The sequence below is a fragment of the Chamaea fasciata genome, unplaced genomic scaffold (genome assembly GCF_029207755.1).
Source record: "Chamaea fasciata isolate MVZ Bird 193981 ecotype frontalis unplaced genomic scaffold, bChaFas1.0.hap1 SCAF_5, whole genome shotgun sequence".
NCBI lineage: Eukaryota > Metazoa > Chordata > Aves > Passeriformes > Sylviidae > Chamaea > Chamaea fasciata.
In genome coordinates, this window is record NW_027094090.1 from 10,788,339 (window position 1) to 10,860,427 (window position 72,089).

The following is a 72,089-nucleotide window of genomic DNA, read 5'->3' on the forward strand; positions in this document are numbered from 1 at the left end:
ACCACAGAAGGAAAAAGACCTATAAATTAGACCCATTAAATATTGAAACCCATAGCAAGAAAGTGAGAAACCTTACTATAGTTATTTGAGGCATTCTCCATATACTGCATAAGATTGTAGCTCCAGACGAGAGATAGTGATGAGGGAAAATTTTCCAACAAAGACAGTATGAAATTTTCTTAAAGCATTACAAACTACCAGGGCCACAAAACTACCTACCTGCCTCTTGAGCTGAAGAGCCTCCAGGGAGCAGGAGGCAGCTCAGATCTAAAGCAAAGTCCCATTGAACAAAGCTATTCAAGTATCCCACAGAACTATTGAGTTGTCACTCAGCTCTAGCTCCTCCATTATCTACAGTCTTTGGCCTCAGAAGCAAACTCATCCTTGTGACAAAACACATTCTGATGATGCTGTTTCATGAATATTATTCTCTGCAGCATGACCTCCAGGTTGCTTGACAGCAATAAAAAACTAAATCAGGTATTAAAGATTAATCAGTATAGGAGGATAAATTATTGTACCTCCTCACTATACTTCTCATGGCATTTCTCTTTCAAAGAATTCAGCATCACTGGGCATCTAACAAAGAACACAAGTGAAGAGGTGTGCTGATACAATGGCTAACAAAGTACTTTATTTTGGTATAATGAAACGCTATAAACATCACTCTGCTGTGTTTAAAGCACAGAAGCCTGTGTAGATACATTGACTCTACAATTTTCCCTTCCAGAACAAAACTCGTAAGAAAGACCGCCTTAGAAGTCCAGCTTATACCTCCTGGGCCATTGGAAAATTGACTTTCTAAAAGTCTCTTTTTGAACACAGCAAAGATTAATGGTGTTAAAGCACAATAGTGGTTGGCAATGAGGCGAAGAAATGCTTTCACAGCAGCCTTTAGTTAGAGTCAATTCAGGCAAGGGACAAACACCTTGCAAGGAAGCTGCATGCCTTCATTCAGGAATTTAAAAGTGTTCCATTATCTAGTTAAACTCCTGCAGTCCTGTTTCATCATTCAGCTTCTCCTCAGTGTGCTACCTGAATTCATTCAGAATGAACACAGTATTCTGATTTTTGTCTGTTTCCCCCTGGTCTAATGGCATGATGAGTTAATGAAGCCATCAATTAACTATTCTTGCCTGACCAGAAATAGGACAGAGGCAAAAAGGGGTTTTAGTATTTTATCAGTTTTCCTTTCAGATTTTTTTTAAAGCATATTAAATTGTTTACTGATCTACAAACCTCTCAAGTAATGTCGAATGTCTAGGAATGGAAAATTTTGAAGCTTGTTAAGATGATTCAAACTGGTATTTTTTAGTAAAACACTCATTTCGTATTCCATCCCCATCCATCCTACCAAAAGGAATTAAAAAAAAAAAAAAAAAAAAAAAAAAAAAAAAAAAAAGCTTTCCACTTTTAAAGCCCTTTCATTTATAAATAACTTCACAATTCAAGATACACAAGGAGAAATGGAAACTGATGCAAGAAAAAACTGCAAGAACGAATGGACTAAAAATGCATTGTACAGAAAGTCTCCTCAGGCCAAATCCATCCAGCTCAAAAGAGAAAGAGCTAAAGGATCACCAGGCCAGTCTTAAGTGAGCTGGTAGCTTAAAAAATGATTAATTTCAAATTGAATTAGACATTGTGTAAATAAGATGTTCTCTGTGGTGGAAGAAAACGTCTGAAAGGATGATTTTGTTACCATCCAAAGGTGAAGAGGAGGGACAGCAATATTCTCACAAAACAGAGCATAACCAGCTCAGGTCCTCCCCCAGGATAGCAACAGAGTTCAGCTTCAGTTCAGAGCAAGGAGCTGAGTAAGGGTCTCACTGAGACATTCTACTGAACTCATTTTACTTAGTAGAAGATACAGACATTTGTTGCAAAGGAATGAATAATTAGTACTGGTAACAGTGACACAGATCTTAGTCCTTGTAGGAGGTCAGTATCATGTAAATGAAATCAAATCAACATGACAAGGTAAAAATAAAAATTTCAGAGTATTTACTTGCCCACCATGTCAGATTTCATGGAAGATTTTCTCAGATTTCAGCAGGCCATGTGTAATTCAAATATCAGACTGAGTTTGAGACTTAGCATCCCAACTGCCAGCTGAACATCCTTGCAACTGGACTTTACAAAATGCTATTAATGTCCTCATCCCCTCACTTCTGTAGAAAGTATGGCAATGAGAAATGCTACCTAGCATAGATCTATTTCAAAAGTTGAGTTTCTGAAATGCTGGCATAACATGATGCTGTTTGTGTTATTGGAAGAATGCAAGTCTTAGTTACCTAATATGCAAGTTTAATTTTGCCAGTTATTTCCTTAGTGATCATGCCTTCCTCACTTCTCAGAAGTCCAAGTTTTGTTGTTTTAAATTACGTGAACTACACTGCATTTGCCAAATGCTCAGGAAACATATTACCCCATGCCAGCTGACAGGCAATCACTTGAAAGTCTTTTAACTCCCTTGAAATGCTGAACATTAAAGTGAAACAAATTATGCATTTCTAGCAGAACTGCTCATTGCTTTCTGCAGTCCTTTTAAGGTGATGGAACAGGTAACTCCCTTCAAAGCTTTCAGAGAAATCCAGTTTGTATAAACAACCCATCTGCAGCAGCTATCACAGTTTGGCCTCAAACGACCTGAACACTTGTACTTCTGTAATTCAGGGTCCTACATCATTGATACCATTCCAGAATTTCTTTCCTCTTTGCCAAGGATGTCAACTGTCAGTGTACAGGATTAACACCACCAGTGTTATCAGGAAGTGCTATCAGTTCTTTACTGAAATTCCACAGGAGACACAAATGCCTCATTCTGCTTCTCTTACAGCTTAAGGAAGCGTTGTATTTCAACACTGGTCTTGGGAAAACTCACAGACGACCTGGAGTTCTCCATTCATCTTCATTTCACAGATTTATTGGGGGGAAAATGAAATGATATAAAATAGCTTGTTCCTGTCTCTGCACTTTAATATTTAAAACACTATAAAATTCATTTAACCTCATGATTTATCTTTCAGATCATCTTTGAAATGCTGCAACATTAACATTTCTGGTGGTGAAGACAAAACTCTTTCAAGACTAGCCAACTATTACTCTGCCAGCTATTCTTTCTGGCACTGCTTTTAAGTAGAGGAGGAAACATCTTGAAGGACCGAGAATCTGACAGAACAATTTGCTCCAAGATTAAGTGTACAACATACCAACAGCTGTCTCCTAGCAGCACCCAAATACATCATCTCTACTTGTAAAATTGTATTACGTTCCAATAGCATTCAAATACAAGCTTAATACAAGACATGAGAAGCACAGCTGTGTCCCTCCTCCTCCACCTCTCTTCACTCTGCTGAAGAGTGCTCCCTCTCTCCTCTCCAGGAGGATCAGGGTGCCTCCCACCCATTTCTTTTTGCTGAGTAGCTCAGAACCCTTTCCCTCAATATGGAGAAGATCAGGCTGCTTGAGCCTTTAACACACAGATATCGACAGCGGCTTCTGGGAAAGGGATAAGTAGCTGAGCATCTGCACATACCTCACTGTTACTGTCTCACGATTAGAGCTCCAGATAACAAAAGCAAGCAAGAACATACCAAAAAACAATTTTATGCCACAACATTTTCTCAAAGCTGCTTTCTTCTAAAGTTGGACAGAACTGTGAAGATCATTGCTGAATGTTTTCTTTAATGCTTTCCCAGAACATTAATCTCATATATACCCAACTGACTACAAACATCTTGAAAATGTTTTTGTCTCAGTGGATGATAAAATTTATGACTTTCTTCCATTCCTTAAATTGAGTCAGAGGGCCAAAGACTGAGAACTTTACAAAGAATAAGGTTAATAAATAGAAAAACAAGGCAAACTAAAGACATCTAAGCCAAACCAATGTAACTCAGCTATGAAAGATACCAGCAGAATCCATACAAAACAACTTCAGATTTTGATCAAATGTTCTCATCACCATGTGCAGTCCCTAACAAATTCAATTTTTTAAAAATAATCTGTCTAGAATGATGAAGGATTAAAACCATGTTTTTATTAAACGCCAAAAATAGCAGAAGGGCCATCATTAGAAACTGGATGTAATAAAGTATCCTTGTTGATTTACAGACATTTCAACATATGTTCTAATGCTTACAACAATAAAATCACAATGTAATTTTTTTTTTCTGGTTATTGTGTTGTTTTAGATTATTCAGTTGATAACTATAGTTTGCCTTTTTTTTAATGAACTCACCTTTAATTGTCATTAATAGGAATTGAAATACAATTTTTGGCAATTCACACCACGTCAAAGTTAATAGTATTCTCACAAAAAATTCTGTTTTAATAAAGCTCTTGATGAAGGACAAGGTTTATAAGTTTGTGATTTACAGAATCAAAACAAGAATAGCTTCATCTTTGTTTTAATCTACCAAAATAAAAATCCTGACTAACAGGCCAAGTATTAGCATTTTTTAATCAAAACTATTTAACATTCTCAGGCTGACAGTTTCACAGCATTTTTAGAATAGATTTTGTGGGTTGGGGTTTTTTTAATCACATTTCAAGAGAATCATGACACTGGAACAGAGGAAGAGTGAAAATTTGTGACTGTATCTCCCCGTATTTTTTCCACAGGAAGATGTTATGAGTTCTCAATACAAATTATGATGGAACTATGCACAAAATAGATGGTTTATTCATTTAATTTGGTCTAGAAAACTGTTCCTTTATTCTGACAAGTGGAAAAAACCTGAAGTATGTTTCTATTTGCAATGTGCTTCCCTCTCAGTCACTTGTACTGTACTGTCTCACAGTGCATTCTGATTTTGTAGACAGTTCACTTGGTAGGAGGTATTTGGGATGTGCTTGGTGCCGTGTTGTAAGGACTTCTGACCTGACTGCGGATCATTGTGGAACTGTAAACTACAGAAGAAAAAAGCTTCACCTGCTCAGGTTCCTGGTTTCCTAGACTTTTCTTCATGCTTTTCAATACAAACACATGCAGTTTTAAGTATACTTATTTTCTAATCTATCTGCATATTCTTACATTACCATATTAATAATAATCTTACATCAGGCATCTGCATATTCTTTATCTGCAAAAGAAAGTACAGATCAGCATATTCTGCACGACTCAAGGTACCCATTCCTCAGATGTCGACACAAATAGCACAACCCATGAGGGAAAGTACAGTGACACCACCTCTCCCCAAACTGCTCTTAGTGGGAGGACAGAAAAGGAGGAAGACTAAGGTAGCTGGGAACAGCTAGTTCTGTGAAGCTGCAGTGACTTCCAGTGAGGACATATTTGGTTTTAAATGCCTTTTGTTCCACTGCAATTAAAAGGAGTCAAATTTCAGATAGCACATTCTTATCAGTACATCCTTGCATGCATAAATCTTCCTTTTGTAACAGATGCTCTGAAATTCCTTTCAGAATTGACACATAGCACTAGAGAAATAGTTCTACTACAGAAGTGTATTTTTTCACTGTGGGCTCAATTTTTCCTGTCCTAAAACCCAGAAGGGAGTATGAGCAAAAAGGTATACCATTACAGTACCCCATATATATCTTGGCCTATTGACTGCACTTTTAAAAAAAAAGGATAACTATGCCTTAGATCAAATAAATTATTCCTACAACAAACTGCTCAATAATCCTGATCTCTGTTGTGTCAGGTAAGAGTCAGTCTTCTCACTACGACAAAAAAGAAAACACAAGCCGAGCAAACCAGGCCAGAAGCACCTTGTCTGGAATCATGACCAACTTTGAAAAGCATTGCTTCTAAATACACTAAGGACAAAAAAAGCTTGATAAATGCATTTTAACAGCCATTTTTAAGAACAGCATATATTCATGACCTGGAAATATAACTAAAAAAACCTCTGGTCCCAGTTCCTTCTATGTCAAGACAGATTCGTTGCAAGAACTCCAGAGACAAAACCACAAAATGGTTTTCTTGCACCTATGCAACTGAAATTTCAGTATTACTGTTCATCAGAGTCCAAAAACTCAACACTTTTGCAAAAACGACAAGCATTGCTTGTAGTCCATTACTGTTTAAGTTCCTCTTTTACCAGTCTCCCCTTCCACATTCATGACCCGTGAGTGCAGTTCTGCAGGCTCTGAATTATTCAAGAAAAAGGTGCTTAAGACTCTTGTTGCACCTTCTACATTTATTAAAAAATGAAATATAGCCAAGGCTTTGAAGCTTACAACCCTGGCATTACTCTTTGACCTACAGGATTTTAGTTACTAATTTGAAATACAACAACTTCAAGACACATTCACACAGTAGGATAGCCAGCATCTTGGCAGGGTTTCCTTTTTGCTTGATTTGAAACAGACAATTATCCTTTAATTTTCCCCAATTCTGAATTCACACCAGCCACCATGCTGTTCAGCATGCTGCAGATAGATCTTTTTTGCTCCCTAAGGTTTTATGTAGACTTTAAATCATGAAGCTCCTAATTGCCTACATGGAACCAGAAACAGCAATCCAGTAAATCTACATTGTTCCCATGCTGTGATCCTGGACCTTGTTTTAGTTAATGAAAAGTTACTACATTTAACATCAAATTACCTCCAGATTCCATAGGTGGGATAATGAAGCCAAATAGCAAATTTTCCAAACCACCCTTTCAGAGTGTTAAGCCTCTTAAAAATAACTACATGTTTAATGACAGCTGCATTTTACTGAGAGACTTGAACCACAGACGTGCACAAGACCACGGGGCTGGAGAAGTCTCCTTAAAGGTCTGGTTGTTTACATTTACTGTATTGATAATAGCCTGAAGACATTTCTTAGGTAATAGAGGGAGCTTCTTTGTGTCGTGCTAGAGAAAGCAGTCCGCCTGCACACTGCATGAAGAAATCAGAGGAATGGGGAACTGGAAGAGAGCAGAGCTTAGGCTGCTGAGGGCCAAGACGAGTCCCCTTAGACAGTGGTGTACCTGCAGCATTTCTTCCATTTTCTGCAGTGCTCTGACAGAGAAGCAGGCTCCTGATAGAACAGAGATGTGGAGCTTTATTACAGCTGGAGTAAAAACCAAGTGTGTGGCTCCCACCACAACTACATGCAATCCCTCTGGTATCTTTTTTTTGTAGCTAGAGAAGTGGCCTAGGCTGACAACTTTATGTCTGGACAAAGACGGATCTACCAGCATAGCACCTCTACAAGGAAACATCCCTGCTAGACATACATCAGGTCACAAAAAACAAGATTATCTGTGGACTAGCAAGCCAAATTAGTTCAGTTTTGTTCTCTGTTAATATACGAAGACTTCATAAACCACTAGCTACAAAATTCCAAAAATTCTCCTACTGAAGGTGTTAAGGAAAGTATTAATTAATTAATAAAAATATTAATGTTTCTAGCACAAAGTTTTTACATTTACTCCTGACTTCCTATCTTCTCATTTTTACTACCTAGTTACCTCGACAGAATGGATGCAAAAAGATTTCCATCAGCACTTTTAATGAAAAACATTTCTTTCAAGCAAGGCACAAAATTTAGATTTATTTAATTTGATTAATCCCAATTTTTGTTTCACATTAAGTACAAAAACCAGCTGGAACGTAGGTGTAAATACAATTCCACAAAGTAGTTCAGTGAGATTTAAAATCATAACCAGAACCGTAAAGCACAATTAAAAGCAGCCCAAGATATACAGATTGCTTACCATAACTGCTGAAAGAGCTCATAATGTATCAACATATTTAACAACCTCCAGTAATAACTTATCTCCTTTCTAATCTTTCATTTAATATGCATTTTGCAATTCTGTACCTAACAAAGAAAGCATTAAAGAATGAGAAGGGCAGGTAAGTTTTACTCAAGCAGAGGCCTAACTTAAACACATACACAATCAAAAATTAAACAACAGAACAATGACTTCAATATTTTGAACATTTCTAAGAACATAAATGCTAAGATAATATAGAAAAATAGCCACAGGCTCCAAGACTTATTTACTTCTCAAAGAACTTATGGTGTACTGTAGCTGCCTGAAATATTTTAACAATTATAGAAAATTGTATCTCCAGGTTTGGTACGTTTGTGTTTTCTAGATGACAACATACATTTAAGACAACCATCAACTTATTTACAGTTAGAAGCTTATTCCTTTTAAAATCTGTATTAAAAAAATCAGTTTTGGCACTATCCCTAAGGCAATGGATGATAGGTACCTAAGACAGCAAATCACATAATGAAAGCATACCAGAAGAAAATCGTCTTTAACTTATAAGAAACTCCTAGGCTATAATTAAAGAGGAAATTAAAGAATCAGCACTTCTAAGTCACTAGAACACCCTACCCAAAACACTGAAGGTTCTTGCTATATGCAACAGGAATTTACTTTAATCTCTGAAGCCCCCTTATCTTGTGGGAGAACTCAGTACTTCTATGGCCATTAAGTTATCAAACTAGTTTTATTACCAGAATATATCAAAAAGTTTAAGGAGAACATGAATTTATGTTTTAATTAAGCAGAAAAAACATTACTCTGAAGTCCAGCCTTTACTGTCTATTTAAAACACCCCAAAAGTAATTTTTCCATTCACTCCACTGAGTAAAAGCCACAGCATCATTTTTTTATTATTATTATTGGTATAAATAGTTTTAACAACTTCCTTTATGCATTTCCATCAGCTTCAGTGATAGCTGACCCTTAAACATCAATTTCCCAGTGTTGTCACATTTCCACTGCAAAGACTGCAAGCCTGGATTTCATAAACTGTGGATTTCATTTAAATTTTAAAATAATCTTTGCATTTATCCTAAATTTATAAAAAGATTTTTTTCAAAACTTAAGGCAAAAAACAAGTTTATTGGTTATGTTTCTTTACGTCTGAGAAGGTGTATGAGGCTGTTTAAATATCAAAAAAGCTAACGCCATATACAGTATTACCAACAAAAGTAAAGAATAAGGCAGCATGCACCCTTAAGATGAAAAGAAAATTTAATTTTACAAGATGTTTAAATAATCCAAAGGCAAAAAGTGTCTGTCTCCTCTAAAGAGTATCTTCATAAAACATGGAAATTTTAGAGGAATGTTTTAGAGGACATCAAGTTACTAAAATATTCCGTTCAACGTTTATACAAATACATTACTACAATTGTAAGTTTACATACAATCAACTGACATCTCAGTGTTAACTAATTACTTAAATTTACAAGACAAACATAAATAAAGCTGTTAAAACAGGCAAGTACAGTACTGATCTATCATTGAGCACAATGCATTTTGTACTTCTTTCACCTTGAAAAGAATCAATTAGAATTGTGCGAAGTCGATCTCCAAACCTAAAAATAAAATAGAAAAGAATTAAGTATATCTATGCAGGTTTTACACAGCGTGGGCATATTCCAAATGTTTAAGTCCTGTTTTCAGGCATGTCATTTACCATTTAACAACCTTGTATCTGTTCTCAGAAGAGGCCACAGTCTTTAAGGTTATTTTTAATAATGACATCAGTTACAGCATCAAAAACAAACTGCACATTTTTTGTGTCTGTGGCACACGTGAAGTGAGTGTAGATTTCCTTTGTGTCTTTTCTCTTGTTCAGATCTTCAAACTGACACTGAATGTAAGCAGCTGCTTCTTCATAAGTGTTTGACCCTAGAAGAAGACAATTGCTCAGTAAGCAGTTTTCCAACAGAGGAAGAACAAGATGCAGACTATCATTGAAGGAAGGGGTTCTTTGGAAACCTAACAGTGAAGAGGAGAAGTTCCAGAGCCATTGCTTTAAGATACCATTAAAAACACCTTGGAAGGAGACCTTTTGGATGCATTTGTAATAATAACATCTTAGTACTCAATTTGGTTCAAGGTGCAGTAACAGTCTTTCCATTTACTTCTGTGCCAGAGGAACACCTCGTTCATGACCCATCACTTTCCTAGTTTAGGATATTTTGTTTCCTTCATTTAAGTTACTTGCTTCCATTTTTTATGTTTTTAAAAGGTTTGGGGTTTTCCCACACTCAGTTAAAGACATTGGCATACACATTTCTCCCAAGCTTTTACCTCCAACATGCTATTTTCTGTCTGAAGTTACAATGAGAATGATACATAAAAACGCTAAGGCTTGTTAAATGGATTTGTGCTCTTTCGCTGTTTACTTCCTGAGTAAGCCACAATGTCAAAAACTATGTACACTCCCTGTCCAAAAATCTCTCATGTATCTCAGGAATTCCTACTTATATCAAAGTACAAAAGTAGGAGAACATCAAAAATAAGAACGGGATAAATAAATGAGCCTGAACAGCTGCAGCAGTAACATTTCAATGCTATCAGTGGACCAGCATTACTTCACCTGGCTAAAAAAGATTTAAGCCCTGTTTTATTTGTGAGCCATTAAAACAACTCCCATCTTAAATTTCAGGCCATATAAATATTTTAGATGCCTAGAGTTATACAACTTCTCATGATCTGTGTATCAAAAATGAGGTATTTTAACCAAAAAAAACCCCAAAAAACCAAAAAAACAAACCCTTGACATCTGCACCCCTCAAATACCTGCATATTCAGGGTAGCAAATAGTGAGAGGACTTCTTTTAATTTTTTCTTCAAAAAGATCTTTCTTGTTCAGGAATAGAATAATAGAAGTGTCTGTGAACCATTTATTGTTGCAGATACTGTCAAACAATTTCATGCTCTCATGCATCCGATTCTGTAATGGAAAAAAGAGCCATCACTTTCTATTTTATCAGATTAAGTAGTAAAATAAGGATACATATTTTTGATTACTTACAAATGAACCAGTTACAAAACTAAGTTTTTAGCAAACAAAATCACATTTTACCACAGGGAAATACAGAGAGGGCAAGACTACCACAAAGATCACTTCCACGAGTAGGGTTTAAGCAACTACTTTTTCTCATTTCCAGGTTTAAGTTCTGAATATTTCACATGTTTCTTGTGTGTTTTGACATTTTGCAGTGCAGATACTCTACAAGAATTGCTGAGTTACCTGAATTTGTCTTAACACTGATCAGATCTGGAAACTGAAAATAAATTCTGCACCTAGCTGATATTCCAGAATAAGGAAAAGAGTTCTACAAAGCTAGAGAATCAAGTAAGCAGGTGTTTTAACTCTTACCATAATATTTAACTCTGTAGAAAAATTATCCAACATGTAAGTACTTTGGCCAAGTTCCAGTCATTTAAGTAGCAGGATGCTAGCTATGACCTTCTTTGACTATATTTGACTTGAAAGGTTTTCTTATTTCTCTTTCCTCCCCAAATTATATTTTATAGAAAGTTGCAGAACACAAGGAAGAGCACAAGAGTCTGTTAATGATTCACATACAGAGGAAAGCATCACTTCAGATCACTCAAGATAGTAAAATGCACCCTGTGCACAGTGACACGGAAGGAGTAAACTCTTGAAAGAGGAGAAAGGAGCCGAGGGTGTTGGAAAGGAAAAGGAAGAGAAACAGTTCTGCAACTAAGACAAGAGATTGGAGAAACACAGTTAGAAAGAAACAAAAACTGAAGACTGAGGAAGGAAAGGAAAACAAAATGTGGTAAAGCAGATACAGGTAAGTAAAAAAATTTCTTACTATGTACTTCTAGCATCCACGAAGAGACTAAAATGTATACTACTGACAATGTATCCTCATTAATTTATGCTTCCTTTAAAACATGAAAAGTGTAGCTATCAGTATTCCTTCTGAGAATATGAGGAAATACTTTGGAGCCCAAAAGCATGAATTCTATCACCATTTCACTGAGACCTTTTGTACAAACCCCAAACATCTTATGAAGTAGTAATACTTCAAAAGACCGATTTATAGCTTTCCTTCCAAGCTTAGCTTCTGTCCAACAACTATTCCCTTCTTCAACATTACAGTACTTGCCATTTCCTCGTCTTCAGCCAAGACCAAGTCATAATCACTTAGTGCCACACAAAAAATAATTGCTGTAACACCCTCAAAACAATGAATCCACTTCTTCCGCTCTGATCTTTGGCCTCCAACATCAAACATTCTGCAAAACAGAAATAAAAAGTAGTAAATGAACTTTGGAACTTTTAGCTTTCTGAATATTAACCAACAAAATCTGGAATTATCAGCTGTGTAGTTCTGAGAACAATATCTTAAAAAGAAGGCAAAAACCCCTGTATCAATAATCACTGTTTTTCTCAGTATACACCTCAATTTTAATAAAGCCTTAAAAGTCTTCCTATACGTTTTAGTGAACACAAGAAAATATGAAATGAAAGATAAACAAAATTAACTATTTACAATATTATATTTCATTAACAAAGTTAATTGTAATCTGTATAAAATAAAAATATACAGTTAGCTTTACTAAAAAGTCTACCATAATAAAAGATACTGATCAACAATGTGAACTGTCAGTCCCAGTGAGTTTTAGCTCCCCTCTCTTCTAAGTCAAATTACAACTTAAATCTATTATTCAACTGGCCATGTTTAAATGGGATATTTTTAAGAGATTATCTTAGAAGACAAAAAAAGGATTATATAGTAAAAAGAACCCTCACTTTCCCTCCAGTAAATGCATTTTTTGAAATGCAATTAAGTCCCACATATGACACACTTACCGAAGTTGACTTGTGTTTTTATTAACCCCCTTTCCTGTTTTCCATGAGTTGTAAGATTGCAAGTATAGGGCAGGTAAAAAACCCTACTGATTTAATGTCAGTGCACTACAGAAACACTGCAAATTGCACTTGAAGGGATTCAATTACAGTTGTTATTTTTAGATATCTTCAAGTGTTCCAAGTTGCTAGATTTTAATTTGAAAAAAAACCCACAGTAAAAATAGGTAGAGAAGGAAACAAATTAGAAGAGAAAGAAAGACCCTTTGCTTTCTCATGGAAAACTGTCAGAAACAAAGTCACCTCTAACAAGGTCTCCTGCTTGGGTAAAATACTGCAAAAGTGACAATGCTCACTGCCCTTTTAATGTTCTAAATTGACATAATGCTATGTTAAAAACACTTGAAAGATTATTTCTGCTGAAAAAAGGATTCCTTAGAGCTGCTCCTTACCTTCAGAAAAATCTTGGAAGGGAAGTCTTTGGATAACACCCTATATAAATGTGAGCCAGCCACTGACTAGTCCTACTTAGTTCTCAAGTACTTAGCAATTGCTGTATCCATAAAATATATTTTGTACTTGTATATCTTAATTAATCTCTTAAATTTTAGTAATTACTTCTGTCAATTCGAATGCTATGCTTTATACTGAGAACTGATTTTCCATAAGAATTAACATTTCAACAAAAAAAGTGTTCTTTGAACACAAAAGTAGTAAATAATCAGACTCAACTTTTGGACTCTTCTATAGAAACAGGATGAAGATGACTTGCTATTTGCATTTTGGATTGAATCAATAATCAAAGCTATGCTAATTGCTTTATAGAGAAGCAATTGAATTGAGGCTCAACCTAAAGGAATCCAAACACAGACAGAAGAACAGGAAAGAAAAGATAATGAAAGAAATCGATCCTGTGCAGCTAGTCATACTTGTGTACCTTGTCCTAGTATTATAGAGCCTTTCATGTGTTTGGATCTTAAAAGTTCTTTTCAAGGTTATGTAAGAGTGTACTTCAAGCCCTCCCAATAACTCATTGAGCCTATTGCCTAAGGCACAGATACAGGTGCTTGAATGTACAACATTACAGAGAAATAATTCCACAGGCCTGGCTCAAAGACACATTTTACAGAAGTGTAACCATATGGTCCTTGTAACCGTACCAATAATCTGTACAGACTGGACTGATCTACAGTAGGGAACAAAACACACTGGAAAGTAAGTGAAAATATGGACAGCTCCTGAGAATACTGAAGTCCTCTCTTCAGGCTTGGCCAAGGGCTACTCTCTTTAGGTTTGCAAGAGATCCATTACCATCTATCAGCTATTCTCTTGCGGATTAATACAAATTTTGTATTCTTAAACCCTAAAACAAGGAAACAAAACAGATTTTCACAGTACTGATTTTCCTGAAGTATCCATATTTCAGTATTTGCGATGCATTTCTATGAGAAAAATATTTTCCACAAAGATACTAATATATAATACAGACATGCTGAACAATTTCTGCAGAATCTAAATTCATATTTAATGTGTGTTTTATTGAGTTTTCTTCTCATTCTTCCTCATCAGTAGGAGGCAGAGTATGCTGATGGTTAACACTATCTTGTGTCTTCACCTTGAATGTTGCACGTGAGTCAGGGTGAACTTTTTACAAGAGCATATTGTGAGAGGACAAGGGGGAATGAGTTCAAAGTGAAAGAGAGTTTAATTTTTGATTAGGTTTTAGGAAGAAATCCTTTACTGTGAGGGTGGTGAGGCACTGGAACAATTTGTCTAGGAAAGTTATGGATGCCCCATTCCTGGAAGTGTTCAAGGCCAGGTTGGGGCTTTGAGCAAACTGGTCTAGTGGAGGGTGCCCCTCACTACTGCAGTGGGGTTGAAACTACATGATCTTTAAGGTCCCTTCCAACCCAAACCATTCTACGATTCTACGTCTTTGCACATAAAATGCTCAGAATATTATCCTTATTTTCTAAATCTTGCACCACAGAAAATGTAGGTTACATTCTTCCATCTCTAAAATACTACCTTAAAAGTATAGGACATATTTGAATTCAGCTCTTCAGGAAAATGGATTTACTCTTTCACACAACACCAGCAAACTCTTATAAGCTTCCAATTCTTCAACAGAATTCAAAACAAGAATCCAATAGAACAGCTACTTAACATGGCAGAAAATGCAGTATCTTGTTTTGATATTTAATTTATATCAAAAGTATCCTTACAAAACGTTTTCAATATAACAAAAACATTTATTGGAGCTTCAACAACTCTCACATGCCTGCAGAAAATTGAGTCAAACACAAGAATTTCCCCCCCCCCCCCCATAAACAGTGGGGGGAGATAATCAAACTTGTGGTTATACAAATTTGTTAAATTACATCATTTAATGCTATATTCCATAATTTTACAGAAACTTTGATGGACAGATAATCATGCAGCATGATTTACATACTTAAAATGAAGATCTTTGAAAGTGAAGTGAGTTTCCACTATTCCTGTAGTTTTCACTCTAGTCCTGAGAACATCCTGTTGAGTTGGAATGTAGCTGGTTTGTGCTATCCTGTCCAAGTCATTCAAGTAACTAAAGGTAAAAATAAACACTGCTTTCAGTTATTCACAAAACAGCAACAAAATAATTACAAAGAATTACAGAAGTTCTAAGTCCATTCGTTACACTGTGCTTGAATTTTATAAAATAGTTTTCTCTGAGACACAAGACAGAGTATTCTACTCAAATTTCCAAGTTTTTCTGAAATAAGCTTTTGAGACACAATGGTATTTCACCCTGGATGAAAGAAAACTCATGCAATTTATTCCACTACAAAGAATTCCTCTTTAGAAATTCCAAAATGCAAACATGGTTCCATAAACATTAGTGTTATTGGCATTAATTAGAACATCTTCATCATTGCAACCTACTGAACTGCAGGTTACTTTGAACCATAAAAAAAGCCCAAAATCACTCTACTTGATAACACATATGAAAAGAATAACTCAGTGTTTTGGCCAGAATTAATGGTCTAAGAAAATGCCTAATACATAACAATTAACCTTCTATTAAGAATTCCTAATTGCACGTATTTTTTAAAATCCGTATGCTTTCATTGCCAAAATCCTTGCAATGTAGGCCGAGTCCAGTGTTTCCAAAAAACTATACAGCTCTTACTTGTACTTTTCCCATTGTAAATAGGGAAGGCATTGTGTCCTATTTTCTGTGTAACAAGAAAAAATTTCACAGATATATCTGTATGGCCAGAAGAACAGTTTTCTTATGAAACTTGAGTCACAGCTGTCTAAAACAACAAACCAGAACACAGGAGGTTACCACAGGAGAGTATGTGAATCTTCAAATGAAGTGCTCCATATGGAAAAAGTTTATATAACTGAGAAACAACTTTAAGCACTACAAAATACATTAAAATCATAAAAAATTGCACTAAAAGGCAGTATCACTGCTACTACCACTCTTTACCATGTTTTATCTCCTTCAGTGGATTCTTTTCCTTACCATTACTTACTGTCACACCAACCTGATGGTGCCTCCCTAGTTCCTTAATTTTCTCACTGAAGTGCCCTAGCATAACAGATACATTCTGATTGTTTCTTGGCTCAACACAATTCCAATACAGACCATTAAATATCAATGAAAACACAGCAACGCTGAAATAGAAAAACACTCTGTTATGGAAGGAAGTAGTATCCTTGGTATTACAGATACAGATCATGTCATCACATTTTTTGGACACAATCAGATACTAAAAAGGTACTTCAGTCGTGCTTTTGTAATAGAAAACCTATTAAAGAACCTGAAATCAAATTTTGTCTTCTTTAAGGAAGTCAAACATCTGGTCAGAACATGACCAGTTCATAATTACACTACACCATTTCCTTTCCAACCCCAAAGCTTTGCTGCAGCATTTTGACCCAAGCAGACACTATCTATCTTTGCCCAGATACTTCTGTGGTTTCCATCTACGTGAGAGGAGAATTTGTCAAAAGATGACACCTCGAACTGCTTTAGCTACTAGTTAGAAGTCAAAGAAAACCCTGTCACATTGTACTTACTAGGCAGCAGAGTCATTGAGCTGGTATTCTCTAGATCTGTTGAAACAGGCTTGAACCCCGCTGTCTTTCCACAGTCTCTTGATAACTCCTGCAAGCTCAGAAGTCATAAATCCTTCTTCTGCTGCTCCAGCCAACACAAAGAGCTGACGAGCATCATCCTTTAGGATGTAAACACAGGGTGAAGGGAGAAATACTGAGAAACACAACAGAACTCTTGTCATCTAAGAACTAGATTCAGTAAATGCACTACTTAACCTGGTAAATGTGAATGTAACCCAACAAAAAATGTGAAAGAAAACAATTTATTTTAATGTTCTGCACTGGATATTAATTCCCATGTTTTTCAATAACAGAAAAAGACTAGCAAATCAAATTTATCATTAGCTGATAAAGCTTCTGGTCTGTAACTCGAGTTAGGTTTTATAAACAGGAATAGTAACATTTTGTGCTCAAACCTAAAGTTAACCATATTTGCTCCTAAAATACCACATACTGGATAAAAATACAGACTAGACCCTTCAGAAGGGTAGCTGTATATTGAAAAACTGAAGGAAACACATTAATTGCTTAATTTTAATTGATTACAAGACTTTGAAAGTGACAAATAATCCCTTCTTTCCAAATCATGAATCAGGAATTAGAAAAACACTTCTAAAAACCTTTCCAGATAAATCAGCTACAAATATCCATTGCCTTAATTATTCTACAGAGACCAGGTTCTCTTGGTAATCCAATATCAAGAAAACATCGAGATTTTTAAGAGCAAATGCTAGATTTTAAAACTATATATAATAACTGGCTTTAAGAGTGAGACTAATGGAGTACAATATGTAAATCCATCATTCCCCTTTTATCAGCATTTGGCCAGTTGACCAGCGACATCCAATTTCAACTGAGCAACAAAACTTAGTATTTTATTTTCCAAAGTATTTCTATTACATTTAAACCTGTAAGGCACTGAAGGAAAGACAGCAGATGGGTATAGGGAAGACCCATTAGTACTCTCCCGTAGGTAGCTGCTTGACCTTGGTTATTAGCAGAACATGATCCAATGCGAAAAAGTACAGCAGCCAGAAAAATCAGCTTGTAACTACTACCCACAGCATGTACTGTTTGCCCAGCAATTAACAGAAAGAGAACAATGAATCTGGAAAGGAGGAAGCAGAAAAGGGAGACTCAGACATGTCAGCTGGGAACTGAAAGTATTTCAAGAAAGAGGAGGATTTAAAAAGGCAACATACAAGGTTATTCTCACAAAACAGTAAGTGAAGACACATATGCAAATCTGTAGAAAAATCTGTCACTTTGCTGTTCCAACACTAAGCTGTAGGGGAAAAAGAAACATTTTCAGGATAAGCAAAGAAAGTAGTGATTGTTCCTAAGATACTGTCCACAGTAGACTTAAATAATCAAAGATTGTGTGAGCTAACAGGGAAATGGTTTACAGATGGATCAGGTAATACTGAATTTCAGAGGTTGAAAACTAAAAGCTTGCAGTTCAGTGAACTCCAGCCAAACTTGAAGAGATTTAAACATATATATACATTTGTGGGTATACATATGAAGAACAGGTTATTGATGTACAGTTAAGAGTGTCTTTTAAAAGCTAGAGCAGGTTGAAATCTGAAAGAATAATCATCAAACAAAAATACTGATTACTATACATACACAGGACAAACTGTGGACAAAAATAAAAATTTAACAGAAAGCACTAATAACTACATACAAAACCCAGAGCTTTAAAGATCAAAGGTTGGATAGTCAGATTTCAGGGGCTTTAATTTGAACACTATGCCTGCATAAAAGAAACCTGAATGACCGTTCTGGTCTTGAATACTGTTTGTGGATGCAAATGCAAGGACCTCTAACTCACAAAAGCAGCAAATCTTTAAGAAGAGACAATATATTAAGACACATGATGGAAACAGCTTAGAAACTGACAGTTTTTGTCACAAAAGATGATGACATTTTGTACCTAAGATGGTCTGACTTTCATTTATCCCTTCATGCTCTCAAACAGGGGAGTGGGGAAAGGGAAAGTAGAACAAGAGAATTGATTCCAGCTTTTTAAAAGGCCAAACGTTAAAATGAAAAATGGTCTGTTACCCCATCTTCCTTTTGCTAAAAATAGCAACTACCACAGACACCACAAGCGAGGCAGTATGCAATGATCAAGTCCTGTTTTCATTATTATTCAATGCTAGATACTTTCCTTCAGTTATACAGAAATAGGGCAGCTTCCTCTACAGGTGTCACTTTTTTAACCAGATTTCATACATAAAATAATATAAAACACTGAATTTAACCATCCTGCCAACTAGTGCAAATCTCACATTCAGAAAGTGGTCCACAGTCCTTAGAAGCACATTCACTAAATGCTTCTCAAAACACAATTTCTACTTGAACTGTCCTGTAGCACAGAGGAAGATACACCAGATTTACAACTGACCTGCTGGTGTTATCTGTGCTCCCTTGATCCAATAACTGGATAAAAGAGAATGTCCAATTCACTGCCCTACCAATAGTGTTTTGACAGAAATAAGAGTATGTGACTTTCAAAGACACCTTACCCCATTTAGAGTAAAATCCTCAGAAATTCCACTCAGAAATTTAAGAAAAATATAACTGAATACAACAGTTCACACCAGGAGTTACAATTTTGAGCTATGTTTCCTGCAAAAGTCAATAAAATTAAAACAAAATTGAAAATAATTGAGGCATAAACATACTACTACTAACATCTAGTGCTAATGTTCCATAGCAATGTTCCTCTGACAAAAAAAAAAGCATTTGGACCACCAAGACCTGACTAAGTACAAAGGGATGGACAGCTATTTTAAGATTGTTCCTGACACAAGTTTGCCTCATCTTTATACAGCTCTCTGAAGTGGAGAAATTTAGATGACTTAAAACTGACATCATATATAACATGGCCCTCAAAATCTTCTTGTTAGTCATTTTATCTGCCAACACCCAAATTTACTCCTCCTCCGTTTTCTCTTAGTACGCATTTAGTAACATAAGTCTACCATCTGCCTCTTTCCAGCATGAACTGCCAGACTCCAGAGAGGACTGCACAAACACTGAACTAACAAGCAGTGAAATACTCTTGGTGCCCTGGAAAACTTTGGTCTTAAGGGCACACTACAGCACACATCAGAACAAATGTAGAGAGGAATAACCAATGAAATTGAAGCTTTTACTAGTTATGCTTACAACTGAAGAGGCATCAGGTAGAATTAACATATGTACATAAAATAATGGCTATAATTGGCTGTCAATCAGATTTAGACTTCAAATACAACTTCATGACTCACTATACATAATCTTATAAATGTCTTCCTTATGACAACCATACATACTGCATTTCACAAGGTTACTGAATGAATACTGTCTAACATTCATAAACTGCTGTTCAAACAACCAATAAAATCTTGAAAACTGTCAAAAATAAAGAATCTACATACTGTTTCTGATTTTTAAAAACCCCTCTCTCCTCTCAAACTGTAATTCCACCTTAGTGATGGAAAGAACTTATGACAAAATATTCCTCTGACTACCTTACATACATTTATGAACGTGCTCATGAACAACAAAATCCTTCCCCCATCTCTCCTGTGAGACACACACAATGTGACAAGTTCTGGCTTCAAAAGCAGTACTGGCGAGCATTCCCCACTGTGAGTGATTTCTGTGAGGAAGAGATAAAAGCATACATCCTGAACCAAGTTTAACTGCTGCTCACAATAACAACTCTGAGGATCAATTTGAGCACTGCAACACAGACTGCATAGAGTCTTGAAATGAGAGGACAAGCAAAACCATGTAAACTGAGCATTTTACAGAGATACTCCAAACATCTCCCTGCCTGACCAGATGTGGATGTAATCAGGGTCACCACAGGTAAGAGCATAGGATTAGGACTGGAGAAACCAATAGGTGGGATGGCAAATAAACTCATCAGAGCTTTGCACGTGGGACATTAGATGAAGTAAGATGGAATAGGTACAGAAAAGTTTAGGAAAAGGATCCATTGCTTGGGAAAAATCCCAGAATTAGTATCACGAAAAAATGGGATCCCAGCAGCAGGTCCATACCCATGTCTCTTTGAGCAAAATAAGTCCTCAACACTGGAAATCAGTATGAAACAGGATCCAGCTCAGAGGCTGGCAATGTTTCAGGCACTGCTGTGTCTATGACCTAATAGAGAAGTGCAGACAGTACAGCGCAGAAGTAGCTAGATGCCTCCCTATTTAAGCTGTATTTTTTAAGATGTCAAACTAAAATGACCTACCTAATAGCCCACAAGTCCATACAAATAGAGACATGACTGTGGACTCCTTATGATTCAGATGTTTAGTTCTCCAAATTTAGATGGAATTCAGAAAACAGTATCTAAACCAAATAGTTGTTGTGAATCACCCCAGTGCTGACTGCTCCACAGGTCACCTTGCCATGTAAAGACCAAAGGCATTTAGTTATCAAACACTGCATCTCACTAAGATTTCTGAAGGAAACAGTATGGATATTTCAGCTGTATGTGTGTGTACTTCAATACTCACAGCCCTGATTGGATCACCAAAATCTATCTTCAACCTCCCCATTGCTCTAATGATAGCAATAATGGACTGAATGGTGTTACTGTAGACAACAGCTTTATACTGTTTACATTCGTCTTCTGAATAGCCAGCTTCATGGATAATCCTATGGGAAGAAAAAAAAATGAGTTCTCTATTCAAATTAAAAAATATGCCTTTATCACAGTATTTCACCACACTTACTTCATTTGCTTGACAATTGTGCTTTTCCCCGACTCACCAGCTCCTGAAAAAGAAATGTGTGAAAATTCAACATTAGGCTTTTACTAACCGTAGAAAATAGATTTTGATTCTACACTTCATGTATCTAACCAATATAAAAACCTTCAACAGGTAAAAGAACATGTTACAAACTGATTTTTAATATAAAAATGCACCTCCAGCTGCAAATTGCAAAATCAAACCATTTTAAGAACAAATCTCAATTCTAAAAAGTCTTTTTTTTTACAGAAGTGAGTATAACCTTTACAGTCTGCTGATGTTTCTAATGTGAACAGATGATAAGTTGCTCAACTTCAAAGAGATCTAAAGTTTAATTCCTCTAAGTGCCTTTTCAATCAAAACCTAACCAAAATCCATTCTTCACACTGTGTTAATGGTTTTCCATGTGGCAAAAAAACACCTTAAAATTCTTCAAGGCTTTAGTCCTTGTAACCCTCTTTTGACCCTTGCATGAATAAACCAACAGTCAGCCTACTTTTGGTTAGAACAGATGGCATGAGGTTTGCCAGTCAACCTGATATAATTTTAAGTGCTTAACAACAACAAAACAAAACAAAAGCTATGTCAAAAAACAAAGCTTAGAAAAACAGTATCTCTGTCAACAGACAGGGAAAAAGAGGCAGTTTTTGCTGTCTCAACAATCTATCTTTAGTCTGCTTCTTACTCTAAAAAATACGTGGAACTCTTACAGATTCTCCCTCTCACAGTTCCCCTTTTTCAATAAAGCTTTGCAGAAATGAATACAATCTTCATACAGTCTACAGGTATTCCTAATGCAAAGACATCACCTGTTGTCCAATTCCAATATAACCAAAGAAAACTCTGACCACACAAAGGCAGTGATAAAGGCTGTATTTACTCATCTCCAAAAAAAGGGCAAGAACCTGATGCATGACAGTCGACCTCATCTTGGACAAAAAAAGTGTTATTGAGAAGTGCCAACACAGGTTTACAAAGTACAAACTGCACTTAGTAAGTTTTCATGAGGAAACAGGTGGGTTTGGGGGTGAAGGACACTAACAGATGTAATTTACTTTAACTCTAATAAGGCTTCCAATGCCACCTTCCACAGCAGCCCTTGTGCCAAGCTGGATAAGCACTAACTTTGGGGTGTCTGAAAATCTGCCTAGACAGCCACACACAAAGGCTCATGTCAGTGGTTCAAAAATCCAATGGGAAGGCATTTAGGCAGTCTCCAGGAGACAATACTGGGCTAATACAGTTTAGCATCTTCACCAATGATCTGAAAGCAAAAGTAAAATGCACTACCATCAAGCGGCAGCTGACATGAGCCTGGGAGGCCAGGAAGTGGTTGCCAGTGTTAGAGAACAGAGGAGATATTCAGAGGGTACTCAAATGCTGAAGGCCTGAGCTGAGGAATCTCATGACAGTGAACACAGACAATTGTCAAGTCCTGCAAGTGGCACAGAAGAACATACCAACCACATCAGATTTGGGATTAATGGGTTAGGAAAACTCTGGGGCTCAAGAAACTGAAGAGATAGCAGTGGAGCCTTGTGGTGATGAAGGTCAATCACATTCCTGGCTGCTGCACTGGCTCTGTCAGGGACAAAGTTAACTCTCTTCACAGCAGCAGGTGCTGCTGCACCGTGGGGTTGTAGCTAAACCAGTGCTGGTAACTCTCATTAGTAAGAGAAACTGATGGTTCTCTTATAGTTGAAAAATGCATGCACAGCATCAGGGCATTTTCCCTTTTCCACCATGTCCCCACCCCCAGGGAGTAGGCTGGGTGTGCACAAGACCTTAAGCAGGCACAGCCAGGACAGCTGACCAAAGTTAACAAAAGGGATATTCCATACAACATCAGGCCAGGCTCAGCAGTAAAAACTCAGGGAAGGGAGGAACAGGGGTGGTCATTTGTTGTGATAGTGCTTGTCTGAACCTTTTATTGTTATAACCTTTGGAACTGTGGGTATAGTGAAGGGCCTGGGACACAATTCATATAAGCAGCAGCTGAGGGAACTGGGGTATTTTAGCCTGGAGAAGAGGAGCCTCAGGGGAGACCTCAACACTCTCTACAACTACCCTAAAGGAAGTTTTAGCCAGGTGGGCTCAGTCTCTTCTCACAGGTAATAAGCAATAGGACAATAGTAAATGGTCTCAGGTTGCACCAGGAGAGACTAACACTGGCTAACAGGAAAAATGTCTTCATCAAAAGCACTGTCAAGCATTGAAACAGGCTGCCCAGGGACATGGTTGAATCACCATACCTGGAGGATTTATAAACTCTAGATTTGGCATCTGGGGACATGGTTTAGCAGTGGGCTTGGCCGTGCTGGGTTAATGGTTGGAGACAATGACATTATAAGCTTTTTCTAAACTAAACAATTCTGTGATCATTTCCACACAACCATTATGCATGCCAAGGCCCTGCTTTCCAGGAAGTGGCCAAACACCTGCCTCCCAGTGAGAAGGAAGGAATTAATTCTTTTTGCTTTGCTATTGTGTACAAGCTGCGGCCTTCCCTATTAAAACATCATTATCTTGATCGATGAGTCTTCTTGCCTTCCTTCTATTTTTTTTCTTCTGTCAAGAGAGAGGAGAGTGATCACACAGCTGTGTGGGTGTTTGGGTTGACCCTGGCCAACAGCTTTCCCTGCTGCAGTGGCAGAAGTGCAGACAAGTCAAAGGACGCTGCTCTTCCCCAGCAGTCGGCATCCATTATGCTATATCTGAGTACTGTACACCATTCTCCCCCTCACACCCAGTAAATGAGACAGACAAAAAACAGTTGAAGGTCACTTAGTTGTTTGGAGGGCAATGACATTCAAGGAAAAGCTACATGGAACTTGGGCATTTTAATCCTAGAAAGATTGGTGTGAGGAGAAGATTGGATGTCTGTAAGTTTCTGTCCTTGCCTTAACACCCACTTAAGACAGCTTAAAGCAGAAGTTAACTTGTCAGACCTACACAACAAAAAGATGTGAGGCAATGAAGAACCTCCAGCACAGCGAATTTCGGAGAGATAAAAGGGAAGGAGGTGCAGGAACCTATTCCATGGAGGAGGTTGTACTGCACATACAGGAAGCAGAAACTCAGCCTTGGAGCCCTTCAAGATGCGCCTGGACAAGGCTCTGAGCAACCTTACCTGTTTGGATGCTAGCCTGGCCTTGAGCCACGGGCTAAACTACATGACCTCTAGGAGGTTTCTTCCAACTTAACTATTTCTACACCTGAATACTGTAAAGTGATGCTTTTAGGATATTCCTCTTATTAAGCCGAATATGTAACCTCAGGACAGGCTTAGCTTTTGTTAACTTTTGTCAAAAGTTGTCCCACCTCCTCCCCAGCCCTGCTACTGATGTGGTTACATTTCCCTTCCTCCAACACCACAGAATGAGTGTGGCACCAAGAGGAGACACTGAGCTCAGAGGAACAGAGTAGGCCCTGTCAGGATCAATCTAGATTGCTTAATGCCATCTTCAGCTCATGTCAAAGCAAAAGACTTAGTTTTTTATAAATCTGCAGGTTTCTTTATAGAGCAGCAATAGTTCTGAAGAATCTGAGCAGCCATGGAAGTACATTAAGATAAACAGAAATCAGAGACACCAATGCAAAAGTCAATTGTTATTCAGACACCTGAAGCATTTATAAACCAAGTTAACAATCTCAAAATAGCTGATTATGCACTTAAGCACAAATAAGTGACAAAAGTTTTAAAATTAGCTTTATTAATGGAGTTATTATAATTTGCTTTGGATTAATATTTTTATTCAAATAATTTGAACATGGTATATTTCCTGCATTCAACAGCAATTTTGGAGCTATTCAGAAAAATACTACAGCATTTAATTTACATAACCTCATAAAATGTTCTGTTAAAAATTTATCATATTTGACAAAAGAAGAATGCCAGTGTCAGGGCTAGTTATGATATAAAAATTTAGTTATTTTTATCATACACTTTGTACTCCTTTTTTTGAGTCAGATATGCATACTTCTCTGTGGTGTTAGAATTCACATGTACCAAATACCTACAGTTATCATAAAAGCATTCTCAGTAACATAACCACAAACACCCACAATAAACAAAAAGAATAATTAAATCATTTATTAGAGAGTATCTAACATCAGCAGTGAGTTCCTGGAAGGTGCATTCCCCTGTGTTATTTAATGGAAAACAGAAATCATCATTTGGTTTGGGTTTTCCCTTTAACTGCACACTGAAATGATGGCAACATTCCTAATAATCTTTGCGAAGTAGGTGTCGTGGGTTTTGTAAAGAATAATTTCACCTTATTCATGGTCCCATAATGAAAGCAAATTCAGCATTTTTGCACTCTGAATACAGAACTCTGCCAGGTTTTCTGACAGATATACTTTGTAAAAATTCCTCCTTTATCTCAGCATAAATAAGTTGCCCATCAAGCAAAATGAGAACTAACTCTGGTTTAGAAAGTTTTAGAAAGAAGCAAACAGTATTAAATATTACATGTGACAGCTGTGTATAAAACGTCAGAGCTAGCTATACTGCCACAACCAAACACTACCTAAATTTACAGACTTGATTGTATATTCCTCAATCATCTAGTAAATGATGCTATTTATTGGTTGCTATTTATATACTTTTATACATATATATATATATATATACACACTTGATTTCAGTGATACTTGATTTCAGACCACTACTGTCAACGATTTGACAATTTGACCAGTCTTACTGGGTCTGTTACTACTTATTTATAACAAAAATATTATAAAAAAGACATGACAGGTCTGCGTAGACTGGAAGAACAGCAGCATGTAATTTTTGAATTTAAAAGAATAGTGGGCATTTTTTGTTTGTCTACTTTTAAATGGAAGTCTCAGTTAACTGTTAGGTCATTACATTAATGGAAGTTTTATAACAGATTAGTCCTTTCTTCCCCTTGCACACTTTATATCCTTCATGTGCTCCTCAAAAAGAGGGCAACACAATCTACAAAGAAATCTAATTTAAAATAAAGAATTTTAAAACTTTTGTTTACATAGTTGAGTAAGAATGTAACTTGAATTAAATCTAATACTCTTCCTACACCTGCTTGCCAGAAAGAAGGTAGATCCTTATGCTTCATTATGCAGACTGCCAAAGAACAGGAGCAAAGCACATCCAACTTAAACAGCAAAATTTCACATTTTCCACATGGATTCTATTATAATCTGAAGGGTCTTCTACATCAAAGTTTAATACTCAGGCTCTCCCTTCACATGTCATTATTTCCCAGCTGGTACTGTGCTATCCAAAGCAGTCATTTACCTGGATCTAACATGAATTCAGAGGCAGCACACAAACCCAGGCTGTGACTAACCCACAGCACTGTGAGGCTGACACTCAGCCAAATAGGAGGCACTAAGCTCACATTATGATTTTTCTTTCAAAGCCAGCTCTCTACTCTGGAAATAGAGAAAAAATAATCAAAGCATCTTCATGTTTAAAAAAAAAAAAAAACAACAACAAACAAACAAAAAAAAAAAAAACCACAAAAACAAAAAAGGCGCCAAAGAATCAAAAAAAAAAACATTTAACAGAGCAGTCTCAATGAATCTTCCCCTTGAAGGAACCAAGACAAGCAGAGCTCAAATAAATTTAAGGAACAGCTAAAGCAATATTTGATCCCCCAAGCTGTGATTTGGTCAATTACAGAAAAAAAAAAAAATTAAAAAGACTGGACTGGACTCAATCTTAAGGTTCTTTTCCAACCTAAATGACTTTATCACCCTATGACTCATTACTATGAAATTGTAGCAAACACCATCTTAGATTGAATATTCTTTCCAAGTGGAACAAATCTGTGTTTAAAATGAACTGAAACATTCAATAATTTGATTAAAATTAACAGGTAAGCAAAAATGTTACTTTAAACTACTCAGAATGTCTCATGATTTATTATCCCACACACTGCCTACATAGCAAGCATTCCAGAACTACAAATTTCTGGAACAAATGCTTTATGCACCCAAGTACCAAAAACCCTGCTTGAAAGGGCTGAGATCTTAATAGTAACATTTCTAACTTGTGACACATTTACTAATTGGTTACTGAAGAAACCAATCAAACACCAAAGTAAAAAGCAAGGCAAACTTCAAGTTCACAGTATCCCTCTTTGGATGAAATCATCTGTCAAGCACAAGTATTTCTAACAGAATAAATATACTCCATGTAATACTAAAATGGAAAAAAATGCAGACTAAATTAAAATATCTTAAGCATTAGATAAAAACTAAAGAGAAAAAACTGGGCCAGCTTTGTAATAACACCAAATAAGTCAGACTAAGGAACAGAACCCACAAAAAAGTAGAACAACCTTCTATGCTGCCAGAAGAGAGTTCAAGTATGGACAAGAGTAATTAATTTAGAACTTTCAACAGATGTTTGCCAGCTTTTAGGCCTGTAGAATAGGACACTTAGACCAGATCAATTTAAGCACAAAGACACGCGTGAAATTTAAAATGAAATACATGGACTTGTTAATTTTTGGATTCAGGTACTGTAAAGTTCTCTTCCCCACAATTTACCTATCCAATTCTGTCAGACACTCGAATTTCACAGTAGAAGGCACAGGTTGAATTGAGCCTGTTTCTCAGCTGCCACTGGTCAGAGCACAAGCTAAATACCCAGTGATTTCTACTCTTTCTGTTATGGGGTTAGTAATCTCATACAGAAACACACGGCTTTGTAGCTTAGAAATACAATCTCCTAAATTTATCACCTCATGACACATTAGCAGACATGAGATTAAAATCAGAATGCAAGCTGCTAATCAGTGTTACTATACTCAAAATACACCAATGCTAGTACAAGAAACCCACAGTGGAAACTTTACTACAACACACTCTGGACAGGTTGAACCCCAAACGAAACATTCTCTGAAACCCACACTACTCTATCTGCCTGAATTTTCTTATTTTGTCCACTCCCTCTTTTTGAAGTCACACAACAGTAACAATTATCTACCACCATCTGGTATTCTTCTTATTCTGGGGAGCTGCTGGCCCTGGCAGTTTATGTCCCTTTTCCCCTTCCCAACTGCTTTTATACAGACAACCAAAGGTGGATGGTACTCATCACTTCTAAGGGGGCAATAATCTCGGAATTTCCACAGCTATTGGAATTTGAATGTGCCAGGAATCTTTCAACGAATTAAGAATCTACATGATTAGTATCTGTCAGAAAATATTTCAGTAAATTAGCCATGTAGCAATAGTGTGAACCCCAGATTACGTCACTGATTCAAACCAGAGAAGTGACAGACTCTAAAATTATGGCACTGACTCAGAAAAAGGATCTGAGATGATTCTCAAGGTTTCAGAAGCTGTATGCTTAGTCCTACAGAAGCTGCGTCATTTACACCCATACACCTCTGTCACTTTTGTAAATTCCCTAACAAATCAAAAATTAATTACAACTAATTATTTATTTCCTAAGTCTTCAGCACTGCTCTTACTAGGTATTTGAAATCAACTGTATACAATAAAATAGTCAATCTATTATACATAAAACATCATTTAAGAGAACTGTTAAGATAAAATGTCACCTTGAGAAGCAATCAAGTATAAACTCATGGTAGCATCCTGTGTTTACTCAGGTCTAGATGTCTAATAGACGGCTCTGAGTTTCTGAAATACCTAGGCTGTTACCAGAGCAAACACATAAGCAAGTGATAAAGACAGAGTTAATTAGGATTGAAACAACAAGGAGAAAATATGGGGGTTTATTCAGTATAACCTATGGAACCCAGTGAATTCTAAAAATAAATCTTATGGTGAAACAAAGCGGGTGCAGACTCCATTTTGCAAACCTGAAGGTAACTTCCATTCACATCTTTATATTTGTAAGTATGAATTGAGTTATGAGCTACTTGTAATCCTCAATTAGTGCCTCATATCATTTTTTATGACAAAAGTGTTATGAAATGTTCTTTTTGCTTAGAATTCAATCATGTGATAAGCGGACACTTTAGCAGAAATTATGTGCAATTTTATGTACCACACAAAATTAAACACATGCAGCTTTGCAATACAACTTCTACCTAGCTCTTCAAAAACATTTCTATGTTCCTCAGCTGTTTAAAATTACTAGCTCCTGCAACAGCTACACAGTAAGAACCCTTTTATCATTATGTGCATCACTTACAGCATAACTGTACTGGGGAGTCATCTCACTCTAAAGGAGAGCACCAGTACAATGCCAAGTGTCATATTTCAGAAACTGTGAAACATTCAAAAGGAAATGTGGTACCTTGGAATTGAAGCTACTTTAAAAAGCTGTATCTGTTCAGATTGTACAGAGCTCTTAAACACAAGAGCAGTATCACAGCCTTAGACAGGGACAGGGCCATTGGAGCTTTTCCTTCCATTAAGGCAGAGGCTTTCCTCGTGTGAAGTGTCAAACCCAGCAGAACTCCAAGAAGAACCAAAGGTTTGGAAATAAACCTCTCACTTACGCCAGAAGTTAAATTTAGGTGCTAATGCACCTTTGGAGATGAAAACCACCTGGTAAAAATGCTTGCTGCCCAACAACTACATGGCACAGTACCAGCAATTAAACATTTGTGGCCTCAGGTTTATCTAAGATGTCAATACTGACACCACCTTGACAAGATTAGCAGCTGCTACTTAAATGTATCAAAGGCCACATCCACACTACTGTCATCTAAAATACTCAGGAATCTCTTCAGAATCCAAAGCCCAAAAACTTGTTAATATTTTGAATTGAACCTCAATATAGCAAATGAATATCTCCTCTACAAAACTGAAGTAAGATTTAAATTTGCTACTTTAGAAAAGTAAAGTGGCTTTCTTCCATACAAAGCAGTATGCTCAGAAACAATTACTACATAATTTAAAACCATAGTATGAAAGAACATGATTAAAGACCTTCTTGAACATAAGTTTCAGTGGTTATTGTACATGAGCCCAATCTAGGAGGTAAATGCTGACTGCTCCAACAAAAAGAACCAAGTCCTTTACTCTTTACAATGTCCATCAGGAGAGTTACCATCAATTTCCAGCAACAGAGTACAGCATGTCTCATCCAGACTTCCAAATACGCATCTAATAAACCTTCCAAAAATCCAGAGTGCCTTGACATTGCTCTCCACAGTGTGACCATGACCTTTCACAGTGCACCATGCTATACATACAGTGTGCAAAAATGGAAGCTTCAGAGATACCAGAGCAAACTTACTAAGCAGCCTGTCATTAATCACAACCAAAAATCCATTATAAAAAATTCTCCTCTGCAACAAAGGCATACTTTATGGAGGTTGTTCTGGCAGAAGGATACAACAAAACAACTTGGAATAACAACCTATTCTCATTGCAAGCCCTGCTTCCAATTCAGAACAACACTACTGTTGTTCTTATCTAAGATTTTGACAGAGTCTACTGCCCCAGCTACCTCAGATAACTGTGTAACTGTGCAAAAAACTGTGTGTGCATTTCTATCAAAACAGGAAAAGGTTCCCTCACATAAATCTCAACTGATACTATTCAAAGCTCTACTTGTTACACAACACCAAGGCATTAGCTGCAAACGTGATAAATGGGTATTGTCAAAGTTTATACCAGAAAAAATGCAATGACAATAAAGCTGTCCCATTACTGTAAAAACAAAGCAATGAACTTCATTTCATGTAAATTTTCAGTATTCATCCACACCTAACTTAAAAGCGTTTTTCATTCTGTAGCTCAAGGACTAAGATCTACAAAAATAAGAACAAGTATATTGACAGTTGACCTAAATTCACTTCAATGTCTCCACTCCACCAGAACTTTGGATGAACTTAAAGTGACAGAGATTAAAATGTAAAAAGATCCTAGATATCAGTGAACAATTGCTTTCAAATACAAACATTTTCATAACTCCTATTTGTATTTGAAGCAAGAAAGAAAATTCACAAGCACAGTCAGCCTTATGTCTTGCTACATGCACTGCGTTTTGCACACGAAACTACGCTCAAGGAGGGTGAACAGTACTTTTAAAAACATGGCTTTTTTGGGGTTTTGTTGTTGTTCAAACAGAATTTGTATTTAACCAGTCTCACATTAAACTGCGACAGCTTTGAAGTATATAAGAATTTCAACTCCCTCCAAGACACAGTTGCACGCAATAATCCCAGAAGCAAGGGGTAGGACAGACACCTACATAAAGATCAGCCTTTGAGGCCTCAAACAGGAATGTAACCAAAGGCTGACCTGACCCAAGTCCAAACTTCTATGCTCCAGAACAGCAGAGAGGGAAAAAAATGTAAATAGACCCTCATCTAGGAATTAGGTGACAGCTTTTGCTACCTAACACTGCAGCCCTGAAGCACATTAGAAGGGATCGATGTCAATGTTTTAAGAGCTTTATGCTTAAGCATTTATATGCTTTAGAAAGTATATAAAGGGCTTGCCAAGGGTTTACCAGATTTATTAAGGATCTGCATATAGATGAGAAATCCATTTTCAAAGTGCTTCAAGAAATATTTAATGCATCAAGACTACAGACAGCACTTCAATGAGACTTAGCAACTTCTTTTCAGTCCACCACTGTAAAAAAATTACTGGAAGACATGAAATCAACAAGATTCAAAATAGCATTTATTTAAATAAAATCTATAAATACTCAAAACAATTGTCTGGTTTACTTCCAGTTTGTTTATTGCAAGACTCACATCTCCAGTAATAGCAAGTTTTAAAATTATATTCCAATACTGCGTTCATACTGTATTCTATTTTAATATTACTACAACTTTACTGTTGGTTCCATTCTCTTCTCTACTGTTTGGACACTGGGCTGGCAGTTGTACTTCTTGCCCAGTACCATCCTGCATTCTTCACCAAGAAGTGTTAGGGAGAAGAGGATTCTCCATAGCCAAGCCTACAACCTACAAAACAGAAGAGCATAAAGAAGCACAGAGCTGATACTCCCTGGATTTGGAAGGAAAAGAAACTCCTACCTGTAGCTTGCAATCAGCACATTCCTGAAGGTAGGCTGTCTCTATCTCCTCTTGTGGCAAAGAAGTCTTTAAAAAGTGAGTTTTGAATAGAGTTTAACATGTCTACCAAGTGGACCTTGCAGGTGAACACAATTTCACATTATTCCTAATCCAACTCTACAGAGAGTTGTGACACAGAAATAAAGAAATTGAAAGCATCCTATTCTGCATTAATTTTCCCCTCCACCTTCTACTCTGCATTTCCACGACATCTCTGCTCGTCATTAGACCATTATGAAATAGCAGTTGAACTGACTACTCTAACAGCAAACTGAGTCCAATCAGGACAGCCAGTTTGACAACTCAACCAGCAAAAAAACTCAGTTAAGCATTTCACAGTGACAGGGAGAGGGCATAGCTAGTCAGCCAGATGCTGCAAGAGAGCTTTCCTTTTTAGCAAAACAGAGCTGCTAGAATAGCTCTGCTGCTTGTACGACAACACCCACTGCTTATTTCCAGTGTTCCAATACAGGTTTAGAAAGTAGCCAAGAACCTCTTGAGTTTTACTGAAAACTATTAAAAACCCCCAGAGATCAAGAATGTCCTTACAACCCTGATTGATAAAAACTTGTAGTATGATTCAAACAACTACAACAGCTTCATCCATGTAAAACACCCCAAACTGTATGCAAAACATTATTTTATCAACTTTGCAAAAAAGGAAGATGGGATTCCAGGTAGCCATTTGATTGCAACAGTACTTCCAATTCAAGAAACAGGTCATATTAAATTCTAGACTATTAATTATAAACCCACTGCACAGTTTCAATAGGAATTTTCATTACAGCACATTGATTACTTCTATAAAAACAATCTGCTTAGAGCAATGATTGTAAAGACTTCCCGTCCATTCTGGTTGCCTGGATACTGTTATCTTTCACTAAAGATTTCATCAGGTACCTTTGCTAAGTATATTACTCACTACAAAGGCAACACTACATTTCTAATTAGAATATCTGAAAAAGTAATGAGGTCCAGTCTATTTCAGTAGTTGAAGCACGGTGTATTTGAATGGTGTTGATCCCTTTAAGTAAGTTGCTTTGCAAAAAGAATTTTCTAATTTCAGTATCAATTTTATTGGTACATACAATATTGAAGTTTACATGTATTGGTAAATATAAGCACCAAGTACCCATGTAAGCACACATCTATAAGTCAACACAGTGACCTGATTATCAAGTTGTTACCAAAACATACCAGAGCTGGTCTCATTTAAAGCTTCAATGACCCCTCGAATACCAAAGCCAGAAAAACAATTTACTTGCTTATCACATGTTTAACAAGTTTCTTATTTAAAGACTTGGTTTTTAACTGCTTTATGTCAATTAGCTCCATCAGTTGAGATCCTGAAAGAATTACACCAAAAGTAACTTTTTAAAAAAATACCACAGAAATATGTTTCAAAGGAAGTGGTAGTCAGCAACAGAACCACAATGAAACTCAGTCAAAATCTAACCTCAGCAGGTAACTTTCAAACCAAGGATTGGTGCATATGGATATCTGGGACTCAAGCTGACACTTGGGCATATGAGCTTTAAACTACAGATAATTCCAGAGACCTTGAACTTGTCTCCACATCTTAGCAAACTCTTAGGGCAGAGCTGTGATAATGGGAAGCATCTTCCAAGTCCCCAGCTCCTACACCTGTACTGTAAAAGGACTATGAGCAGTCACAAATACAGGTAATTGTCTAAAAAATCACTCCTTTACTTCCCAACCTTAGTAAGAAACACCTTATTTTGTCTTGTCTGCTCCTACTTAATGGTCAAGGAGAACAAAATGTTCAGCATTAAGAAAAAAGTTCAAATCTCTTATTGCACTGCGTACAGTCCTGGTACACAAAAGAGTCTCAGCAAAACCACTTTATTTTTGTCCTAATAGTCTAATTCCAAAATCTCAGTTATCCTTCCACTCAGAAATGTCACTAAGTTAAGCCACTTAAAAAACTGGACTTCTGAAAGTGAAAAGTTTTGAATGAGAAAAATCCAAAGTTCTGATTTTTCCACCTACTCTACATACTTTACCTACAACTTCAATATTTTGTGGATGCAAAATCTCTTAGGTAAAGCCAACCGAGCTGCATTTACAGAACAATTGTGTAATTTACACAAAGCCTGAGGTCACAGTAGGACACTGAGCAAACAAGGGGAATAAAGAGAACAGCAAACCTAGGTAAAAGCTGGACTAAGATTCAGAATAGGAACGTTTCATTAACACAGGTTCTCCTATACATGTCTTGGGGGGGAAAAAAAAAAAAAAACCACGAAAAAACCCTCAAAACAAAAAACAAAACAAAACAAAAAACCACCTTAGGTTTTTAATATCTAATTATTAAGTCAGTTAAGATCTTTATTTCAATGTTTCCATGGCAAAAAAAACCCCACCCTCACACTGAACAGAACATCTTAAATACCTCATTTCTACACCCAGTTTTGCTGTACCACATTTGCCAGACAGGATGTTACAGGAAACACTGCAGACATCCATCAGCTAGACAGCAAAAACTGACTTCAGAATTTTATGCCCTTTGAGCCAGGCTCATGTCTTGGGTTCAAATTATTTAGCCAGACTTTAGAATGTGTTGGCTACTCAATGACTCCTTCTCAGAGAATCAAAACAACTAAAGGGTGAAATGTGGCAGCAAAAGAACCACCCATCTTTGGCAATATGAGTATAGAAATCACTACAGCCCAACTATAGCACCGAGCCCCGAGTTCAAGTTGTGCCAACACAGCCATGCAGGGAGCTGCACTGTGAAGTCTGGGTCTGATCTGAGTTAAAAATAACTGCACCAAAGGAGGCAGCTGAAATACACTTTGGTGATATAATCCACAGGACAGAATAAACTGGCATATATGACAATGATGAAACAAACTGTGCTGCCAGAAAAAAAGTAGGAAGACACTAATTACGTCATAGAATATTACAAAATTTATGAGTGGTCTTGAGGAATCACTGCTGCTGAAAGCCGACAGCTTAGCAAAAAATACCTTACTAGAGCCTCCAGTCCAGAAGGAGGAAAAAAAAAAAGCAGCAGCTTTATATTGTTTTTGAATGAAAAGTTGAAGAAAAACTATTTCTCAAGCTTAAAATGTTACCTAACTCTTAAAATGTTAGGAAAAAATCCTTAATGCCTGGGACAACACAACTAAATTTCACACATCCATAACTAGACTTTTAAATCAAGATTTTATAAAAGCAAAGTCACCACTACCGGTATCACAAAATAGCACATAATGCACAGTTTCTCTTTAACCCTTCCTAAAAAGCATGTACTGAAGTTAATTTTGTCTTAAGAATGTTAAAGAACTAAACTCATGATAAACAGTGATTTTATAAAGTAACTACCAAAAAGAAATATAATAAAGCAACAGAAGACCTGAAATCACTAAAGAGAATTTGTATTGAAGTCTATACACATATTAAAGACCAATATTGTGATGTTATAAACTTTGACACTAACATTCAAACAGATGGAGACAAGCATAAAAACTCACACTGCAACTGTACAAACACAACCATAACTAAGTGCGTGTGCTCTCTGCATATCCCTGAATCCCCTTTCACAAAAGCAAGGGGGTTATTACACCCCGAAAATCCAGTCACTGTACACAAATAACATCCAGACTGACACAGTTCAACTGCACCACGTGAAAATGCAAGAGAGCTCCTAGTTCAGAATTCCCGCTCAATCTAAGGAGACAGGCAGGAATGGGGGGTGGGGGTGTTCACATAACACAGACAAGACCAACAAGCAAAAAACCAAAGCCAAACATTAAACACTCCTTTTAGGTATCACAAATCAGCTTTTAAGTAAGAGCTGAACTTTGTAAGCATCTGTAGATGGTTGTCTCTGAAGGCATGGCAGAAAATAGCTTGTTAGAAATTTTTTAGACTAGGCTGGCATCATTTATGATAAGCTCAACATCTCTGAAATGTGCAATACTTGTTTGTGAGAATAAGGCTATTTTGAGAGCACCCTTAAATTCAGACTTCTGAAGTCTTTCTTGTCTGCAAGAGTGGAGAAAAAGAATATTCCAGAGGAAGGGCAAGAGAAGTAATGGCACAAAGAGCATAAAAGTATTTTTTCAATCCAATGTGCAATGGGGTCTGGAAGAAGCCAGGTATTACCAAGCCCTGTGAGGATCATGCTGCTGAAAAGATGAGTGTGCAGCACAAGCCAGTCTGGCTGAGTGGACAGAAAGATGCAGGTCTAGAACAAAAGAAAAGCAGACAGAAAAAGATGCCTGAGATGTGAAGAATTAGATAAACAATTAAATAGAATTGTTCTAGTTACCATCTTAAGGAACAGGAAGCTGCAATGGAAAAGATTAGATGCAGCACTGAAGTTAAATGTCACTTATCTTTAAGAACATGACATGCACACATTCCAGTGTGAATCACAGGGATCTATTCAGGAACAGAAAAGTGCCTCAGCTAGTCATGAGGACGAAGGTATCCACTGAACTTACACCTACCACCGCGATTATCCAGAAAGGAGTGGATACAGTGACAGCCGTCAAACACAGCCTGTGACCTTCTGGATCGCAGGACCCACTCCTAAGGAATGTTTAAGACAGATCTATTGCCTTTTTCATCCAAGGTACAAAGACCCTTAACACCAAGTTTCCTGTGTTAGGTGAAGGATGCGGTAATTCAAAAGACAAAGTGCTAATCCTATAAACTCATGGTGCCAATTTGAAAGTATTGATAAAACCTGATGAGTTTAACCTCACACCAGAAGGCATTCTACTAAATGAGGTACTGCCGGTTCTCCTGCACTTGGCAAAAATTCAGTCTTATGTGCTCTGCCCAATTCAACAGAAATGTGTTTGCAGACACACACCTGACCAGGATCACATCCATTAATGCAGCCCAGACTCAGAATCACTACCTCCCAGCATGAGCACAATTCCATTCTGCAAGCATCCCTAGAATTTTTATTTGTTGAATATTAAAAGTTAAGATGGGGAACCACAGAAGAAAAAACCAACTTGGATCTATTACTTCCTCTGCCTGGGAGCCAGGCAAAATACAAACTGCTTTTCAAAAACATTACACAAAGTATATGAGTTTATCTGTTAAAAAAATGAAAAGAAAATACAAGGAAAGAAAGTATTACTTCAATTAGGACACAGAAGTTTAGGAACTGTCAACGTGTCACAAATAAACTGCTTAACAAAAAGTATGTACTTTTGCATGTTGAAATTTAAGTGTTGGCCAATATACTATACCACTATACTATACCACACATATTCTTCGCTGAGTTCTCATCAAACTGAAGTATTTCTTTGTTACACATTGACTGAAAATAGTATTAAAGGAAATAAGCTTGTTTTCATGGTTTTAAGAGAAAAAAAAAACATCAAATCCCATGTATAAACAAGCATTTTCCATCTGGCTTACCAGCTACAAGCTCAAATTCAGCTGACTTCTAAGAACGATGATGCTTCTCAGAAATTTTTGAGGAAAGGCTTTTCCTGCTGCTGGGACAGCACATTGAAGTGCACAGAATGACATGGTTAAAAGAGCTGTACGTGGATAATGTTTAGAATCCAGTATTTTTATTCCTAATACCTGCATTCAAAATTTTATGAAGTAAGCTGATTTACAGATACAAAAAAAGAACTTAAATAATCCAGTTCAATAGTATTTTGCACAAATTAAATATATCTGCTTATTCCTAGAGAATATTCCTAGACAACAAAATATAAATCTAACGTGGATCAGTGATATTGTTGACAGTGATGGTTCAGGTACAGCAATGTCACATCCCTCTCAATTAAATCCCTGCAATTTCCTATTTTAGGAAAAAAAAATTAGAAAAACATATAAGGGAAAAAAATAAATTTCCAGTCTAGAAATAGACTGATTTTATGAACACATCTTCTTTTAATTGGGCATTCTAGATCAAGCTTCAGTAGGATTCTCTAATCACCGTGCAAAAATAAAATTTTTATATATGCTGGAATAGATCCAATTTATTGGGTCAATAATAATAATAGGTGTACAGCTACATGACCTTTTTCCACATAAACAAGGTGTTTCAGATGCACATTGCATTTTCCTGGCAGCAGACCACAATTTGTACTTTTCCTTTTATTTCAGTATCTTTTTAGCAGAACAAGCCCATAAATAGCTGTAGGAGTACAACCGAGCAGATGATAAACTCTGACATGGGGGTGGAACAAGCAATTGGGAATGCGAGTGGTGAGAGGAAAGTGACTCTAGTGGAAATAACTTTAAATAGTTTTGCCATCAGATAAAGCATTCACATCACTTTCAAGACATCTGCCAGACTTGCAAGGAACAGGAAGGAAAAAACTTGCATTCCAAAACACGTGAATTACATACATGCATCCATGGGTGCAGGCACAAAACCTCATCCAGGCTTCACTAAACACTCAGGTAATCATTGTCTACACCTCCTTTCAGCAGGGGAGAGGGAAATGCTCAGCCCAGCAAGCTGCTGCTCTCACAACACCGTGAGAACCCACATGTATCTCACCATTTGTTCCATGTTCTTAGATCTCATGAGAGAAGAAAGGGGCATTTTCAGCATTAGAAACGGGGAGTTTATGAATTTTAGGCTCATAACACAAGACTTAGTACGTAAGAGCATTAAAACAGTGACAAAATCCATTCTCAGTTTAAAGCATCTTTAAACAGACATCATCTGTAGCCAAGAATTATGATGAAAAACAGGAAAACAAGTACCAAACTACACGCACTACAAGTTCCACACAGAACAGCAAAACACTGAAAATTCATTTCAAATGTCTTGCCACATGACACATAAAGTGTTACATCGCCACTTTTTAAAAAGGCATCTCCAGTATTGTTATGATCACATACAAGAAAACATTTCCATTCAACAATCTGAGGATTCCAAAGGTGTTCAGGACTAGGCACAGCATCAGCCACCAAACCTAACAGATTTAGATTTCCACTAATAGGTTTCAACTTCCTGGAAAACAATTAAAGCTTTTGTTTCTGGGGCTTATCTCACAAGTTAGATTTTCAACCTAGAAAACCATTTTAGCATCTTTGCATTTCCCATTCCAGATTTGCTTCATTTCTTCATCTACAATAAAAGTTGCTCAGTCTTTTGTCCCTTTCTGGAGCCATCTTAGAATTTAGCAATAGAAAGTTATTCAAGAGGTCTACGACATTTGTAGTGAATAGAGCACTGCAGGAGAGCAAAATCAATGTCGAGGGGAGTGAGAAATGGTGCATCATTTAAAAAGTTTGCCCGAAACTTCACCAATGAGAGGGAAGTTACAACTCAAGCGCTATTTTAACTCGCTATTAGAAGCGTCCAGTCCAGTTTAGCTATACACAATATATTGCAAAACTTCCTAAAATATTAATTCAATGCAAATCTTGCAGCACTCAGCTATCCCCAACCTACAGCAGTTTCAGTCCTGAACAAATGTATCCTAATTAAAACCCTCACTTCCTTTTGTTTTTGTAATTTTTAAAATAACCTTATGTTTACACACAAGGATCTCTTAAAACACACAAAAAGGCCCTGGTGTACTTGTGAACAAAACTGAAGAACATACGATGGCACGCTATAAGTTATTATATTACACACGTAGTAGCTCCATCAAGGTGGTATTTCCCGTTGTAAAATCTCAGAAACATAAGCAAGTTCCACAAAATTTAAAAAAAAAAATAATAAAAAAGTAAAACACCAAAAAGTTAAATGGTGCTTTGCCTTTTGTTCTTTTGACACTTTTCTGCAATTTACTCTCGTAGCAACAGTTTAGGAGTTGTTCGGGTCTGTAAGAAAGATTAAGAATAAATATCCCCCCAACGTAACATTTCCTTCCTTTCAACAGAGGAACAGAGAATCCAGGTCAAAAGTTCCAGGCGTTCTCCCTTTCCTATGGAAGTCAGGGCGCGGACAGCCCACGCCGAGCCGCTGCCCCGGGGCGCTGCCCCCAAACCCTCAGGCAGCCGGGGCGCCCACCTGCTCCAAGAAGCTGCCGCGCCTCCCGTGACCCCAAAACTTCTGCGGGGCCCCGAGCACGTTCCCCGGGCTCCGAGGGCAGCACCGCCCCCCGCCCAGCCCGCCGGGGTCCTATGAAACCGTACCCCCCGGCAGGCGAGGGAGCTTCGGGGGGCGGCCGCCTCAAGAAGAGCCTCCCCTCAGGGCATCCCTTACCTAAGAGGAGCAGCTTGACCTCCCTGGCCGCCTTCTCGCCATCCTCCCGCAGGTTCCTGTCGATCATCTTGCTCCTCTCCACCGCCGCCTTGTCCTCGGCGCTCAGCGTGCAGCCCATCTTGGGCAGGGGCTGTGCGGCTCCGCCGGGAGAAGTGAAGCAGAGAGCGGCGGGGTTCGGCGCCGGGAGCGGCGGGGAGGCGCTGAGGAGGGAGGGGGAGCGGGTGCTCCCCGCTCGCTCTCTCCTTCCCCCGCTCCCTCACCTGGGGCGCAGCGGCGTCACGGGTACCGCGCGCCGGGGTTCGCCTCACGGCTAAGAGGGGAGGCAGCGAGCGGCAGGGGCGCGGCTAGGATCGGCTGGGGGAGCGCGGAGCAGGGACAGCGGGGCTGCGGACGGGCGGACCGAGGCCTCGCACCGGGGCCGCCGCTCCCGCCGCCGGCCCTGAGGCTGCTGCGCGCGACACCGCCCCCGCCCCGCCGGAGGCGCGCGACCGCGCGCGCACCGCCCACGCCGGGAGGGGAGAGAGGAGGGGCGCGGGCGCGGGGAGCGCGTGCACGGCGGGAAGCGCGGCGGGCGCGGCCGCGCGTGCGCACGGCGGCGGCGAGGCGTTTTGGGGCGGGGGGCGGGATGGGGGGAGCGCAGCGGGAGCGGAATATTAACGGGGCTGGGAACGGGGGCACAGCGGGATGCGAACGTGAACGGGGCTAGAAACGGCGGCACAACGGGAGCGGAAGACGAATGGGGCTGGGAACGGCACGGCGCGGCCCGAATCCCCCCGGCGCAAGCCCCGGGCACCTGCCAGGGTGGGGCTCGAATTTAAACTGCTCGCGCGCGGGAGGCTCCATTGCTCGGCGGGGCGGGGGAGAGCCGGGGAGGGCTGTACCAATGGGTACCCGGAGGGGTGGGGAGTGGGTGCAGGAGCCGAGCTCCGCGTCCCGTCTCGCTCTGTCCCGCTGTTTCCGCTGCCGGGATCCAGGGAAGCCCCTCAGGGTCCAGCCCGGCCGGCAGAGTGCTGGCAGTCGGCCCTCGGGAGGGGCAGTAGCAGGGCCGGCTCTTACTTGGACTGATCTGTCAGCGCTACTTTACCCCACGAACCCAAAGCCGAACGAATCATCCTACCTCACGGCTTAAAGCTGCTCATCCCGCTCTTTTCCTCTGGACCTTACTTCATCCATGTATATAAGTATTTAAATGAGGGAGGGGGTGGCAGGAGGATGGACCTGGGCTGTTCCCGGTGGTACCAAGCTGTCACACGAGAGGTAACAGACGGGAATTGGTGCACACGTCGTTTATTTGAACATGAGAAAAAGCTTCACTGTGCAGTGACCGGGCACTGGAACAGGTTGCCCAGAGAGGCTGTGGAGCCTTCCTCACTAGAGACACTCCAGAGCCATTTGGATGCAATCCCGGGCCAAGTGCTCTGGGATGACCCTGCTTGAGCAGGGAGGTTGGAACAGAGGTCCCACTGTGGTCCCCTCCAACCTGACCCACTCGGGGATTCTGTGCCCTATCTCTGAGCCCAGGCATCGGGCTCTCTGCGCATCTGTGACCTGTCAAAGGTTGTTTTATGACTTGGTTTGCTCTTTAATTTAAAAACCCTAAGAAAACTATGCAATGTTTACGAGTCTTTCCCCATCATGCACATGTTGCGCTGTTTGGATTGCAAAAGAAAGATCCCGTTACCCGATAATAGCATCGCAGAACAAATGGGGTTGAAGGGACCTCGGGATAATGCAACCCAAGGTCAGCTGAGCTGCGATGTGACTGGGACCCACCACCCCGGCTGGTGAGCACTGTTTGAGGCAATGATTGCACTGAAATTCATAGATAAAACTGTGCACAGCCGATAAAACTTGGTGAATCTCAGGGAAAACTTCAGTCAAAACATAAGGCGCAAAAGCCTACAAGGCAAATCTGTTAAATTAAGATTCATCATTCCTGTGAGTCCTTAGGATCTTGTGTTTCTATAGAATCTCAAGAACTTCTGCCCCCAGAATGAGCTCAAAAAGAGCAGCATTTTACAGCACAGAAGGTGTTTTAGCATTAGAGTGCAAAGACTTTAAGTCAGACTCAGCTATTACTATACTTAGCAAATTAAAAGGCTTTTTTCCTGTAATATTCAATGGAAAAGTGTATCAAATGTTCTATTTTTATTGGATGTGTTGGTTTTTCTTCTTTGCAGGGGTCTTTGGATGCTGACAATGAATAAACTACAAGTAATGGTGTAAAAAATGAAGTAGATAACACTCTAACTTAAATACTTTTCACGTCTTCTGGTTGGTCGGCATGCTCTCAGCCCTATCAAAGGATGGTATAGAATTCTTTCTTAAAGAAACCCCAATAAACATCAGTTCTTAAGACTTTATAAGACCTCTGAGACATTTTATTTGGCTATCTTCATTGTCGTACTGCTATGGAAAATGCCAAGGCACCTGAGAGGTGTCTGTTGCTTCTCTGCCCTTCTGAGTTGTTCAGTGCTTACTCCATTTTGTGCTCTCTTTTGTTTACTTTGACACTGGTACTGCATGGGATAAAAGCTTCTACAAAACAATTCATCTCACATATGGAAACCCAGTCTTGTTTTAGGTTCCTGGCCTCTGCTGTGATATAGAGGGTGATGTCAACTGCTGCTCAGGAAAGAAAAGAGTTAGCAGAGATGAAAATTAATAAGCTTAGGGATACTTTTCTGATTTGGAGATCAAGGATAAAGAATGATTTCTGAGATAAACAACACGTGGTTAGGATATTTGCAAGTGAAAGTACAGATTAAGGGATAAGAAAGTAGTAAACAGAGATTATAGTAGGTGGAAATAATGTGATAATGAGAGCGGCAGATGTTACAAGGATGGAGATATTACAAGTAGGACGCCTCAACTTTACATGGATTTTGTTTCATTTAATCATAGGCATAGAGCACACAGTTCTATACTTTTGACCAGGAGTATCTGAAAGGGTATTCTTTCCGTCCTTTTTCCCCTCTAACACTGTCACTGGATTCATAGGCACAAAGCATAAAATAGACCCAAGTTCATTTTATTTTTATCACCCTGTTACTGGAAAACAGAACTGTATAGTATCTCCTCTTTTACACATATAGCTTAGTCCTAAAAAAAAGATTGAATTCTTTTTTTAGTTCCATTTAACCCAAGCCCACTTTATTTCATAATTAGGACTTTTCTACTACCTTTTCCTATTACAACCCTGTGGATAAATTGTACATTGTTGTACATGGACAATATTACAAAAAAACCCAGGGCATCTCCTGAGTATCTAACAGTCATTCATTTGAAATTTGAAGCCAATTTGTATTGATTTTTAATTTTTCAGAAGTGGAAGTACTACATGTACAGATTCACCAATACTATTTCCTTATGCAGTCTTCTTTGAAACCATTAGAGATCTTTTCAACAGTGTTCAGCAATGTCAGTTGCTTAATTCTATTTATGCAATAATGGCCCAGGGGATAAATTATTGTATTCTAGTTACTTCATACACATAGCAGCTCTCAGGATCATGAAATAGCAGAAACTCTTTTTACAGTGCCCAAGAAGGCTGAGGAATGATTGTACTAACTCCTTTGTGGAAAGGGAACTCCCAGTATTCAGAACAAAGGTTGTCAGTGGATTGCTTTATAACAAATAATGTCTTACATGGTGCTGTAGAGCAGTGTAGGTCTGAATCACTGTCTGGAGCTACCACAGACCTGTACCTGATGTCTGAAAGTATTTCTTCCAAGATAAAGTAGTCTACTAGATAGTGAAAGAAACTATTGTTAAATAGATAAATCTAGTCTGTATTTGGTCAGTATGACAATGATCCCCTTTATTCCCAAAACACAGGGAATGTGTAAGCTCTAATTCATTGATTAGCATTGCCTAACAGCAGTATGGTTGTGTGAGACAGTGTATTTCATCCCTGCAGTTAGAACTGTACAGCTTTTACCTTCATCTGACAAGTTGCGAGATTGCTCAGGAGCTTTGTGTTTCATGGCCTCATTCCTGAGAGGTGGTTATTTCAAGAGATTTTGTTGTTTTGCTTGGTTTAACAACAAATAGCTGTTGTTTGATATGACCTCCTTTTGCATCACCAGCTCTAAGGCTCATTTTTCTGTAAGATTATCTTTAGCTACTGCTGCATGGGCTTAGTAGATAAATTTCTTGTGTTTGGTATGGAATACAGGGTGTTTTATGGGGATAATGATCAGCCTTCAGCCTTCTAGTTTGCTCTTTTTCAAATTTTAATTTAAATTATCTGATTTAGTCATTTTATTTGCTCTCGTCTTTAATCAGACACAGTGTACAAAAATATATATGAGATATTGAATACAGTTGTTACAAAAGAAATAGAGGAAAGTGGGCAAGAATTTGAATTTCAGCCTTTGAAAAAGTAAATAGAGCAGGGTAAAATACTTTCTGAATAAAGCATGTACCTATATGCATAATTATATCTCAATTCCTGAACTACAATATTTTTACTTAAGTTATTTAATTTCCTTTTGTGCTAGGAAAATAAAATGTTCTCAAAGTATGGTGCAAGGTATCTTCTTCCATACTGCTCGTTCCAACCCTTCTGCCGTGGGCAGGGGCACCTTCCACTAGACCAGGTTGCTCCAAGCCCCATCCAGCCTGACTTTGAACACTTCCCGGGATGGGGCATCCACAGCTTCCCTGAGCATGTTGTTCCAGTGCTTCATCATCCTCACAGTAAAGAATTTTTTCCTCATATCTGATCTAAACCTGCTCTCTGTCAGTTGGAATCCGTTCACCCTTGTCCTGTCACAACACACTCTTGAGAAAAGTCCTTCTCCATCTTCCTTGTAGGCTCCCTCCAGGTACTGAAAGGCCACAATGAGGTCACCCCAAAGCCTTTTTTTTTTCCAGGCTGAACATACCCAGTTCTCTCAGCCTTTCCTCATAGGAGCAGTGCTCCATCCATCCACTCAATTTGGTATCCCTCCTCTGAACTTGCTCCAGCAGGTCCATTGGTCTTCCTGTGCTGGGGACCCCAGACCTGGATGCAGTGCTCAAGGTGGGGCAGAATCCCTTCCTGACTTGCTGCCCACAGTCTCCAAATGCAGCCCAGGACATGATTGGCTTTCTGAATCTAAAACAACGTCTGTTTTACACCATTTGAAACTTAAATTTGAAACCAATGAAAAAATAATTAAACAGAACAAATACAAACCATGCATGTGAATTAAATGTCAAAGCCCCTCTGCCCCATTGCTGCCTCTTCTGACAAAGTTCTTGCAGTCCACCTTCAAGAACCTCTGGATTACACTGTATGCATACACAAGGCTGATTCTTCTCTCACCTTACGGTGATTAATTAATGGATAGTGGATACTTTAGATATTAATTAGTTAGGATAATGTCCCTGTTCAGCAATGTCACTAATGACAGGGCAGAGCTCATGCAACACCTCTGTGAAGGGCCTTTCTGACTAAGAGATTTTATATGCTTAATTCAAAATGAAATTTTTTCTTAGAACCACAAAACAAGTCTGTCTTTAAAATTCTCCAGTGCTGTAGCTGAGCAATACTGAATTGATTAAGCTGTAGCTCAGTAGCATTCTAACACCTATAGTGCGTGTTAATATGGATGCAAATGATTATTGTCAGCCCTGGGAGATTCCAAGGTGTATATTGTGCGAGGGAGGTGCTGCTGGCAGGGAGAGGAGACGTGTGCTGTGTATGCCAGTGAGTGCTATGCACATCCTAGTACTCACTGTTGCCTTGAAATAAACAGTGAGAATTCTGTTAATTTTAATGAAGGCAGTGTAATTACAGGGATGTGGGAGGAAAATCAGCTTTGTGTATGCACGCTGTGTAATCCAGAGGTCCTTGGAGGTGGACTGCATGTACTAGGAGAAGGCTGAGCAATGAGGAAGAGGGCAATTTGACACTTCATTCATTTTATGTTAACCTTTCTAAGAGACCAGGTTTCCAACGGGTTGTACAAGTATCTAAGTTGATGATTTCATGTTCAAAATGTTCAAAACACTGTAGATAGGTCCTCTCCTAGAATATGATGTAACCAGGAGTAAATGTTCAGCAAAGGAGATTTCTTTTTTTGCAGTCGGTGTATTTTTGAAATATTACCAAGTTAGATTTAACTCTGAGTAGTTATAGCAGAAGAAACTACATTATCTACTGTCTGTTCTACCTCTGACCTGCAAACGAACTAATCATGGTACAGACTTCATAGTATGAATAAACAAAGGAAAAACTCATTGAAAAATTGAGCACTTTATTAATAAAGATTGTATTAATTTATAGGAGAAAGATACACACACACACACACACACACACTCATAGACATTTGTTTCCACAGTGCTGAGAGGCCAACACAAACTCCTGTAGAATTTCAGGACATAATTTTCTTAGTATATCCATAGCAGAAATGGATTATACATAGATTAAACCACAAAAAAATCAAGTAAACCTGTAGTATTATGAAATACATGGCTTTTGGGGATGTGATCTGGGTGGTCACATTATGTTTTCCTCCTTTGTACATATTGGTAAATTGAAATTATTTCCCAGTTAGTGTGAAACAGCACTGAAACACTGATTTCTGTATTTGTAAATGTTATTGCATGTTAATAAAAATTAGATACATAAATAGGTACATTCATGCACAATTGTCACACCAGCAAAAATTAAAATTACAAAGTGGAAATCATTTAACTCCTGTAAACTCTTTTCTATAGTGACTGTATCAATTTTGAATTGTATGAAGTAAATATCAGCATATATAAGCAAAACTATCAACCAGTATAATGTTGCCTGTTACAATGCTAAGTCTTCATAAATTGGTGTCTTTTTAAAAGACTTCACAATAGTATATATTTATTCAAGATTCATAAAAGTACAATAAATTAAAAAACTGCATAAGATGTTACATTAAATGACATTTAGAAAAAATTGCTGTAGGAATGGTCAATTTTTATCTCACATAAGCACAACCTAACTATAAGACAATGCAACAATTTACTGACTGTCATATTTAAGTGTCTTCACATGTGCTCTGAAAGGCAGCTCATATCAGTAGATACCTTGAATAGTCAGTTTTCTTTTACTGCATATGAAAACATTACCTATTTTGATAGATTAATTCATAGTGTATTAATAGACACATCTATTTCCAGTTATAAATATAGTATAAATCCAGCAATGATTTTGCTGACAAAGCATATCAACAAACCAAAGAATACAACCAATTACCTATGGAAATTCAGAGAGTTTTTCAGTAATTGCGATATTAAAATAAATTGTAGGCAAAGTGTATGGATTGAAAGGAGTGGATTTTGACCATGTTATCCAATAAATGTTATTTGTTTTGTTTCAAATGAAATTTGAACAATATTTACATGGAAATGAAAAGTACTTTTTAAATAAGTAGTCCTTTTTATTTTTGCTGCTCTTTAGGTGTGGGCTATGGCAGTAGTCTTACCATTTTAGAATGCTGAACAACTGTGAGTGCTGATCTATAAATACCAAGTAAAGTAACTTTGAAATATTTATCAAAGTGGGTTTGTCCTTCTCCCTAGGCACAAGACGGAGACTCTAGTACTAGACCTTGCGATTTTTGTTCTATGACTCTAAAAGATTCTCCTGATTACAAAAGATGGAGGAGAAACAAAGTGCTAAAACTGCCTGCCTTCTTCTGTGATTGTTGTGGAGCAGTGGCATGAAGCAGGTCTGAAGGAAGGCCTTTGCTGTGGTTTTATGTTTACATGTTTGCTGAATCTTCAAAATGTTCCCCTTCAGTCATACCAGGTCCCAGATTCAATCCAGAGTTATACTTATGCCTATGCTTTCTTTTACTCTAAGCTTGTAATTAGCTCTGAATTCTGCAGAAGGGCTTGTGTACCCCAAATCCTGTCTTTTTTCCTTAGCTACACCAGTTAATCTAAATAAACCAACAAGCCTTACTTTTAGGCATTTTATTAGAAGCAATGAAGTTTGTGGTTCTGGGTACACTAGAGTCAATGGAAATGTGACTATTACTATTACTTTACCATCACTTTATGTAAATACAGCCTCTTTTGTAGCTACTCAGGTGCTTCAAGTTATACATGTTTAAGTGAATTCCTGATCTACAGCCAAACTCTTCAGCATCTTTCAAAATTGTTTCATAGTTAAACAAATTATGCTGACACTGTGTTGCAAAAACATTGTTTTTACTGGGCAAATGAAAAAGGTTACTATACTTTTTGTCTAAAATCTGATCCAAAGTTATTTGGTAGGAAGGATACAATTAAATTTTAGAACTAGAGATAGTAACATCCAAGTTTATTTCCATTCAAAATGTTGTGGTTTTGTTGACTGAGTAATGTTCTCATTTAATTCTCCTTAAATGGCCTAAAAAAGGTAGAACACTTCATGTCATCACAAAGACTTGTATAAATATACAGATCACTCTAATGCAGTGACAAGACTAGTTATATCCTGTTTATTTATCTGAAAGTAATAATTTCTCAGAGCCAAGCAGGTATGAGCCTTATTGCAGGAAATAGCGGTTTCGAATGTTGCTTCCTTTGTCTTTCAAACAGGAACACGTAAGCTCAGCACATATTTGGTTATATTCCAGTGCCCCTTTGTTTGTTTTGTCATTTTCTTTGCTTTTATATAAATTAGTAGAAGTTGCCTGGGTAATGTTTTTCATACTCTTGTTTGTTTACATGTCCAGTGTCCTTACAGCTTGTGGAAATAATGGGCTGTTACTTTTTTTTCTCAAGTAGACCACTTTTCTCATATCTATGCAGAATACAGAAAATCATTGGTTGCAAAGTTATTAATTTTTAATTTTTATTGTGAATTGGATACTATTATGGTATTCAGCTGAATAATATATTATGTCTAATGGTGCCTGGTATTATAAATTACATTTTGAACATAATATTTACTTTGAAAGCTAAGCAGTTTTGCCTTGGTGTATTCTGTTTATCTGTTTAAATCTCACCCCTCCACCCCCCAAAAAAACCTACATCTGCCAGAGGAGAATCCTGAAAGAAGGTTTTCTTTTCTTGAGTAAAGTTTGTAGAATGAACTGTGTGAACAAAATAAAACCAAGCATTTTTATAAAAATGCAAAGTGAAAGTCATGATATCTACTTGTAAAAAAAACATGAAAATATGTTCAGAAATGTTTTGTCTGAAAAATATTATTATTAACAAAAGAAATAAAATACATTAGCTAAACACTGTCAACATCATTAATACCAAATCCTAGGTCCACTGTAAGGAAGGATGATCACTGTCATCAGTATCCATCAGACTTGGTTGTAGCTTTGCATTACACGATGTTGGAGACAGTGGTAAAAGGAGCAAGAAATAAAAACCCTGTGTAACAAAATAGTTTCTTCTCTCCAGAGTGCAAAAATCATTCTTCCTTGTCTGTCACAAGATCACCTGATTGAATAATCTGGCAAACCCCTCTGCACAGTTTACTCTATCATGTTGAATTCTGGCTAGTTCATCTAGGATTCATTCCCAAGAAAATAGATGCGGTTTTCAAGCTTCTCTCATGAGGGATATTTGGAAGATCAAGATATTTCCCTGACTGAGCAGAACTATAAAACTGAGTTGTGAGCCTCTGCTGCAAGAATTTGGAGAACCCAGATTAAGAAAACTATGTATTGATAAAACTGTCTAAGGGAACAAAAACAGGAAATGTTTTTAGATGAGAAAGAACTATCAGGAATTTAAACAGGAAAGGCTGAGTACTGTTTGTTACTGCAGAATGCTAATGCTATGTGCAGAATGACCATTGCCCTGACAATGAGAGCTTTGACAGACACTCTGTCCTAGGATAGGCAGTCCAGATCAGCAGTGCAAAGTTATCCACAAGGTGTTTCACTGGCTAAAAAAAGCTTAAAATGGAATTAGAGTCAAGGGAACCAGGCATCCAACTATACCCTAAATTAGTAGGACCAAGCTGCAAACAAGAATTATGACCAGAAAAAAGATCTTGGACATGTTAAGAAGGCACGGTATTGCAGCTGAGGTCAGAGAAGTCAGAGGCAAACTGAGGGAACCAGACAAGCAGTGAGCTCCAGTGGAGCTGAGTGTTAGAGTATGGAGCGAGTAATCCAGAGCTTGTCACAAATGGAGATAGGAGCAGCTACAGTGCTGGCACTCAGTATGGTTTGTCATCTGCAGGACAGAGAGCCTTGGAGGAGGAGGAGGGCTCAATGCCATCCTGGCAGGTGCTCTGTGGTGTGAGTGCAGAGCTGCCCTGCCCGAGGCTGTCGCAGGTGGGCTACAGACAGGCACATGTTGGGCCAGGGGCCCACAGGTGCGCTTGTCCCCTGTGGGCTCTGAAACTGAACAGCTGAGACAGCTGTGCAGGTCTCAGCAGCTCCTCTGATGATGGGAAAGGATGGTTCTGTCAATGAATAGCTGCAGTTCTCAGGTTCCAGCTCCTGAAGCTCACAGCAGCCCTTCCTGGAGTGAAGGGCTGGGGCAGAGCTCTGGCTTCCCAACAGACCTGGAAGCCATGGGCAGTTTTCCCCCAGAACAGTCTTAGAGTGAAAGCTAATCAGTGAGCAAAAGAATTCGGAATACATAAACTGCATTTTTACAAAACAAAATCCAAAACAACCAAACAAAAAATCAAACCACAAACAACCCCCAACCCCCACCATGCAATCTCCCCCCAACCCTCATACCATTCTCAGAAGTTCTAAGCTGATTTATTTGGTAGGTTTCCTTCTGTCCTGGGTTGAAGTATATTCTATCACCATCTTCATGAACTGTTGAAACCAGGTGAGGCAGTGCTCCCTGCCTCCTCCACTCTGGCTTATCTTCTGTTAATGGGCCCATCAGCACCTTTGCCACACGACTCACAGATAACTCCCTCCTGGACTATCTCCTGTCAATGGGCCCATCAGGCCTTATCACATGACTCACCATCCCATTGTGAGATGCTCCACCCAGAGGGAGAAAGCAAGCATTCCAGCCTGGCTATAGGCTGAGACTCTGAACACCAGAGGGGCGCTTACCCACTGGATTCCCAGAGGAACAGAGCTACCAGACCTTTCTACAGGATCACTGCTTCAGGAAGACCACCTCATCTGGACTGCTTCCATCACTCCGCTCAGGTTGTATTCTGACTCTGTCAGTGGTCTTTTGTATTATTGCATCTATTTTATTTGACTTTCTTTCCTTTCTTCCTATTAAATTGTATCTCTGACTTGGAGCCTCTCATTTGTTTTGCTTTCAAACCACTACACCTTCATATTATATAAGCCTTCTCACTCACTGTCCTATGCATCCTTTGTACATTGGAGCAAAATAAGAATAAGTCCCAGCCCAACTCTTAGTTTAGCTCAGCAAAGTTGGTATGAGTTTGGGCTATATTGTGCTTTTCCATTTCTGAAGTATTTTCAATAAATGTATAAACAGTAGGTCTCTTCAAGCATCTGTTCCTACAAAACCAGTTCTGATGTTAATGTATTATCTATTATAAAAGCAGAAATGAGATTGTACATATAGAAAAGTTGTTTTTTGTTGGTTTTTTTTTTTAATATAGTAATAAAATTGCAATAGTTGCTAAGATATTCCCTGCTGCAGTAGGCTGGTCAGTCTGACCAAAAATAACAGAAAACAAATACATAATTAACTTCTTTATGAAGTAAAAGGTAGGAATAAAATCAATTCCAACCAACATCTCACTGAATTTTGTTTTCCAAAAATGAATCTTTTAACTTTTGTGATGAAAATGTGTGACGCTTTTGACTAAGTATTCCATGACATTCAGACTTTAAATGCAGCAAAATGCTTTTTCTATGATTCAGACCTCAGAGGGATTGCAGAGAAGTGAGCTGGCAGATTTTTAAAGTGTATATGAAATTTTGTGTCTTTATATATGTATGTATTTTTGTTGTTTGTGACATATATGTAAATAGTTTCTCCAGATTTTCATGGATGGATGGAGTTTGTCAAAGGGTTTTGCAGAAAGCAGGACTCATTTCTGCTCTGTTCAATGTAATGCATGATAGCTTCAAATCAGTTATCATACCATATCTGATAAAACATGCATATGACACATAGGCCAACAACACATTAAGTAATAATGAGGCTAAAGTGGTTATTTGCAGTATCCTAAAATTCCTGTTCTGCAGGGCCCTAGGAAGGCGGGTAAAAGTTTTTTATATAGCTAAACAAAGAGTAAGTGTATGAAGAGGCCTTTTTATCTCTCCTTGAGGTTTTAATGAGACCAATATTGAAATACTACTTAGAGAAAAAACGGATGCACCAAAAAAAAAACCCAGAAATTGAAAGTTTACAGTATAAATCATCATTAAAATGCCCAGGGAGAATAATAAAAAGGATGAGGAACATGAACAGCAGCAGAAGGAACTGGCTGCCCTGTGTCTGGCAGCAGCTTGGACAGGCTCTCAGAAGGTGTCACACATCCAAGTGGTACCAGGGAACAGGCAGGGATGGAGGTGAAGTGGCTGCCTCATGCCCGGCAGGGCACTGGGGAGACCACTGAAACTTTCCTTCTCAAATGACAAGAACACAAGTTAAGGGCCAGTGAGAGATGGAATATTAAACTAGATAATTCACTTTTTAAATTTCCTTAATATCAGCAAGTAAAGAAGATTCTCAAAGCGGCATGATTGTCCCCTAGTTAAAATAAAGCTGTGTGACTTGCCACAGAGAGCTGTGATGCAGAATTCTGTAATTTAAAGAAAAGGAGCCTTTTAGTTCATTCGGAAACGTGGTGGAGATACCTGGTAACTTTGATGTTCCTTTGAACTCCCTTTTAGCTCATTGCTAGCCAAATGGCTGCTGGGCCTTGCAGATATAGTTCAAAGCCTGATTTATGTTACTGATTAAAATCATGTTAAAGCCTCTGGAAAATAGAAGTATGAGCACATAATAATGCAGTATAGGGCTATCCACCAGCTTTACTGTGCCTTTTACTGGAACTGGCTGCTGAGTTTTGATTCTTGCTTACTAGTTTCAGATCTTGGTGAGTGGCAGGAAAAAGAAGTTGGTGTTGGCACTAAAAACCCACTTTGGTAGTGATATTATTGTGCAGCGTAGTCCAACTCTTCAGTCTTTCATCTGATATCTAAACAGGATAATGTATGTAACTGAATAAATGTGACAATGCGGAGAGAAGAGATGGTCCTATCCAGTTGTGCCATCATGGGTGAACCTGTGATGTGACTGTGACTTGACTGGTGATTACAGACACAGATGACACTGTCACCAGCACTGGCGGAGAGCTGGCTTTGCACAGAGCCCCACACTGTGCAGTGCAGGAGCAGGGCAAGCTCTGAGCTGACGGGGCTGTGAAAGAAGAACACTTTGCATTGTGGCTCTCCAGGGAGGGCTTGTAAAGCCAGGCCGTGCTGCCATACCTGGCCTGCACTGCAGGACTGGGTCCCTGGCTCCTCTGGCCCCTCAGAACAGTTTGAAAGTGTCTGTGTGACCTGGACATCCTCTGATAGTGTCCACAGTACAGACAGTAATGAATGCTCATGGCTTGCTGTGCCCTATTTAAGGCCATAATAAGACAGCAAACAGGCCAGATTTCAGGGATGAGGAACTATTAAGGCATCATAGAATCATGATCTTTTTCCTAGGAATAGGTGCTCTTCAGTACTGCCTTGGCCACAGCAGCGTAGCCCATCCAAAGATAAATGTTATTTTTCACACCAAACTTTTTAATTTTAACTTCCTCTTTATGTATGTGTATATATTGTTTATTCACAAGCATGTCACAGCTTACAGTGGGTTGAAGCAGGCAATGGGGTATCTCTGTTCATACATTTCTGCTTTTTAATAGGATCTATTCAGAGCAAGACAAAAGGCTGATTGAATGCTGGGAGAAATTTTGTATCGAAGAGTCATTTAAATGTGAACTAGGACATTCTCTGGAAAATTACATAAAAATGGCGAGTGACCCTGTGTACAATACTTGCTTTCAACATTATCCAAGGCTAAGACAGGCTTTTGACAGTTACATAATGCAGATGGGTCATGATCAGCCAACTCAGAAATGTTCAGCATTGTGCAAAATGAGAATCACATTTGACAAAGTTGAAACAAAAAATAAAAGGACAAAAAACCCTTTCTTTTTCAGTATGCTGATCAAATTTCTAATTAATAATATCCAAATTTAGAAATATGTAGAATCACAGAGTCATTAAAACTGAAAAGACCCCCGAGATCATCAAGTCTAACTTTTGAAATTTTATTTGCTTGTTGTTTGAAATCTAAATACTGGTAGAAAGACTGGAAAAGGCTCAAATAAAAAATCTGGGAGGTCTTCAACCTTCGACACACCTGTTTGCAAAAACATCTGCAATATATTCTAAATGGTTTGTGAAGCTACAGATGAGTGATCATATCTACTATTGATCTCTATGAAATATGTATATGTTGATTTAGAGATATTTTACTCTGATTCTAAAATAGCAATAGACTGATTTAGTTACAGAACTGAATTCCAGAATTCACAAAACCAAATAATTTAGCTCACTGCTAAATCATCCTGCCACCCCTGCTTTTCTTCCTGATTTTTCCACTGCAAAAAATTATGCTTAGGATTTGTGTTAATGCTTATTTGCTCTTTCTTATGCCAAAACAGTAATTTCACAGAAAAATATCAACAAAATATCTAAAAAACTGCACTCACATCTGTAAACACCACATGGCAGCAGTATGAGTTTTCTCCCAGTGGTAATAAGGTTTTAAACTGCATAGAACTGTGGTGTTTCAATGCACACAATTTGTACTGTGTAAGCCAAAGGCTTTACACGCAGATAGAGATACATAGCTATATAAATATGAAAATATAAATAAAAATAAACTGCAGTAAAAAGCCTTATAGGTGTATATATATATATACAGGGGAATTAGAGCACCTGCTTCTTTGATATTTCTGCTATTATTTTTTTACTGTAGCCTGAAGAGAAATCTGTTGATGCTGAAGAATAATTTATTATCTTCCTTTGCATTCTCTCTTTCTCTTCCCAGATGAGACCAAGAATGTTAGCTACAAACACGCAGCAATTGTAATATTATCTCAAATTAATTATACTTTTGTGGCATTCCTTCCTTGAGAATAGCTGGCTCTTAATGTTCCCCAGTAAGTATTCCAAAATACAGTAATGGACAATCAGGTAAGAACACATCAACATGGCAACCTTTTTGTAGCTGAGACTACTAAATGGTTTCTTCATACAAAGAGGTGCTGCAAGTATTAGTATCTTGATTTTGTATTACTAAAGACAGTATTTTATTATTCACTATGTTCTATTTTCTCCCTCCTTAAATTTTCTATAGTAGTGATGAAGTGAATTAGAAGTTGCAGTGAAAACAGGATTTCCATATCTGCCTTTAGGTTTCTGATTTTAATATGTATAAACTGAATTAGAGCGGTGAATTTTATCAAGAAGTGGATTTTTTATGTTAAATCATAAAAAAAAAGGCCTCTAGTCCTTGTCATGCAGTCTTCTGCTTCAAGGCTAGCTAGTTTGGATTGCTACTGCTTTTTGGCAAGATGTGTGCTGTCAATCTGGAACAAGTATACAAAGACTGAATGTAATGAAAGTGAAAATTAAATTTTATTCAAAACAACACTGAACATTGAAGAAGTTTTGTTTAATACAAAATGTTTTTGTAACTTGAGTTGTCAATCAGTGGTTCTTACCAATATGATTGTCCTGAATTTGATACTTATTTATGTCTTGAGGCTGTTTTTGTCAGAGCTTTTCTTTCTAAAGCTTAGTTAGGTAGGGAATAACCCCAAAAAACTTGGATCTCTCAACACAGTAAATATGCAGAAATTTAAACTTTAATTCTTTCATGGAGCCTTCCTTACTATTAAGTAACAGCAAAGAGGAATAATAATTTTATCTTGCCAAAAGTGGCTTGTTTCCAAAACCTCTTTCTGCTCTCTGAAATTTATTTCCTCCTTGTGGGCTCATTGTGGGCTCCAGCAAGGGAAACAGCATAACAAGAGCTACATCTTTTTTCAGAACCCTGGTCGTGGTCCTTGACTGAAGCAGTGCATCATCTCTGCATTTCACTGTAGAACTGTGGAGTCAGGGCAATAACAAGCACAGATTCAGGCTGGGTGAAAAATAGATTGAGAGCAGTCCTGAGGAGAAGGACTTGAGGGTGTTGATGAGGTCATGACATGCCTGAAATGACCCAGCAATGTGATTTTGGAGCCCAGAAAGCCAGTCGTGTCCTGGGCTGCAACCAAAGCAGCAGGGAGAGGAGGGGATTCTGCCCCTCTGCTCTGTTCTTGTAAGACCCCACCTGGGGGTCTGCATCCAGCTCTGGGGTCTCCAACATGTACAGGACACAGACCTGCTGGAGCAAGCCAGGAGTAGCCACAAAGGTGTTCAGAGGGCTGGAGCACCTTTCCTATGGAGGCAGGCTGAGAGAGTTGGGGTCATTCAGACTGGAGAAGAGTGGTCTCTGGGAGACCTTGTTTCAGTCTTTCAGTAGCTGAAGGGGCTACAAAAAAGCCTAAAAGCAATTTTTACAAAGGGCATGGAGCAAGATTAAGGGGAGTGTATTGCTTTACAAAAGAAAGGATATGAAAATTGTATTTAGACTTTTATCTTGATCCCAATGAACTTATAATTAAGAGAATTACAGTGAACTTATGGTAATGCTCTTGTTGCACAGAGTATTTAACAGTGGCCTTCATCTACTTCAAGTCAAAGCAAAAGTACAGACTTACAAATATTTAATGCTTTTCTTTTTGTTTGGGTGAATTAATCTATATAAGTATGGTGTTTAGTAACACAGTACCCTTTGCTGTATTTTTGAAAAGCAGGTATTACAATGCTGCCTGAACTCACTTTGGGTCATTAGGTTCCATTTAAATTTCTCCTGTGGTTCTTTACAGTTGAAAATGTTATAGTTTACTAACCTCTTTGGGGGCTTAGCTTGATTTTTCCATATTAAATGTAACTAACTTTTCTATCCATTTTCTACCAGCCCTTTTTGACTTTGCTGCTCCACTCCATTATTATATGTAAAATTCTCCACCTCTAGTGTAGTGTTGTTACATAAAATTTAGTCAAGGAGCATTCTAGACAGGAAACTAACCAAGGCAGAGCCTAAATCCCATTGTGTTCCAAAGAACCATCCAGACTTAATTCAGTCTATAAGTAGTGATACAAAATACAAAACACCTCGTGGTGATAGAGATGTCATTTTTCTGTTCCAGCTGCTATCTAGCAACATTACAGTCAATGGTAAATGTGTACATTACTCAGCTTAGTTCTTTATAGTAAGCTCTAGATCTAGATATAGGTTGCCATTTTGGTTAATTAATAAAAACTGTTTTGACAAGGAAGCAGAACTTTGGATGAAGCAGAAACAGAACATCCAATCCCTTCGATGATGTTCTTAACATAGCCATGCAAAATTGTAGTTTTTTCTCAAAAGTATAGGATGAGTTGTGAACGATTCAAGGAAATAGATGTATACTAACTGCCGTCAGCTGTGGAGAGAAAGTGAACTTCCTTGATATTAATACTGTTTTTTGTAAGTAAAAAAAAAAAACAACGCACAAAAAATGGAAACGATATAGCAAAGGCTTGTGGAAGAAAGAGTACTTATTCACCTTTTATCAAGAGGATTTAACCAAGTGATTTTCCCCCACACCATGGGAAGGAAAATCTGTTAAGGCCTCTTAAGATATATAGTGTAAGTGTAAAATTGTATGAGGAAAGCAGCCTGATGAGAACACAGTATCATTAAATTTATATTGATTATAAATGTGAGCAAAGCCAATTTTAAAGTCAGTCAAGATAAATGAGAATTTGCAAATGGCTGATGAAACATGAATATGGAAAAAAATAATGCACACAGTGATGATGTCCTAAAGTGTCAGAAGTGCCATATTCCCTGCTGTTATCACTGCTGCAAGCATTAAAATAACACCTCGCATCTCAAGTCACAATTACCAGGCCTCTTCTTTTGCTTTTGTGCTGAGCAGAAGAGAGGGATTGCTATGGAGACAATATATAGCTAATAGCTGGAGGGTAGGTGGAATAAATTCAATAAATAAACAGTCACAGCTGAAAAGAAGGAACAAGGGATGACAACCAAGTCTGACAAAAAGCTTCTGATTTTGTGTAGAAAATTTTAAAGGGATGTAGAAATCAAATATTGTCACTAAAAGCTGATAGAGCCATTGAATCAACCTGGGGAAAACATCAGGGTTTGATCTAGTGTTCGAAATGAGAAACTAACAGAGAATCATAAGACTTTTTGCTAAACTCTACAGCTGTTTCTATGGCTTTGAATGGGTCATTTATATTATTACATTCTCTGAACATCAGATTACTATGAAATCCCTCTGGGTTTTCAGTCTGACCATTGTGTGAATACTTGCTCTCTCTATTTAGCCAGTTCATTTCTTCCTGTGCTCCTAAAACCTGCATAAAGCTGGGCTGGTGTGACAGCTGACTCCAAGGAATTCAATCAAACAATCTTACAAATCACCTGCTAATCTTAAAAAGCAATTATATGTCTGAGAAAAGTCATTAAATAATGCAAAGTATGGCAGGTGACACAGAGTCACATTAATGGAAACACTTAACACTGTTACCATGGTTAGTGTGAAAAACATGCCCAAAAGGGGCTGGTGCTGTTGGCTGCCACTATTGATTCCAGAAAACCTTCATTAGTTCTGCTTCTCAATTAATTATGAAATACTGGAGAAATGCCTGTCATTGTTCTTCTGTCAATTAGAATTAAATACAACAAAAGCTTAATCTGTTTTTTGTTTCTATATTTCTGCCCTGTATAGAGCTCCTGCCCACAGTGTATAATTTTCTGTTGATCAACAGAAATATTTTAATGGTGGGAAAGTAAAACTCTGACTGCAGTTATTACCTTCCAGTTGGCTTTCTGGGTACCTGGTCTGGCTTCACATCTTTCATTGCAGAGCCAGATCATAAATATTTTTCCTTCAGTGACTTTTCCCTCTTTCAATCAGATGTTTGTAGATCATTATCTTGTGCCGTTTTGTGTTGCTTTTCCTCAGATTCACAACCTTTGTATACTTGGTTCTGGTTCTTTCACTGGCCACATCTCACATCTCAGGAATCGAGAAGGGTATTTTTGGTAGGCAGGAGGAGAAGGATAGAAAGGTTGAAGGATTGTTGAGGTTTTTTTTCCTAGAGCCTCCAATTCTCCACGTCTCTTCTGTCCCAGTTATTCACCCAAACTGTAACTGATCAGCATGACAACTTTGTTAATTTTTGGTGTTACTTGTAAGAAATGAGCTTTGTGCTTTTTATTAGCAGAGAGATTGTGTTCTCAGAGTTCATTTGAGTTTCTCATTATTCCTATTTAAAATATACAAATCTTTCAATAATTTCCAAATACATCTGGCAGAACTGTGGTTAGAAGATTGTGTTCCGCTCATTTTTCTCCCTGTCATCACCCAGCGTCCTTCTAATAAAACGTGGATGGCAGTGACCTGTAGCAGATGAGAAGCTGATATACATTGACTTTTGCTCCTCCTATTGCAGATGCAAAGAAAATGTAGTGACTGCCAAGGGCAGTAATCAGCTGATTTGACTAGATCCAATAAGGGCTACTAACCAGGGAAACTTGTGAACCCTTTGTTTTATTTGCTGTCCTAAGTGGTGGAAGGAAGTGAGGAAGTGGGTGTGTGTGAGATTGAAGGAGGAAATAGGAGGGACCCTGGACTCATAGTGCTAACACATCTTCATTTTAATGCAAAAGGGATCAAGAGCAGCTTTATTACTCAAAATGTCATTTACAATGTGCTGGTATAGTGGATGTGAACATGCATTGTAGAATTTTCTATACAGAGAAATATAAAGAATCCTCAAATTCTTCCAGGACAATAAAAGCTAGATGCATTCAGTTCAGTGAACACTGATGTGCAGTAGTACTCCCACTCTTCTCTGACCTATCTCAGCCTACACTTTCCATCTCTCTCACCTCTACACTTGGCTGGGACTACAGACCTTGCAGCAGCACATGGCCTGTTATTTGACCTGTACTTGGTACCTGGAGGAGCACAGGGAGAACACCCTGGAGCTGGCCACAGGTGAACCTTCTTTTTGGCTCAGGTGGGTTCATGCTGGTATCTGTGCTGCCACAGTGATTAAAGGTGTCTTCAAACTCCCCTCCTATTACTAATGGGTCAATACTTTCTTTTTCTTCTCATTTTAACTGTCTAAAAATGAGGTATGTAATCCAAGCAATTTATCTAGTCAGTGTTACCTGGATATAAGCAATGTGGAAGAGACACTTCTGAAAGACATTTTGTCTCCTATTGTATTCAATCATTTGGGGATTAGATGAGTCACTCCTCAGATTTATCAGACCCTTTACAGTGATTACAAAGGAAACCTGTGTGACTAACCTAGATTGCAACACTTTTCAGATGATAAAGCTTGAACACAGGAATTCCACCTAACCTGAATGACAGGGAAATTGGTTTAAAAAGAAAAGTATTTCAGTGAAGGAAGCTAAAATATAGGGCAGCATATAAGGTAACAAGAAAAGCAATAGAAGTACTAAAAAAATAGATCCACATATCATTGTGGTAAAGTATTGTAAATGAGTTTGTAGCGCAATGAAGTTTTGTTACAAAATGCCATACTACATACCCCAAAAGTGGAGACATCACATGTTATGTTAAAAATGATGTTTCCACTGAAAAAAATCTTTAAAGTTAATTAATTTTATTGTTATGTATTATTTATCAATAATTTTAATTGTTGTTAATTATTAATATTTTAATTCATCACGGTGTTAATGCATTTTGTATTTTTTATATCCACTGGTAATGTTTGACAATAGTTCAATGGAGTTGAGCTATGGATATGTCTAGGCACAACAGCTCTGTGAGCAAATTATCAACTTTACAAATAAACAGAATTCCACTAAGAACAAAACTGATTTATGCCAACTGTGATTTTGAAACTATGTATTTTGATGGAAAGCTTTGAAAAAAATAATTCTATTATTTAAAAGGTGTAAAGAGAAATCCGAAAATGGAAATAATTGCTCCATTTAACTGTCCAAGATGAAACACAATTGCATCTTTTCTTCTTCTGTGCATTCTTATTTAAAGCACACAGTAAACAAACAGCATATTGTGTAGCTTTGAATAGTGGCTGACACTACTTCAAACAGATGATCTTGACAGCATGCCCAAAGAAATGTTTCAGTTTTACAGCCTAAAAAATGTGTGTTTTCTGTGAACTAGGTGCTCATATAGATACATCTTTTAAATTAGGAGCACAGTGTTTATTTCATTGTGAATGCATTGTTCAAGCTTGTGGTCCGACAGGGAGGACAAGGAGACCTCAGAGAAGTGAGTGGAGTGCTGGCTGAACCTCACTGCTCATCTGAAATAGCACAAAAACTGTTCGTACAGCTGGAGTGGCTGACTCAGTCCTGTGTTTTCATCTCTAAGAATGGTTTTAGCTGCCAGGCTGAGAGCAGTAGGCACGACCCCATCCCCAGACTCCCCACGTGAGGCTGTGTGAGCGCTCTGGGTGTGCACCACAGCAATGGACAGACTGCAGCTGTAGGGTGACCAGGGATCAGCCTCTGGGGTTTGGCATGGATTCATGTGAGCACATGGGTCTGTGAGTTCAGGAAGTATCAGCTCAAAAAGAAAACTATGGAAACAAAATACATTCGAGAAGCCTGATAGTATCAGGCTGTGGATATTTTACAGTTTCTATCATATATATATGTTTGTACCAAATGTGTGAGAGGCACCTAGTTTGATGCTACTGACAGTAGAGTGGAATATTAAGGACTGCTGGACTTTTCTTTCTCATACTTACAGGTCACTGACTTCCTCTGCTCCCCAGGGAGGTGGTGGAGTCATCATCTCTGAAGGTGTTTTAAAAAAGACTGGATGTGGCACTCAGTGCCATGGTTTAGTTGATAAGGTGGTGTTATGTCATAGGTTGGACTTGATGGTCTCAAAGATCTTAATTTGTTAACAACAACCCTTCAACCTAGTTAATTCTGTGATTCTGTGAAATGTGAAATAATTTGGTCAAACAAATCATGTTTGTCAAGCTCTATTAAAAAAACATTTGCTCAAAGAAATTCCAATTAATACAGAAGTGTGTGAACAGACCAAACGTTTCTGATAGTTTTCATCCCAAGTATCAGAGTTACCATTAATTCTCTTTGTAATTCCTCTTCAGTCCCAGGGACAAGGAATCCAAACATCACATTGTAAAAGGCTGTAGATCAATCACCTTCACAGAAACCACCTGGACAAGGTGTGGCCTGAAAGGTGTGTTGAGTTTACTGTAAACGGACAGGTTCTGCTCATGACCTTGGTGTTCTGGACAAACCAATAGCTGCCAGTGCTTGTGTTTCCCATCAGTTTTGTAAGAAATGCTGAGTCTGTTATATGTCTAAGTATAAATTTGACTTATTCCAAATGAGTAAATACTCCTCTCAGAGTGCTCAATTAAAAATAACTATGAAACGGTGCAATATGACACAGTCTGACATTCCAATTTTTGAAAGCATTCAACTATTTAATAAAACACTAAGGAGCAACATTTGAAGTAATGTACAATGTTACATTAGCCATATACATTTAGTAATTAACACGAGTATATATATTAAAATGATTTGTTGTGATAATTCAGACTGTGAGTCACTTTCAGATGCATGGGAAGTCTGTACTAACTGATGTGCTCTTTGACGGGCAACCAAGTTGTCCGTTATTGTGCCTAAGCAGGATGCATTGTGGCACATACAAAATGCAGCACAGCCTGAAGGGGAAGCTTTTAAGCACAATTAGCTAGTTATTTCTGCCTTCAGTTCCACCACATACTGGATTTGTGATTTCAGGATTCTTTTTTACTCTTTGACCAGCTCTGTGTATTCACAAAACCTGCCTATGGTTGCTCTCATCCTGACAGCTTCAGTTTTGGCAGCAAGGGTTGAACCTTTTCACCTCTGAGGCTCTGGTGAGTACTGGCCGCTAAATCAGACCTGGGTCCTGTAAACCTGCTCTGACACAGGGCTAAAACTCAGACAAATTCTAAAATCACCTAGTGATAATCATGATGCATTACATGAGACACTGAAGTGCCCAGAATGCACCACACTGTTTTTTGTTATTAACATAATTTCAGTGTAATGCATGTATGTTCTTCTGCACCAAGAAGTGAGGTGATGACTTGAATGGAACCTGCATTTTCAGCCCTTATAAAGATATGGCCTGATTGGGATTACAGGAATTAAAAAAAAAAAAAAAATTAGGCTAAATTGTAAGGTGGTGAGTATTCTTTTTTAGGAAGGTCAGTATTTTATTTCATTCAAATTTTTATGTTCCAGGCATTTTTAGAAAACAGGTTTTTATTCAGTATGCCCACTCAAGAGAGAACAGCCTTGCCATTAGCATGTCCTAATTAAGATTTTCTAGTAGATTACAAATGGAACTTTTTAGCTGAATTATGTACAATAATATTGACAGATTCAGCTCTGCATCTGCCAGTGCAGTCTTTACTGCACTCTCATCCCCTTGATTTTCTGTAATGTGAGTACTCTGCAAATAACACCAGCCCCTTTGTTCCTGGGAGGGAACAGACTTGCCTGGGGCTTGTTGAGTTTATCAATGTTTGGGTTATTTTCTCAGAAACATACTGACCTAAACATACTGGCAAATGTGGCAGATCTGATGAAAATAATTTGCTCACCCAACACAATCATGGAGCCTCTCTTCATCTCGAAAAGGTTTTTGGGTGTATATTGAACTGTGAACCCTATATTATTGATTGAATTTGTGCAGAAATAATGTGCATTTATCAAGCCAGAAGCTGAATGTTACTCATCTGGGTCCTGTCCTCTGACTTTTTTCCAAGACCAAACATGGTTCTTGCTTCTTTTCTGTACAAATGTATATTTAAACTTTGGAGTTACAAAATATAAGAATTATAAGAAAAGGGGTAAAAAGCAAAACAGAAAAAACCTGTTGAGTGCTACCTTTAGATCCATTAATATTTTGTTCAGAATGTTTTGCCCAGAAAAGCTGTGGTTGCTCCATCCCTGGAAATGTTCAAGGCCAGATTGGATGGAGCTCTGAGCAACCTGGTCTAGTGGAAGGTGTCCCTGCCCAGGGCAGGGGGTTTGTAATTAGATGGTCTTTAAAGTCTCTTTTAACTGAAAACATTCTGATTCTATGAAAATGATCTCTGAATGAGGCTTTACCTCAAATTAAGACAAGTACAGTGTATCATACCTGCGAGTCAGTAAGAGAACATATAGCCTCAGCCCAACAGACATTTCCCCCTCCCAAACAGCAACTATTTTCTATTCGAAATAGCGAATTTTCCTCTGAAGCCTATAATTAGAGAATCAAATATTAATTAAAAAGTTCATTGCCAAGAGGCTTATAGTTTAAACCAAAGGCACAAAAGTCAGCCAACATATAATTATGATACCTTTGTGGGAATCTGAAAAATTACAATCTTCCAATAGCAAATTTAAATCAGTAGGTATGGGGAAGTATTTAGAGGTTTGATTTTTTTCCATTTTCCTTCCAGTTCACGTTGATTCCATATTCCTGCTTTTTAGCTTTAACGTTTGTTCATCCATTAATAAGCTAATTTCATGACTTCATGAACTACATGTTGGATGTGATGCCGGGTGAGTGTTCACAGGGCTGACCAGCAGTGCCTGTGAAGGCTACAATGCAGAGCTGAGGGTGTTATTGTGAGATGCCTTTTGGGACCACACTCTTCATTTTCTTTCCTCACTTGAGCACACTGTGTTGATTTGACAGGGTACAGTGGGATGGAAATAATTTAGACAAGATGTTAAGTTTTCACTGTCTGAGACTGAAGTTGCCTTTGACACTGAGCCGGGTTGGTCCCAGCTGCTGGCTCACTGACATCCAGGGAATGTTCCATACTGGAGCACGCTCAAACCATGCTGTTTACTTTAAATATTAACTTCTTGGAGAATGAAAAAGGGTTCAGAGGCAAAGCAAGCTGTGCTTAGCCTCTGTTTGATTTGCAACAGTTGTAGTATACTTTTCCCTTTGCAGTTACTCTGCAGTCTGTGGGTCTGTTAAATCCTGTACTTCTTTGGGGAGCCAGGTGCTCTGCAGCCAAGGCAGGTTTATAAGGGCAAATTCAGTTTGCAGAACAGACAAAGGAGTGGTTCAAGACCAGTACAGACTGAGAAGAAGAGAACAGACAGATGTGAAGTGGACAGGGCACGCTGTAAAGGATGAGGTGGGAACAGATTTAGTGTTGGCTGGACGACAGGCTGCAGAGAAGTTATTCCATCACCACGGCAACTAAAAGCCAGGTGAAAAGAGTAAGAGGCAGTGGTGAGTCCTGTGGCCTTACACGAGGACTTATATTCAAGGATGTCCCACAATGCCTATTTTCATTGACGTTTCAGGTTAGATATTAACTGCAGTGGTTTTATCCCTTTTCCTGCAGTGCAGTGTTTGCACTGTTTGCACACTGCATGCCTGTTTCCATGGACTGATGGATGCTCAGAACCCATGGAGGTCAGGTCAGCAGCTCACAGAATCACATCCCAGCCCAGCTGGCAGAGGAAATCTGTGTTATTTATCTGGTAGTACCAAAACTTTTTTATTTCACAGCATCTTTAAAATGTTACCTAGGCTTTACCTTTAAATGGGAACTGACTCTTCTCTCCATCTCACCTGTTTCATACTCACATGATTCTAACAAGGTCAGAGTGGCTTCTATCCTATTGTGTGCCAGACAAGAAGAAATGTAAGAAAATTCTCAGTCTGCAATGCTATGCTGTGAGTGATTAGCTATCTTATCAAACTTAGTATGTCAGATGGAAACGAAACTGGAAGTTGGGCTTGCTTATGAGCAGATTCTTACTACTGACTTCTGCCAAAGACTGGCTACCCAGCAGGAGAAAACCTACCAGCAGCAGTGTACAGTCAGGCTACAAACTCATGGTTGTTTTCCAGTAAACTGAAATACACTGCGACATTACAATGCACTATTTTTATCTAGCCACCCCTGTTTGATTGGGCAAACAAGTTTCTAAAAACCGCATCAATGAACCTGGATCTCGATATTACATTGAAAACACCATTTTGCCACCTAGTGGTAATTTCTCTCTTTATGTCTTACACGTTTCTGCTTCTCCAACTTGCATCTTCTTACAGTGCTGTGAGGTGTATATTGTTCAGGCAGGCAATTCTTCCAAGAAGGAACATAGTAATTTTCCAGAAAAGAAGCCACGTGTTCAGTAGAAACTGAAAGTTTGTTGGGATGAATTAGCCAACTCCTTTATTTTAAGTATTACCTGGTTTGGAAAGTTTCTTAATGTTCCAGATTTGCATTACTTTGTTGAAGATGAAGATAATTATTCTTTTAGCTCTTTTCAAAGTTTTAGGTAAATGTAATTTTCCAAAGTTTCAAACTGCTCTACAGCCCAGAAAGAAACCCTTCTGAAAGGGCAGGATCTCTGAAAGACATCTCTTCAAAACCATGCACTAAGTGTGTGATTTACTGCAAGGAGACACTCCCATCTGGGATGTATTTAGTTATAACAAAGCTGGCTTTTGTTTAGCATCACAGAAACAGCTGTGTTTGTCCATAAGCCAGAGAAGAAAATAGAGAAATAAAGTGAAGGTGTATTATGGTGCGTTACTTTAGTTAATGTGGTTTGATTTTGATGTTTTCTTCTTGGGAGGTTGCATGGAACTCACTTCCTGAGTGTTTTGCCAAACATTTTTTTTTCATTTAAACCTCTGAATATGTGCCAGAATTTCAGGGACCTTTCCTTTTTCTATAAAGGCTCTTGTCTTACTGGAGAGGGCGAGCTCACTATTGCTGGTGAAATTATACCTTCATGAGAACAGTATGGTGTTGACTAAAACAAAGCACCATATGAAAAGGAAAACCATCCAAGACCTAAAATGCTAAGGAAATTATGTTCACTTCTTCCCAAGAAAATGACCTGTTTCTAGATTTTCTCAATCATTGGCAGGGAGAGGCTGAGGGCACCTCCAGCAAAGGGGGCTCAGGTGTGTCAGAGCCATCAAGAGAGGGACAACCATCCACTACACACAAACATTCGGTCGTCATTTCTGATTCAGCCCTCCTTGTTCACTTACATTGTGGCATCCTTATGAATATTCCTTTACAGGCAGACTGACAAGGCTTTACAAGTGAAAGCAAATGACTGCTTATGAATCTCCATAAAAATTCATCTAAAGCGCGAAAGCTTTATTCAAAGGGTTAAGACAAATTCAGAAGACAAGAAGACAAAGTTCAGAACTGGACGTGAACTGGCACAAGCAGAACTAAATTTTTTCAAATTCCTCAATACATTTCAAAGTAAAATATCAAAAAAGATCCTCAGAAAATTCATTTAACTCATGCTGGCAAATATGAATCTTAAAAGGATTTATTGTTTAACTTCTATTATATCTCCTCTCTCCCAAAAATTAAAGAATTAGATTTATAAATAAAGTCAAAGTCACACCTGACTATTACTAGCAGACCTCATACTAAAATACTTATTTCATTGATGTTTGAACCTTAGTAAGACTAATACAGACTTTTAGTCATCCCCAGTAAGGGTGTTTGCTCTATCTTTCTTCAAATGAATTATTTCATGACATCTGTAAACTGTTAAACAATGGTTTCTTCCTTGTACATATGTCATCATGTGCCAATTGACTGATATAACTCACTGTTTTACTGTGCATTTGACCCAGGTTGTCATGGTGTAGAAACGTGAAACTATGACCCTTCTTTCTGTCAGCTTCACCTCTTTGGTAAACAGATGGTATTTGGTTTGGCTGACCGAACTGGGATATTTGTGAACTGGTTTTAATGATCCATCTGTGCAAGTTGTTTTTCAGCAAATTATAGGATCATAGGACAAATCAGATAGGAAGAGATCTCAGGAAGTCTCCAGCTTCACCTCCTACTCCAAGCAGGGTTAGCTGTAGAGTCAGACCAGTTTGCCCATGGTTTTGATCAGTCAGGTCTTAGAACCCTCTCAGAGTGGACATTGAATCAGTCTCTCAGTGAAAACTCTGCTGTTGCTTGATGGTCTTCCCTGAACAGTTTGACCAAGAGCAGATGCCTGGGAGACCTGGTCAGCCCCATCCACTACCTGTATGAAGAAATTACCCCGAGAATGCTCAGAAACCACTGACTGGTTGTGTTCCAGATGCCCATCCAGCAGATCTTGGGTCAAGTTCCCCATGAGGAGCAGGGGGTGTGACCAGATATACCCTTAAATTTAAAGAAATCTCTGTCCATTTCTTCACCATAACCACAGGCTCTGTAACAACAACCCATCACAGTGTCTGCCGTCCCAGCCTCTTCTCTGTTCCTGACCCACAGGCTCTCCACCAGCTGGACATTCATCCCACAGAAGAGCTCCATAAATCAAAGCTGCATCTTCACACAGTGGGCAACCCCTGCTCCTTGTCTTCCCTGCCATGTTTTCTGAAGAGCTTGCTCCATCTTGTTACTCCCTCCATCTATGCAAAGTGTTTCACCATGTCTGTTATTCCAATATTTTTGTGAATCCATGCAGCTCTGCTTTCTCCTGGTTCCTCCACAGGTTGTAGGTCTTTGTATACTCTTAAAATTGACGTCTCTTTATCTTTCTAGTTGATTCTGAGGCATCCTTTGTCCCAGCCACCCTCCCCCTTTACTTCCCACCCCATTCAGTGCTGGCTCCCACAAGTTATTTCCATCCCTCACAATTTCTAGGTTAAAGCACACCTTATCAGGTAGGTCAGTGTGTGAGCAAACACTCTCTTGCCTGGCTTTGCCAGGTGGATCCCTTCTCTCCCTTACAGTCCTCAGGCCTCACAATAGAGCCTGTGTTTTTAAAAGCCAAGTCCCTTTTGATGACACCAGTTCCACAAATGGGTATTGATTTGCAGGACCAGCTGCTCCATCTCACGTGTTTCCCCTTCACCAGCAAGACTGAGGAAGCACCACCTGGGCCCTGCCCTTCATGTCCCTGCCTAGAGCCAGGTACTCACTCCTGACCACCTGTCCACAATAGAAGCAACCATTTTCATGGCTGAAATTAAGTGTTTGTACCTGAAACATACTGAGTCTAGATTCTCTTAAACACACAATGATTTTAATTTTATTATATTGAATATTTTTCTATTTGATCAAGCATTGAATCTTGGAAAATCAATTGCTTAGAAGTAGCTACAAACATAGAAATCCTTTGAATTTACATCACAACCTTCATCAAAACATTAATTTTTAACACTAGTATTTCTTGATAAATTTATTTTTCTTTTGGATGTTGGGAATAGTATTTCAGCTACCTCTGTAAACTGCAGACTGGAAAAGTCTATATATCTCTGTATACCTATAGGCTTTTCCAGTGATTTGTTTGTAGAATACTATCTTTCTACAAAGTAGAGAAATCTCTTCATAAGAAATTACCTTCCTTCTGCTGAAATATTTGTTCCTTCAAGAATCTAGGAAAAATTGTCTGCCATGGTTGAGAATACTCAACAGGAAAGTTAAATGTTTCCATTGGAACTCACTTCTTTTATTGGTTCTTGCAAAACACTTCTCAAAGAAATCCTCAACTCTTCCTGACATAACACTTTATGTTTTCTGTCTTAAAATACAGTTTCCAGTGATATTAATTTGCTACTAAAATAATTCTGTGATTTCAAAACACCTCTGCAGTGCCACTTACTAGTGTCTCAGCTTCCCATTAACTTCAGTAGTGAGTGGGGTTTTTACAACAGCATTTGTTCTCAGTATTTTACCTCTTTTCTCTAATTACTTCTGCTGTTAAAATGGTCACATTTTCAAGTCTAGCTTAAAATTCACAAACATTCATTGTCTACACAAATGGAATGAAATCTCAGCTATAAAACGCCTGTTGATTTCACAGCCTTGAATAAAATACTATACTTCCTATTTTGTATTTTTACAAATTTTTACATTGTTCCAAAACATGCTTAGTTTTGTTGTTGTTCAGTATTTATATGGAATATTTCATATGAATTCCAAGTTATGAAATGAACATTTGTCTTTGTAAGTTTTAAGTTTAGAAAACCATATGGTAAAAAGTTAGCAAAGTAACAAGGGTGTCTAGCATAGAGGCAACTACACATACTTCTGTAAAATATTAATTTCATATTAATATATGGGAGATATGAAAGAACAGCTACAAGGAATTAAAAAGTGTGTTTTTCTTCTGCCACCTCATCACTTCATGCAAAAGCACATATGGATCCAGCTAGCAACAACAACTGAGTAAAGTTCCTGGGGGTTTTTTGACTGGCAAATCTCTGCCTGTGTAAGGCTGGAAACACATTTCACAATATAATAAATAATCGTATTCATGATTAAGAAATAGTTTAAATTGTGTAATGGCACAGAATGAGACTCTCTGCCCAGAAAGGAGGTAAGTTTAGGTATGACCCTGTGTGTGTGACAGCTATAACTGTAATGGAAGGTGTGTGCATCTTGCCTGCTCCCTCTCCAAGCACACAAAATGAATGCAGAGATGGGGGAACAAAATTCAGGGCCAGTCACTTTTTCTTACACATAGATCACTTGATCTAAAATGAAACAAAATTGGTGCTCCAAGGTCTCCAGAAGAGCAGTAACCAGCTGGACCTGTCTCAGACCTGTCTGGTTGGACATTCTTACGGAGACACAGAAGGGATCAGTGGGATAAACAACTAGGCCTGATGGTGAGATCTGGAGAAGCTTATACAAGCAAGCAGAAATAGCTTGTTTTCTTTTCAGGGCAGAAAATACTTTGGGTGCTTCACTCTCCTCAGGGATCCACTTACCTAAGGTATCAAGCCCTGGGGCTCAGGCACCTGCCGTCATTCCCTCTCCATCCCCAGCCTCTCACACGTTATCCTGGAGTCTGCATACACTAACTCCTGCATCATGTTGGGGTGCTCATGCAGACACAGCTCCTGCTTATACTTCTCTGGTCTCAGTTCTCTCAGCTTTATGGCTTGGGGATCTGATTAATTTGGATGTCTTCACTAGTAGTAAAATAGGAAGGTAAAAAAGACACTTAGGCTTGCTTGTTAGCTTTTCCCACTCATCAATCACCCTCTGTCTTTGCTATATGTTGTCATAGGACTTCTTAAGCTCTGATTATCCTTCTTTTTTCTTGTTTTAGGCCTCAGTTATCAAACTTGCAATTCTGTCAAGAGTAGTAGTTTGAAAGAATTGGTTTTAATGTAAAAAGCAGTTTTGTGGTAGGAATGCTTTATTTTAATGGCCGTCTTTCTAACAGCCAGCAAACTTGGAAAATGTGGCCTTTGCCCTCTGCTTTAGAAGGAATAATTTTTCATGAGAAGAATTTCCTATGAATTCCTAATATGCAAGCTTTATGAAAACCTTTCAAAATGCTGAGCAGCAGAGAACACTAAGACAGGATTGTGCTACATAAGAAAAAGCAGTCGGAAGACCAAGGATTTATTTGAGCATGGAAGGTCTC

General features: G+C 38.3%; 1 protein-coding gene across 2 annotated transcripts; it reads right to left on the reverse strand.

The window, feature by feature from the left end:
• Positions 1 to 8,802: 8,802 nt before the first annotated feature.
• On the reverse strand, positions 8,803 to 41,036 carry GNAI1 (G protein subunit alpha i1). Of its 2 annotated transcripts, none has more exons than XM_066182801.1 (9): positions 40,602 to 41,036; positions 21,408 to 21,450; positions 21,189 to 21,330; positions 16,627 to 16,784; positions 15,014 to 15,142; positions 11,855 to 11,984; positions 10,512 to 10,665; positions 9,411 to 9,614; positions 8,803 to 9,298 (listed from the first exon to the last, which is right to left on the reverse strand). In XM_066182801.1, the coding sequence occupies exons 1-8, from the start codon at positions 40,717 to 40,719 to the stop codon at positions 9,424 to 9,426; spliced, it is 1,065 nt and encodes a 354-aa protein (XP_066038898.1). In that variant the 5' UTR covers positions 40,720 to 41,036; the 3' UTR covers positions 8,803 to 9,298; positions 9,411 to 9,423. The 2 variants fall into 2 exon arrangements, with proteins under 2 accessions (XP_066038898.1, XP_066038897.1); XM_066182800.1 differs by having other exon boundaries at positions 9,400 to 9,614; positions 40,602 to 41,035.
• Positions 41,037 to 72,089: the final 31,053 nt, after the last annotated feature.

What these genes read in the sequence shown, in the direction of transcription:
- GNAI1 (XM_066182801.1), bottom strand. Translation starts at nt 40,719, where the DNA reads ATGGGCTGCACGCTGAGCGCCGAGGACAAGGCGGCGGTGGAGAGGAGC. An exon ending in CTCAATGACTCTGCTGCCTA is followed by an intron (nt 15,143 to 16,626) that starts GTAAGTACAATG and finishes TTTTACCTTTAG; the next exon opens with TTACTTGAATGACTTGGACA. An exon ending in TTGCTACCCTGAATATGCAG is followed by an intron (nt 9,615 to 10,511) that starts GTATTTGAGGGG and finishes GTCTTCTTCTAG; the next exon opens with GGTCAAACACTTATGAAGAA.